Source organism: Lytechinus pictus, chromosome 9 (assembly GCF_037042905.1).
Source record: "Lytechinus pictus isolate F3 Inbred chromosome 9, Lp3.0, whole genome shotgun sequence".
In the NCBI taxonomy this organism is placed as follows: Eukaryota; Metazoa; Echinodermata; class Echinoidea; order Temnopleuroida; family Toxopneustidae; genus Lytechinus; species Lytechinus pictus.
In genome coordinates this window covers 14,106,077-14,178,165 of record NC_087253.1, presented here as the reverse complement: position 1 = coordinate 14,178,165, position 72,089 = coordinate 14,106,077, and the positions used below count along the sequence as shown (strand labels likewise).

The 72,089-nt window shown below is 35.7% G+C and overlaps 1 protein-coding gene and 1 non-coding gene across 2 annotated transcripts; both read right to left on the bottom strand.

Annotated features, from left to right (window-relative positions):
* Positions 1–16,892: 16,892 nt before the first annotated feature.
* On the bottom strand, positions 16,893–16,964 carry TRNAG-UCC (transfer RNA glycine (anticodon UCC)). Its single transcript has one exon. It is a non-coding gene; the product is annotated as a tRNA-Gly (tRNA).
* Positions 16,965–31,945: 14,981 nt separating this feature from the next.
* LOC129267692 (microfibril-associated glycoprotein 4-like) lies at positions 31,946–45,663 on the bottom strand. Its single transcript, XM_064105078.1, has 5 exons — positions 45,657–45,663; positions 44,621–44,782; positions 38,428–38,582; positions 35,861–36,122; positions 31,946–33,115 (listed from the first exon to the last, which is right to left on the bottom strand). Exons 1-5 carry the CDS (start codon positions 45,661–45,663, stop codon positions 32,853–32,855), a joined length of 849 nt encoding a protein of 282 aa, XP_063961148.1. The 3' UTR covers positions 31,946–32,852.
* Between the last annotated feature and the right edge of the window lie 26,426 nt (positions 45,664–72,089).

Here is a 72,089-nt window from a genome sequence, read left to right as displayed (position 1 = left end):
AACTTTTAACAAAAACATTTTTGAAAATATAATGCATTTTTTCACCTACAATTGTTGTGGACATAGCGTCTTTATTTCATATACAATTTTGTCAGATTTACTGTTACTTCTGTAAATCTAATTTTATCATTGTCCAGATAAGGGAGTCATAGTTTTCAAGCCGCTTATACCGCGTTTACACTTAATCGGCATTTGGTTCTGAACCAAATGCCGATGCAGAATCGGCATTTGGATTGCGTTTACACGTCGTTACAGCTCGCGGTTCAGAACCGCGAGCCGATGCAAAAACTTGAAATGATACGCATACCTACAATATACGTCATAATAAAGACAACGCTGGATCAGTGCGCTAACAATTACGTCACAATGGTAAAGTAATTGAAATGCGCACAAATTGCCGGTGCAGAATCGGCTTTCTGTTTACACGTAGTAAAAAAGCCGATTCTGCATCGGCTCGCGGTTCAGAACCTACTACTTTGGTGGTGCAAATTGCCGGTTCTGAACCGCGAGCCGATTCAAGTTACTCGCGTTTACACGCTATGAAAAAGCCGATGCTGCATCGGCTCGCGGTTCAGAACCGCGAGCCGATTCAAATGCCGATTAAGTGTAAACACGGTATTAGTGATTGTTAAGGTCAAGTCCACCCCAGAAAAATGTTGACTTATAAACGAAATACAAGTAGTGAGTCTCCTCATTTGCATACCGTCCAGGATGTGAATATAATTGTTTTGTGAAATTAAGCGAAATTTAAAAATATCATACCTTTCTTATTTTACATCCGATTTTGATGAAATTTTCAGTGTTTTGCTTGTTGGATTTTTCTCTTTTTCTTTAAATCAACATTTTGTTGGGTTGAACTTGAGCTTTAATACAACTAAGACCCATTTAATTTCTGGATACAAAAGAGATGCAACAAATGTGAACCTGCAAAGTGTTTTATGGTTACTCACTTGGTTTACCAACAGAGGCCCAGTGGATTAGTCTCCGGACTTTGAAACAGGGGGTCGTGGGTTCAAATTCTAGTGTTTCCTTTAAAACATTCTTGATACTGCCAATGGCGTTGTTTATGCGCGTTATTAGGAAAACGAATATTGTTCCATTGTTATCCAATAATAATATTTCAAGGGGATAAGGAATTATTTCCTTGTGTAAATCGATTAATTCCCATTTACATACAAATTCATGATGTTCGTTAACATTTAATGTGAAGTAAACGGAAAGCTTTGCAATTATGGAGGTTAGGCCTACTAAAACTCTACCAAAACTAAAAACTCAAAGGCAAAATTGCAAAAAATCCGATATAATTTCGAAAAGCTGAGCAATGTATGTTTATCAAACTAAAGCTTGAAGAGTACCTTGTAGAGCCGTGTTTTGTGCAAACGCCGGGATATGTGCAAACAACGGTATATGTGCAAAATTTCGCCGGGTTTTGTGCAAACAAAGGAATTTGTGCAAACGCCACGCCGGGAAATGTGCAAATCTGTCAAAATTTATCAACGGCATCTGTGCAAACGTGACGACGGGATATGTGCAAATGAACAATTTTCACGGGAAAAGTGCAAACCTCCGGGATATGTGCAAATCACTGTTTTTATCCATATTAAGGCTATTTCTCGTGAAAAGTTTCATAACATTACTGTTAAAAATGAGAAACATGCCTGCATAAGGGAGAAGCTACAGTGCCATCGGCAATGAAACGCTTTTCAGAGAGGCAGTGGGGCACATGGCTTAAAGGGGTTTCCATGACATTTGCTCCGGCGACAATTGCTCCGATGGAAAATCTACACATTAAGCGAAACATAAAAGCTAACCTCCAAAACTAAATCAACCCTAATCGTATCATGACAATATTCTGAACCAAAAACTCTAGATCTATCACAATCCTAACACTAATCCTATGCCTTCTGAGATATTAATTGTCGCAGGAGCATATGTCGTGTCACCTTAAAGATACATTCAGTACTGTTTCGAACACTGCATGGGGCAATTAATTAAGGGGGAGGGAGAGGCAAGCATGATTTCCACTGATACACACATTGAACTTGATCTGTTGATTTCATTTCCAAATTTCATCAGAAGTTGTCGAATTTCTATGAAATTTAATTATAAACCCAAAATGTCTTGATTACAATAGCATTTGATGTTATTTTTTATGAATCTATGAATATAAAAACAAGGCAGTCTTTGCTATCTCTTTTTACACACCCAAAGTGATGTACAGACGCCAGCTATAATAACAGCCACATGTGTAAAAACACTGTGCCCACTAACTGACTAACGTATATGATCTTTCCCACGAATGTCATGGCGCACTTTACCAACAAGAGGCATTAATTTTGAACTATATACCCACATATGCGGTGCACTTTACTCTCTAAATGCAATATTTTTAGGTTGTAATTCATACACTTCCTCGATTTAACAATGAATGTTCCATATGATATGAATGCAGGGGCTGCAATCTAGGGGGGCAGGGGGTGCACAGCGCCCCCACATTTTAAGCACTAAAAAGTTTTCTTCTTTTAACCCAAGATTTTTGCCCCCTTTCAACGCGTTCAGTGCCCCTTTCATTTTAGAAGGACCCGTTTTATGTGTTAAAGAGTACCCCTTTACTCTTTTTTTTAATAAATATAAGTGCCCATTCTCGTATCAGATAAGTTTCCACTCTTTAAACCGCTCTTTTCATGCCCGATCATCGCCCGTTTTCCTTATTTTGCGTTCTAATCCCTTCTAAAAGTGCATATTTTTAATGATAAAAATCCTTTTTAAGTGTTCCTCTCGCATCTTTAAGTTGCCCCTTTTCAGGGTAAAATTCTTCTTCTGCAGTGTGTACATTTTCAGCTTTGATCAAGTGCCCCATATGAATGTGTCCTCATTTACGTCTGATAAATGTCCCCTCTCTTCTGGTTTGTTCAAATGTCCAGTTTGCTAATATAATTTATATGTATTTGCAATTAGCATCCTTTCTTTTCTGCAGGGGCATCTGAACTGGGGAAGGGGGAGGGGGCACTTGCCTCCTTAAAAATGTTTTCAAGACCAAGAAATAGAAAAGAAAAGGAAACAAAAGTGGTGAAATATGATATTGTTCTCTACGTAAAAATCTATCACAAATGCTTTTTTTCCATTAAAAGTTTCAAGATTTTGCTCGCTCGCAGCTTTAAAGAAATGTTGCCCCATACGCCATGTCTGCCCCCTCAATTATTTTGCTCATTGCCCTAGTAGGGTACATATGCTATTTTGTTTTAAAAAAAAGTTTTTTGTTTCAAGTGCCCTTTTCAAAAGAGGAAGTGCCCTTTTTCGCTGTGCCCTCCCCCCCCCCCCCCCATTATCAATTTCGCTCTGCCGACCCTGGATGAATGTTTATCTATTTTCTCAGACCTAGTGGAACGATCTGTATGAGACAAAGGGTGCTATTATACTTTTTAGACCCTTCAAGTGACAAATCCATACGAAACGAATGCCGGTAGTCTCCTTTTCCAGACCCAATGCGACCGAACCATACAAGATGAATATCATCAGTCTACCTTTTAATACTCAGTCTTGGCCATATATTCTTCCAAGCAACAGGATTAACGCTATACCTGTTGTTGTTGTTGTTTTAGCTTATACGGCGCGTGTCATTCAGTAGTGAATATTTGCGCCAATTACCTGAATTAGCTAAGCGTAGACTTTACTCAAGACCCGGTGGTTAAAAAGGGAAATACACTTTAAAACTCAGACCTCACTATCTTCTAAACATTTGCCATGTAATCGAGCATACGGATAAAGAGTTATTCTTTTCTGCAGACCCAGTCATTTGAAAAAAAAAATCAAGAATCTTCGAAACTTCAATCCCGTCATCTTCAGACCCTGTAATGTAGCACATAAGTATACAGTGTAATTATACAGTGGGTGTACAGCGTACAGTGTAGTTTTTTTTTAATAAATGGGTATGGAGTAAAGGCTATGCTAGTGACCCGTGCTTTGTTATAGACTATTAGTTTGGAAGATGATGGGGTCTTAGTATTGAATTTTTTTTAATCACCAGGTTTGGAGTAAAGACTACACTCTATATCCATTTTTTTTCACAGGGATGAGACGGTGGGGTCTTCAAATTGAAGATCTCCTTTTTTTATATAACAGCGTCTGGGGTAAAGACTATGTTTATTACAGGGTCTTATTTTTGAAGATTATAACATGATTTTTAAAAACGGGTCTGGGAGTGAAGACTACGTTATATACCCTGGCTTTATTACGGAGTCTTAGTTTTGGGTCTTAATTCTGAAGGTTTTTTAATCAACGGTCTGGAGAAAAGACTACACTCTATATCCATTCTTTTTTCACAGGAATGAGACTGTGGGGTCTTGAAAATTTGTTTAAATGAACGGGTCTTGGGAATTGAGAATACATTATATAAACGTTCTTTGTAACAGAGTCTTAGTGGAAGATGGCGGGGCTTTAATAGTTTTGAATTTGTTTAATCACCCGGTCTGGAGTAAAGACTACACTTTGAACCCATCTCATTCTACAAGAATGAGACAGTGGGGGTCTTAAATTTGATTTTTTTTTTTAATTATTATTGATGCAACAGGGTCAGGGGTAAAGACTACATTCTATATTTATTTCTACAGGGTCTTAATTTGGTAGACGGTGAGATGTTGCAGTTTTTAATTATTTTTGAAAGGCTATGCTCTTTACGTATGCTTTGGTAAAGGATCTTAGTTTAGAAGGATCTTCAAATTATTAAATGACCGGGTCTGGAGGATTAAAAGACTACACTCTACATCCATGTTATTCCGAACGATAGTGGGTCTTAAATTTTAGTCTGGTGCCCCCCCCCCCCCCACTGCCTCTCTGAAAAGCGTTGCATTGTCGATGGTACTGTAGCTTCTCTCTTATGCAGTAATGTTTTGAAACTTTTCATGAGAAATAGCCTTAACATGGATAAAACAGTGATTTGCACATATCCCGGAGGTTAGCACTTTTCCCGTGAAAATTGTTCATTTGCACATATCCCGTCGTTACGTTTGCACAAATTCCGTTGTTTGCACAAATCCCGGCGAAATTTTGCACATATACCGCTGTTTGCACATATCCCGGCATTTGCACATAACCTGGCTCCACACTCCCTCCCCCCCCCCCCCCTGGATCCGCCAGTGAGTGCGTGGATAACCTATGCCAATAATAGGTATTTTTTCTTCATCATCTTGTTCTTTTCTGTTTTACATAACTAATTTACATCGTTTTGGGGAAGGGATAAGAAACATTGACCACAGTCTATAGTTATGAAAGTGGAACAAACACGACTTTTGTTCCGATGATGGTTTGTCAGATGGTTGATACATTTCAGTAAAATTGTAAACATCCAATTTAGAAGTAAAACCCATTTCCATAATTATTCAAAAGAAGTATAAAAAAAACAACGACGACGAAAATCACTGTCCATATCCTATAGGTGAAATATACTAATGATTTTGAATTCGCAAGGAAGGTACCGGTGCAAATTTGAAAACAATTATTCAGCTATTTTTATTTGATCGTTCTTTATACATGTTTAAATGAGATAACCATGAAATTGCGTGCCAATAAAATAAAATTGAATTAATTATTTGGCTATTTGAATGCTGATCTCATAGGCCATTCAAATTAGTAGCAAATTGAATTATTACACATTAAATCGGTTGAAATTTTGACTTAAATAACAATAATAATAAAAATGATTAACGGTATATTTACCCAGGGTAGCCACTTCAGTTCCGAAAACTGTTCTCCCAGCGGGCACTGCTATTATTATAACCCGGCTAAGCTAAGCTACCTATTCAGGTGCACACAGCTTTTTGAGGAATTACTTCCTGCCGGTACCAATTTACCTCACCTTGGTCAAGTGCAGCACACTGTGGATGAATTCCTTGCTGAAGGAAAATACGAATCGCATGCATTCGTCTACCTCATGCATTTGCATGAATTTGTTTACCTCCACAGTAAAACAAAGCAAAAATCAAATTTCTTTGGTTTTTTTTACATGTATTTATTGTCTTTTTTTCAAACTATGGACATATGTACTTAGTCCATACCCAAATCAAATATACACTAACATAGATAACATAAAGCGAATTCTAAAATCAGTGCAACATGTAGTCAACGCAGAATTATACCATTGTACAACGATAATTAAGAATGAAAAGTACAAAATGATAATAAAGAACATACAAATTGTTCCTAACACAGTTTGAAATTCATATGAATCTGAAATGAAATGCGAGAAAAACGAAGATGATAATTACAAATATTAATTTTAATCGATCCAGGATACCATTTGAATCGATTAAAAACTTAATTTATATTTTTTTTATAAATCTATAATTTTATAAATCTGTTTTGACTTCACATTAATTTGAACTTGACCAAAACGATGAAAGAATTTCGAATATATTTTGACTTAGATTAATTTTAAAATTTTTAAATGAAACTAAGTAGAAAAAAATAGGAATCGAAACACTATCTAAATATCAGCAATCGAATGTATGTTTTAAACCAAAATATTTTAATTATTATTATTCAATATTATTCTTCTGCCTCCCATCAACGGCGATACATATTGATAATACGTTTACATCTCTTTTTGACGGATTTACAGAGTACGTCTTGTAAATCTTGTATCCGCATATATGTACAAGTCCATGTCTCTCTTGGCTTGCTTCGCGAACGAAGATTTATAAAGGCAGTCCACGTCGACTGCAGGCACGCATGTGACTCACAAGGCCAATACGTGATAGACAGGCCCGGCCACAGCGGCCGCAGTCAAAAGTCACGTTTGGTGTGGCTGCTGAGGCTTCGCGATTCTTTCTGCGGCGACGTTTCTCCCTCAGGTGATCTTTTCGGGATTCCTCGAAAGAAGAGGCAGCCTGATGGACTATATGTCGCCAGCTAGCACGGTCAGCAGCCAGAGTAGACCACTGGCAATGATCGATATGGCATGTACCGAGGGATTTCTTCAGGATGTCCTTGAAGCGTTTCTTTGGAGCCCCTCTGTCACGATTGCCAGTAGAAAGTTCGCCGTACAGGGCTATCTTGGGCAGGCGATGGTCTTCCATTCTTGAGATGTGTCCTGCCCAACGGAGCTGAGTCTTCAGCAGCATGGCCTCGATACTGGGGATCTCCGCCTGTTCAAGGACCTCAACATTTGTGACATAGTCGGTCCAGTGAATGTTGAGGATGATCCGGAGACAGCGCTGATGGAAACGCTCCAGGAGTCGCATGTGGTGGCGGTAAGTTACCCACGACTCAGAACCGTACAGTAGGGTGGTGAGGACAACAGCTCTGTATACGCTGATCTTGGTGCCCCTTTTCAGATGCTTATTTCTCCAGACCCGCTTGTACAGTCTGCCGAAGGCACTGTTAGCTTTGGCCAGTCTGTTGTCTACTTCCCTGTCAATCTTGGCGTCTGAAGTAATTGTACATCCCAGGTAGGTAAACTGGTGAACGCTCTTCAACACAGTCTCGCCAATAGTGATGTGAGGAAGGCGGTACTCTTCCCGGGGTGCAGGTTGATGGAGGACTTCCGTCTTCTTCAAGCTGACTTCGAGTCCGAAGAGTTGAGCAGCCTCCGCAAAGCAGGATGTCAAGCACTGCAGGGCTCTTTCGGTATGGGCAACAAGTCCATGTAAAGGCAAGTAAATACCTAAATGAGCATGAGACCGTTCGTGTGTACATGTGTTTAGGAAAAGAGCAATTAAGTGCCTGCCACGTGTTTTAAGGTTAAGTACTTGGTCCATAAATAGTTAATTATCGAATGGTCTAATACCACTTGGTCTACTTATCAGTTTGTCCAACTTCACATAGTCTAAACTCATTTCGTCTACAACCAGTTCGTCTATTATCCAATTCGTCTAATTCCCACTTGGTCTAATATCCAATTCGTCTAATTTCAATTTGGGCTAATAACCAGCTGGGCTAATTCTCACTTGTTCTAATATCCAATTCGTCTAATTCCCACTTAGTCTAATATCCAATTCATTTAATGAGCAGTTGGGCTATTACCATTTAGTCTAATTTCCAGTTGGTCCAACTCCACTGTGTCTAATTTCCTCTTCGGCTAATTTCCACTCGGTCTAATTTTCATTTTGTCTAATTGGCACATAGTCTAATGACCATTTGGTCTAATTTCCACTTGGTCTAATCTCCACTTAGTCTAATTTCCACTTGGCCTAATAGCCAAATGGTCTAATGACCACTTGGTCTAATAGCCAAATGACCTAATGACCACTTGGTCTAATAGCCAAATTATCTAATGACCACTTGGTCTAATCGCCAATTTGTCTAAAGCCCAGTCGGGCTAATTGTCACTTGGTCTATTTTTTATTTGGTCTAATTCACACTTGGTCTAATATCCATTTATTCTAATATAACATCATTCATTATTATTTATTTGATCTAGAATTAACAAATATGGTAATGGATAAATACCAAGCTTCAGTTAATACATGTCGCCAGAATCAGGAGGGGTAGGGCTGGTGGGCGCAAAACCTCACCGTGAAGGACTATCGATGACGAGATAGTTGCTCATCGAATGAATTATTCTAATCAAATATAATTCTTATATTTAGGCCTACACATGGATTGTAATTTTTTAGATGATGATGAAAATTATATCATACTCATAATCATTACATCACCACATGCAGATTTACAGAACAATAAGTCGGGGACCTTGTGGCTTATAATGGTCGAAACGCGGGGTTTCATCAAAATAACATTATTACGAAGAAAGAAACGAAAATATAATGTAATTAATTGTGTGGATACGTATCTGGTAAACAGTGCTTCCAATCTTCCCGAAATCCAGGAAATTGCTATTTTCTAAGATCATTTCGGGAAAGTTATCATTTCCAGGAATGATTTCATTTTCTGAATATTATGTTAAAATCTGTCTAAAAATTTGATCTTTGTAATGAAAATGTAAAATTATTTGCGCGTTCGCTTCGCTCGCTCGAAATTCTTTTACCCGATACATCTTTGGTCCTATTTCGCCTCTCAATTTTTTTCGCTCATTATGGCACTGGGCCCTATATTTTATCTCCTTTTTTGTGTGTATAGAAGAGAATTATAACATCTTACAGAAGACTGGAGAACATTTGTAAAATTCCGAGATATTTTGTAAAATTCCGGGAACTTTCAGAATAAATTCAAGAAGGTTTCGTTTTGAAAAGTGGAAGCACTGGGTATATAAGCCTTCCTTTTAATTTCCAGGTGGTTTAAAAATAAAAGTGACTTTACTATTATATCAGAAACGCCCTTTACCTCATTGGTGACTCCAAAATGACGAATTTTATAATAATTAGACAAAATGGACAAACAGGATGGGGTGACTTAATATTCGGCAGCCCCTGAAGATGGTAGGCGTTGATGTGCCAGTACTTCTTTATATCATAAGCCTAATCTTTCATCCCCAAGCCCAGGGGAGTTAAAATAATAAAGGTGGTTTTACTTCATAGCAGAAATACCTTTTTGCATCAATGGGGCTAAACACTGCGAATTTTCCAATAAAGAGGGAAAATAGGCAAAAAGGTGGGGTGACTTCAGCAGCCCCTGAATTGAGTAGCTTCGATGCGACAGCACGTTTTTTGCATGTAGCTGATTGAAGAAATCCTATTCTTTCATCTTTAAGTTGCTTCAAAAAATAAATTGGCTTCATTATATAACATTCAATGAAGTGGGAAAATAGGCAAAAGGGTGGGGGGATTCGGCATCCTCTGACGGGGGTAGGCTTCAGCGTGCGAGCGCGTCTTCAAATGTAGCTGATAAAGAAAATCCTACCTTTTCGTCTCCCAGGAGTTAAGAAAACAATAAAAGTGACTTTTCTGCAAAGCAGAAACGTCGTTTGTCATGTTTGTCTCAACGGGGCTCCAAATTGGCGAATTTTCCAATAAATGGGCAAAATATGAAATAGGGGTTGGGTGACTTCAGCTGCCCCCTGAGGGGCAGGCTTCAATGTGCCAGCACTTCGTTATAATGTAGCAGATAGAAAAATACTACTTTTTTTGCATCCAAGTGGTTTTAAGACAATGAAAGTGGTTTGCTATTTAGGAGAAACATCATTGTGCCTTAATTTGGGCTCCAAATTCACAGATTTTCTAATAAAAAGGTAAAATACGGAAGTGTTATTTCTTTGTTGCCCTTATGCATACAGCACTTGTTGTTACCTTTCAGTTACTGTTTTGTTATTACGACTTTAACTGCATGGTTTTTGTTCTCTTTGTTTCAATGTATATTATAGGCCTGATTAAGGAGCAATGACGAACGGCCGAAAGCTCACCAAAGAAATACGATCAGAAAGCTACGTCTTGTATCTATGTTTCATTTTGTTAATCTCTCTCTATTTATATATATATATATAATATATATATATATATATATATATATATATATATATATATATATATATATATATATATATATATATAATGAAAAATCGTTGGTTTCTTGAAAACTTGGTATGTTCGCCTTTGTTTACCAAGGACGTTTTGCAAATTTCCTGTAGAAAAAAATTGCGACACTGATTGATTTCCATAGAGTTACGATTGATTTGATCAATCGCAACTCTTTGTAAGACGGGGCCCTGGTCTACCAACTTAAGATAAAAGCCTTTCAGCTCTCCATTGCGATTGGACTTGCATTTTCAAAGGAATTAGTGCGTTGTAGAGAGCGGCTCCTGAGTAAATGCGAAAACTCTCTAATATGATCGATTACTAGCAGTCGGGTCGTTTTGCAGTTGCGCAATTGATTTTATTACATCCGGAAAAATGCTTGAAGGTCGAGAGTATTCGATGTTCCAGGATGTGCGATATCTTTGTAGATTTACCATCATCATAATGAGTAAATCGGTCAAATATTACCTAACGACAATTTGCCGCGTCGTTACAACCATGAACCATTGAATAAAAATTAAAATTATATAAATTTTTATAGTATTTTATTAAGCGTTTATACCGTTAAATAGCTACTGATAACAGTGAAACATATTTTAAATATTTTTTTTTGTATTTCAATTATTCATATTTTTAAATTAATCTTTAAAAAAAACGAGAATATGGTATTTTCATTTTTGATCAAGTACTAATAAAAGCGAAAACTAAGATTTTTAAAGAAATTTGTCAGATGTATTTATATAGTAGCCCAGATCGATTCAAATGGATTTGTCTGTTTCGCAATTGACAGATTGAGGTAAAGAAAAAAGCATTGAGTACCATGGTACTCACTCCAGTTCAAGCCATGTTTGATCCCGCAGGTATGAAATATATGTCAGGTATATGCTTCATAGCATTTTCTTGTAGATTGTAGAAATAAAATATTCATGCAAAACTACAGACTAACTGACCACTTACCAACGGAAATGTGTTTTTATTTGTATAATCGATTTTCAATGCTCTGGTTATGAATGAGAAATTTCCCGAAAGTTTGATTTCGAAAAAAAAATCGCATGATAATAAAACTAGATTGAACTTGGACCGAATTACCAATAATATTATTGGTCACGAACTTCAAAAAATGGGAATTATTACAATAGTAATGCGACGGCGGAGCGCAAGCAGAAGCTATCGAGGCAAACAATTATTTGAATTGAATTTATTTTATTATCGATTCTTACTTTCAGGTACAATTACATGAAATAGTACATCACACATAGGCAAGAAAACATTTGATGAGTGGAACTGACATGATAGCAAGATGATAGCAACATGCTAAACGAGGTTATAGCCCCAAATAGTGTAATTATTATATAGTTTGAATAATAATAAATCGTAATGTTTTGTACATCAGATTTAGTCACTTAATTCTACTTATTACTGATACAGACAATAATTGCTGTCATCTTCAACTGAAAATATTTACACTGTTTACCGAAAAAAACATTATTCACTAAAATATTTAAAGATTAATTATTTGTTTTAGGCAGTATATATAATACTTAATTATTAGTTCTGGCGATTTTGCAAAATATCCTGCAGGATGGGGTGTTTCTAATATTGCCCCAAGCTACAAATAAATATATTTATTCTTTTGTTTGAGAAATGTATTTGGTCAGCATTTTTAAATTACATCGGCATTTTTGGAACTTTACCTTAGAGTTTTTGGTTGAGTCTTTCTTGATTGTAACTCTTTTTTTTACCTTAATGCTCATGGACGATCATATTATAGGCCTTTTATCTGTGTATAGAAACTAATCGATTTGCATAAAATCATTCCTTGTTCCTTAAAAATATATTGAACGATGATAAAACAATACTAATTTACCTAAACAACATTTCCGATATCAACAATTATTGTGGAAGGAAACTACGCGATGGCTGGGATTTGAACCCACGACCCCCTGTTTCAAACCCGGGAGACTAATCCACTAGGCCACTGTTTGTGGACCGAGTGGCTAAGCCATGACAGACACACATTTGCTCTTATCCTTAATCCAGAAAATGGCCTTGATTACATTAAAGAATAGACCAGTTCGTAGTTACTTCATGGACAATTTTGGTCAAATGACCTTTCATTTCTTTCATTATGATAAGCAGATTTCAAAGCAAGATATTACGTAAGCTTGCCTTACATAGCATGATGAAGAAATTGAATAGACCAGGTGACTCGAATAGCACACCAATGAACACTTTATGAAAGTATTTGTTGCATTCCTACTTTGAATGCATATCATAGCATGTTGCACAATGTACTTGGCAAACTGTGGATTAACAGTCAGACCGCAGGTCCCTATGCTAATGAGCAAAAAGGCCAGATTCATCCAAATCATCTCGTGGCTGAATCCTCCTCCTTGCAAAATCTCGTGATTCGTGAGATTTTCTTTCTCTAAGAATTTACCTGTTTTAACCTCAAGTTAAAGGAGAATGAAACCCTTGAAACCAGCTGAATCCATATCAAAGAGAAAAATCAAAGAAACATATTGTTGAAAGTTTGAGGAAGATTGAATGAATAATAAGAAAGTTATGAGCATTCGAATATTGAGATCACTAGTGCCATGTAGATCCTCCCAACGGCAATGCGACCAAGATCTGTGATATCACACACGTACAACTCCCTCATTGCTTTAGTACTTATTTCACTTATATTCTCACTTTTATAGAATCTATCATAAGGTGAGGTGTTCTCTTTATGAGAGGACAAGTACATAGGTTTCACAACATTATATCATTGATGAATCGTTTGTCATATGATTAGAATGAGCAAAAAGAGATGTTTTGGGGTATATTTTCAGTGTCCAAATGGGAGAGTTGTACGTGTGTGACATCACAGATCTTGGTCGCATTGCCAATGGGAGGATCTCCATAGCATTAGTGATCTCGACATTCAAATGCTCATAACTCTTTTATTGCTAGTCCTATTTTTCTCAAACTTTTGTTGATCTTATTCTTTGATTTTTCTGCTTTCACAAAAGCTAACTTGCTCCAAGAGTTTCGTTCTCCTTTAAATGAAATATTATTGCACCATCAGATTGGTCTTTTATTTTGTATACAATAGTTTGTTAAATAAGTAAATTTCTGGCCTGAAAATGTGCCTCAAAACTGAATTTTCTTCCTCTGTTTTTTTTTGCAAATTGTGCAAAACTTTTTATTTTGAGCCTCAATGATATCTATATCACCATAAAGCTGAACTTCTGTAATTTCTCACAATGCCATTCTTGATATGCGGCACCTTTTAATCGGGTCAAGATCACACTTTTTCCACCAAGGTACAAGACGAGATTTCTGAAATTTTGTACCAGCAAGAAATCCAGAGTTCTGATTGGCTGGATAAGGTTCACAGAACAACAGGCGCGGGGTATTTGAGGAGATTACCACATGGGAAGTGTGACCTTCCCACGAACCCAGGCACTGGGACCGTTGGAATTTGCTATTGTGTGGTCTCTTTGACCAATCAGAGTGCAGTATTCTTGTTTTCAAACTGCTTTATGTACTTGGCAAATGAAAAGTGTGATCTTGACCCGATTAAACCAATTCTTATTTTGAAACCTATATCATTTCAAAGCATACATATTCAGCTTTATCATGATATAAAAATCATTTGGGCTCAAACAAAAATAAAGTGTGAAAGTAGCAGCTTTTGTCAGGTGAAAATATTTATTTTGTAGCATATTTTAGATCAAAATTGTAACCTATATTACAAAATCTTTGAATAAATCCAAACACATGACCTGAAAGAATGATTCTTCTTCTTTACAATGGTACCAAATTCATGAAATTCGATGCACAATTAGAGCAGCAATGACCGAATGAAAAGAGGTGTTTTGGTCCGCATCAAGCTCATTAAATATGCAAAACATCTCAAGTCATGAATATCACTTGGATGAAAGAAGCCACTTGCTTGGGACCTGCAGTCTGACTGTAACAGTCGTTCGTGGACGCATTGTTGTTTTTTTGTGGATGTAAATGAAAACCACAATTCAAAATAATATATGAATAATCAAGACATTAAAGTTGGTGCTTATCTCATTAGATTTTAAACCACTATGTCACTTTAGTACAAATGACCTTCCTCTGATCATGCGCAGAAATAGTCCCTTTCTGCGCATGATCAAAATAGGCTCTTACTACATTATCGGAGGCTCGTATGAGAACGGCAGTGTTTATACATTAGATTTACACCATACATAATGAGTAAATCTGCCAAAATATGTTATTTACCAGGAAGCGGTACTGGTATAGATCAGTCCCGCATGTTTGTGTTGGAAGAAATGACAAATAACATTTTTAGAATATTTTGATCAAAGTTTAAAACCATGAATATCGTCTGCTAGAATTTTAAACTGTATTTTTAATTCGTTATTTATGTCAGTCAGTTCAATTTTAGAAATGCTATTAATCAAAGAAATTGAAATAAAATTTAAATCCTTTAAAGGTTTTGGTCAAGTACGAATCAATGGAAATCATCGCAGAGTTTAAAAAAAATATTAGATTGATTCAAATGGTAACCTGGATCGATTAATATATACAGTGCGTCCCAGAAAAAACGAAACCGAGATTTAGCGATGATTTATCATAACTTAATCATAAATAAAATAGACAAATTACCTACCAATGTAAAGCTTAGAATCTCCTCTTTCATCTGGTATTACTTAGATTATTCCTCATTCACGCATGAGTGAGCAAAAACAATTCGAAGAAAGGATGCCAAAAACTCATTTGGCGGGGGTATCTGAATTTCACATGACTAAAAAGTTCAATATCTTCTCTTTTCTTTGATACCTAAATCACAGAAAATGGTCAAGTAGTAAAAAAGTTATGATCCCTCGAAAAAATGCTTGTATTTCCATAATTTCATTAAATAAACGTGTTTTCACCGGTTTCCCACTGAAGCTATCGCACGGTAACAAAAGACTTAATGCATGGCTGAGCGTCAACCAAACGGAGTGTCGAGTGAGTTTGAACGCTAGCCTGTAAAACCTCTTCATTTTATGAAATTATTGAAATTCAAGCCTTATTTCAAATAATCAGAACTTTGTTATTTCTTGACCATTTTCTGTAATTGAGGTATCAAATTAAAGAGCAGATATTGAACTTTTTAAAAATGTGGTTTTCTTTTTAAAACCCAGATACGGCCCGCCAAGTGACTTTTTGGTATCCCCTTTTTAAATTGTTTTTGCTCACTCATGCGTGAATGAGAAATAATCTAAGTAATTTCAGATGAAAGAGGAGATTCTAAGCTTTAAAATGGTAGGTCATTTGTCTATTGTATTTGCGATTAAGTTATGATAAATCATCGATAAATCTCGGTATCGTTTTTTGTGGGACGCACTGTATATATATATATTTTTTTTTTTTTTACGGTAGTAGAATCAAGTAAAATGATTAATGAACTAAATTTATATGAAGTCTAATTCAAATGGAGCTAAATCAATTTTTGTAGTTTTTCTGTAAATCAAGGTTTTTTAATCAACCAATTTCCCTTATCCACTGCTGTTTTATTTTGAAACATATGATAGTGCTATCATCTTAGATTTATTTAATAATGTTTAAATATCTAGCATTCAATATAAATTTAAGCATTTTTTTTTCATGGATTTAGCTCGTTTTGGAGTAAAACCTTAGTTGAGTGCCCATATTTGCCAATTCAAACATGTTGAAAATTGGAAATTGAACACGAAGCATATAAATATTGTTAGAAGAGTACATTTTACATCATTTCTGATGTTTGTCAATTGGAAATTTTAAAAAGAAGAAAAACTATTTTTTCATCTTTTTTACGGAAGCTGACTTTTTTATTCCAGTTTTATTCCAAAAGTAGCTAAATAAAAAAAATCGTGAAAATAATAAAATTCTGTTGTTTTCATCAAACTTAGCACTGATGGTGTAAATTTTATTCCGCAACATGTACTTAAGAAATTTTACATGACCCCGTAGTGGATTTAGCTCCTTTTGGAATAAAACTGTTTTGGATTTCGCCCCCTTTGAAATAAAAATTGAATTTACAATCAATTTTTACCAACCTTCCCAATTTTTTTGAAAGTGTGATATGGTGCCCTATTTTGATTCTTATGTTTAAGATTCATATATTTATATTAAAAAATCAATTTTGGTCAAAAGTGGATTTAGCTCCTTTTAGAATCAAGCTCTTCATATTGGTGTCATTTGAATTAATTATGTCGATTTATATACGAGGAAGTAATAATACATTTTTTTCAAAAAGGAAAATACAAAAAAGAGATATATACATATATGTATATATACACATACATATATATATATATATATATATATAAATGAGAAAATTTATACATGTCAACATCTTTGGCAACTCTTTTATTTAAATATTTGTGAAAGAAATAGATGAAGAGAACAATGGTAGGCGTAGCTTAAATCAAGGTTCCCCAGAGCTATCTGCCCTTTGGAAAAATTGGTGATGCCAAAAATTGTCTCTGCCGGGAATGGAACCCGGGGCCCCAGCTTGGAACGCCGGAGCCTTAACCACTAGACCACAGAGACGGGTTAGTGGCAACGGCGACCCCGATCCGACTGACTGTCAGATTTTCGACACTATACCATTTAAATTTCCTTTGTCCGGTGTAGGTGGGTTTTTCAACATTTCCAGTCCGTGCTTACATTCCAATAAGTGGATTGGTGAGATTTGTCTGCTTTAAGATTTCCCTTTTTCTGGTCTGATTATCAAAACTCTTCAGCTCGCGCTTCGCGCTCGAATCCTTGTTTTTAGTGAAATACGTATGGCCATATTGAATTCCTATACAAGCCTAAGAATGACCCTCTTCAGGTCTGAATTTCAAAAATTTTCATCTCGCGCTTCGCGTTCACAATATTTGATCAGTGATGTACGTACGTATCATGTTCATGATTACAATGACTACAAAAAGTGCTTCATGTTTTTAGGTGTAATTCTAATAAAATCAGCAAGCACTTGGCGCTCGTATTAGATGACTATGGTGAGATGTGTGTGCTCTTCATGAATTCCTAAAAAAACAGTCCTTAAAATGTCCCTGTTTGGGGTCAATATATACAAAAATATCAAGTTACACTTTGCTTGTAATGTCCCTCTTTTGCCCTTTTTGCCCTTTTTTTAAGGTTCTGAATACAAAAAAAAAATTCAGCTCGCGCTCGCATTATTTGATCCATGGTAAACTACATATCCGTTTAATGGCACAGTCCTTGAAATTTCTCTATTAGGTCAGTATACTTGGCATTTGAGCGAGCCTCGCATGCCCCTTAAGTGACTCAAACTTTTTGCTGGTGCCCCCAATGCCGTGATCGACTGTATGCCACTGTTTCTAATACAGATTGAAATTCATAAGAATCTGAAATGATAAGCGAGAAAAACAAAGATGAAAATTAAAAATACCCAATTTAATCGATCCAGGATACCATTTAAATCGATCTAATAAAATGATTTTTTTTTTAATCTGTGACGAATTTAATCGATCCAGGATACCATTTAAATCGATCTAATAAAATGATTTTTTTTTAATCTGTTACGAATTTACGTTGATTACAACTTAACCAAAATGAAAAAAAAGATTCAGAATATTTTCACTTACGTTGGTTGATTTTAAATTTATCAAATGTGACTGAGTGAAATAAACTAAGGAATCGACATGCCATTTAAATTCTAACAATGGATAATTGAGTTTTTAACATTGACTAAAATATTTTAAAATTTAATTTAGAATTCCAACAACTTCTTCTCTGAAATTATCGTTGTTTGAACATTAAATTTTGGCAGATTTACTTATTACAAAGTTAGTAAATCTGATAGCAACATTACCATGCTCTTTTACTATATTCCGATTGGGGGTAAAACCGTTGATCCAGGGCTAGGGGAATGCGGGGTAAGTTGAGCCACCACCCCTAGGCCAATAATGAACGAGTCAGATATTATGGTGGTGTCATGTATTAATGATCCATTACATAACCCTTAACCCCACCACATTGTTTTCAACTTTGCAACATAGAGTACTTTTTGGAGGGAAAAATACAAATTTCAGCAAAAAAAGGGTGTGAAATAGATCAGCGCTTTTTACCCACACACGTCTTTAAATTTAATAAAATACCTTGGTGTTCATATTCATCAGAACATGACGTGGAACCACCATATTAGCATGGTCACCAAGAAGGCCAACTCTACACGTGCCTTCTTGCAACGTAACCTGCACTCATGCCCAAGAAGCGTCAAGGTTCTATGTTACAAATCTCTCCTCAGACCTGTCCTGGAATATGGATGTGAAGTGTGGGACCCCTTCACCAAGGACAAAACCCGGAACCTGGAGATGGTGCAGCGACGATATGCTAGATTCACCATGGGAGACCATCGTCGCACTAGTAGTGTCACCGATATGCTACGACAGCTACAGTGGCCCACCCTTGAAGAGAGAAGAGCCCAGTTCAAGGTGGTGATGGTTTATCGCTTGGTAAACACAATTGTTGATGTACCAACGGTACAGTACTTCAACCAGGCTGCTACTTCCACCTCGCTTCGTGGTCATCAGATGAGGTTACATGTCCCACATGCTCTCACTGTTACTTATCAGAAAACTTTTATTCCTGATGCCATTAGACTGTGGAATATTCTCCCTGCCATTACAGTTAACTGCACTTCAGTAGCCAATTGCGCTAAGACCGGCTGATTTTTTTTTTTTTTTAAAGGAGAATGAAACTCTTGGAGCAAGTTAGCTTTTGTGAAAGCAGAAAAATCAAAGAATAAGATCAACAAAAGTTTGAGTAAAATAGGACTAGCAATAGAAGAGTTATGAGCATTTGAATGTCGAGATCACTAATGCTATGGAGATCCTCCCATTGGCAATGCGACCAAGATCTATGATGTCACAGATGAACAACTCTCCCCTTTTGGACACTGAAAATATACCCCAAAACATCTCTTTTTGCTCATTCTAATCATATGACAAACGATTCATCAATGATATAATGTTGTGAAACCTCTGTACTTGTCCTCTCATAAAGAGAACACCTCACATTGTGATAGACTCTGTAAAAGTGAGAATATAAGTGAAATAAGTACTAAAGTAATGAGGGAGTTGTACGTGTGTGACATCACAGATCTTGGTCGCATTGCCAATTGGAGGATCTATATGGCATTAGTGATCTCAATATTCAAATGCTCATAACTTTCTTATTATTCATTCAATCTTCCTCAAACTTTCAACAATATGTTTCTTTGATTTTTCTCTTTGATATGGATTCAGCTGGTTTCAAGGGTTTCATTCTCCTTTAATAACCGCACGTGTATGTAGAATAGATCTTCCACAGCACTGTACATACTCCTGCACAATTCTACAATTACGATGGTACACCAACCTGGTGGACTGTACTTTAACGGATGAGGATGATGAAGAACAATATATTTAGTCCAGGTATGGATTCTCATTCTTGTCATGGTCTTTTACCTGATGGATGCATAAGAAATGTGTGGATGTGAAAATATCGCATGAAGTTCGAATTGGGGGTAATTTGAGCCAGCCAACATGGGGCAAGTTGAGCCATGGTAATTCTAATGGTAATGTATAATAAAATCGAACAAACCTAAAAAAAGCCATTGATATGCAGGCAGAAAGGAACAAATTCACATGACAGTTATTTTACTTTTAGAGAATTAGAAAGTCAAAAGGGGCCTAAGCTTTCTATCCTAGCAGAATCTTCGTCGGAGGCAAAATGAAAAACATATAAAGTGGAACAACCATAATATAGACCACAGACAAGCTACAGCAACACTAGAAACAAGGAGACAAAAGGGGCATTAGTGAGTAGAGAAGACCAATCAGGTTAGTGAAGGGGATGAAAGAAAAGGAGTAGGCAGACACAAAGGGAAGTTAGTGTAAGGCCAGTAAAAGACCTCAAGCCAAGAGGGATTAAAATAATGAGGCAGGCAACATCAAACAGGATCTGGAACAAAACAGTGATAGAAGGTATGAGGAAGAGATGAATAACAAGAGAATTAGTGAGAGGTGAGTCAAACAGGTTACAAAGAAAGGCATAATAAACTGGTGCATAAGAGTGGGGGGGGGGGAAGGAAAAGAATGGGGAACAACTGATAATGTGCAAAAGACATATAAGTATATATGAAAAAGCATTATACAAAATAAGAGAAGAAGGTAAGTGTAAATATGTATCTATAAGTGATATGTATATAAATATCCAAAAAAGAAATGTATATGAAAAAATATAAATACACATATGGTGTAACTGATATTGTAATTTGCTAGGTGTGACGGGAAAAAAACATAAGACTAGTCTGATAGTAGAAAAAAAAAAACACCTGTATATGTGAAAAAGAGGAAGCAAATTGCCTGTAAAGGTAAAAGCAAATATAGAAGCTGAGGTTGTATGAGAGAGGGGGTGTATTATGAAGAAACCATAGTATACATATAAATAAGCAAAATAAATATGTGGTAAATCTAAAAGAGGTGAGTGGAGAAAAAAAAAAAATATATAATAATTATTATATCGCCTGAATAAGGAAGGAAAAATAGGAGCTGAGCTTGTATGAGATATGGGAGGAAAGTAGAGGAAGAATGTTAGTATTTATAGTGAATTAGCAAGTGAAAAGACTTTAAAAAAAAAATGACATGCTGGTTCTTCCCGCTTACATTCTGTACATAGATTTTGTGGCTCAACTTACCCCACAGATGGGGCAAGTTGAGCCATTTGACATCGTTTTTTCAAAGGTCACATTGACATAAAGTGTGAGGGTAGAAAGTTATATATAAGTGAAAAATATTTCCTAAGAATCAACTTTAAAGGCAAGCTACTTATTTCTATAATATTATTAATCATATCAAGTCTAACATGCAAAATGCAAAAATTGTCACAACTTACCCCGCCTTCCCCTACGGATATATCCCTTGTCAACCCCAATACTGAAGGCCATGAGGCAAAGAGCAATTGTGTGCCTGCCATGTGTTTTATTGTAGTGGTCCACAAACAGTGGTCCAGTGAATTAGCCTCCGGACTTTTAAACAGGAGGCCACGGGTTCAAATCCTAGCCAGGAAACTAGAAAAATCTAAAATGATAATGAAGAAAAGGTAACTATATTTGGTAGAGATTGAAATTCGATAGAATCTGAAATGATAAGAGAGCAAAACAAAGATAAAAAATACAGATGGAATGAGTCCATAATCCTCTCCAAACACTGACTGCTCTCCCATATTGTTAATACTTTGCTTCCTTTTTGTATTATTTCCTCATATTTTAATAGATAAATTAATTCAAATGACACACTATTGATTATAGATAATTTTACTTGATTCTACTACCTCTAAAAATATTTTATATTTTAGGCAATCCAGGTTATAGGGATGATCTGGGCTGGAAATATTTATATTTCAATAAATAGAGTAAAATTCATAAAGCAAAATGCTGAAAATTTCATAATAATAATAATAATAGGCATTTATATAGCGCCAACTATCTAGAAATATTCTATTTCGAGGCGCGTTGTTATTATTATTATTACCCCGGCTTTAGCTCGAGCTGCCTTTCAGCGCTCGTGTATTCAAGGAATTAATCCTGGCGGGTACCCATTCACCTCACCTGGGTTGAGTGCAGCACAATGTGGATAAATTTCTTGCTGAAGGAAATTACGCCATGGCTGGGATTCGAACCCACGACCCTCTGTTTCAAAGTCAGAAGACTGGGCCACAACGCTCCATCACATTACATTTTCTCTATATATTTTTTCCTTGAGTGCTACGATAAAACTTAACAAACTCAACGTACTCAAAACTTTTTCCTCGTGTCAGGTATTCACAACATAACAAAGAGATTTTCCAAATACACAAAAATCAATCATTGATAAAACCTAGTGGAATTGAAGCCATAAAAAACAATTTCCATAAAAAACTCCCACCATCTCGGCCTCATTAGTAAAACATGTTTTGTTGTCTTCTCTCATATCACTGACCTATGTAGTAGTTCCATGCTCAAATCAAATATACAATAACAAGATAAGTCTCATAAAGCAAATTCTACTATCACCGAAACAGGTATTAACAAAGAGGTATACAATTGTACAACAAATTATCCAATTAAACATATTGACCATTGAGAATAAGAACATGCAACTTGTTTCTAATACAGATTGAAATTCATAAGAATCTGAAATGATAAGCGAGATAACAAAGATGATAATTAAAATATCAAATTTAATCGATCCAGGATACCATCTAAAAAAAAAGAAAAAGAAATAAAATCCAGGATACCATAAAAAAAAAATTTAATCGATCTAATAGTTTTTTTTAAATCTGTGACGAATTTACGCTGATTTGAACTTGACCAAAACATAAAAAGGACTTAGAATATTGTTACTTACTCCGGTTAATTTCAAATTTATTAAATGAGACTGAGTGAACTACAAAAAGGAATCAAAATACTACTTAAATTCTAACAATGAATATTTAAGTTTTTAACTTTGACTAAGATATTCTAAAATTTATTTAAGAAAAAATATAACGACCAAAGATTGGATTACCCTACTAAGTAAAATTAGGTTTTGTACAAAGGTGCTAACTTGTTACCGTGGTGGTTTTAAACTTGACTGTTTACTTTTGTTGATGTTCTTTTTCTGTTATGTATAAGCGTTTTGGAGTGTAGTATTTTACTGAATGCATGGTTTGTATATTACATGTACTGAGTGTATGTAAATATTGTATATATGTTGATATTTTGATGAATAAAATTATTGAAAAAAAAAGATTTACTCGTTACTAAGTTAGTAAATCTAATAACAGCAGTACCATCATGCTCCTTTACTATTTTCCGATTGGGGTGAAATAATTGATCCTACAAAGACTACGGTTGTCTTCCTTGTCAACCCAAATAGTGAAAGGGGAATCCAACCCAAATATAAACTTGTTTTTATATGAAAAAGAAAAATCAGACAAGTTGATAGGTGAAATTTTGAACAATATTGGACAAACAACAAGAAAGTTATGAATTTTTAAAAGTTGTAAATATTGGTAATCACTATACCCATGGAGACTTCAGATTGGCCGCATATGGGATGTCATAGTGATGTAAGGCAAGGACTATTCTTCCATGTACTCCAATACATATTATGGCTAAAATGTCATTTTTCTCAAAAGTTTTATTTCAAATTATATTTTTCTTTCATGAGGACATAAAACAATATACTACCTGGATTATATTAAGATTACTGCCTCAGGGGAATGGGTACTTAGGAGAAAACCACAAATCCCTGATAATAAAATAGGCCTACATGTACATGGCCTATGGGAAAGTTGTCCTTGCCCCTTGTCATAATTTACTTACCCAGTTGCCAATTTGAAATCTACATACTATTAGTGATCTCAATTTTAAAGCAGCTATAACTTTCTTATTGCTTGTCCGATTTCTGTCAAACTTTCGCCATTCTGTTTAATTTATTTTTCTCCTTCCCAACACAACCATTTTATGGCCAAGGCTGAATTCCCCTTGAAGGCCATCTTCTGAATGAGGCAAAGAGCACTTGTGTCTTTGGTTTTGTTTTGCTTCTGTGTTTGTTTGTTTGTTGTTGTTTCTTATGTTTGCTTCTTTGCTATTTTCAAACTCCTTAAAAAAAATATTTAAATATATATATATATATATATATATATATATATATATATATAGATATATATACACATAGGTACATAATACGTACATGTATGTGTTTGTGTATTGAAACAACAACAACAAAATAGGGGTCGGGAGGGGGAGGGGGTAGGATATGAATTGTTCTTCCTCGGCAAATCTTCGGATGATCTGCTGTCCCAGTCCAGCACCAACTTTCGACAATCTAATCGCTCAACACCACCATTCTCTAAGGGGTTTCCGATGATATAGAAACGAAGACCCTACAAGAGCTAGGTAGTTTATTTTAAAGATAAATGAAAGTAGTTGCTGTAAACACTGATTTCACGAGAAAGTCTGTAAAACCAGGCTTAATTGTCATTCTAGATCTGGTACAGTTACATTAACTGAACTTTGTGAAATCTTGAAATCTACGCTGAAAATTTTTCACACTGAAGATCACCAACACAGATAAGCGCACGTGGGACAGTGTGTTATTATTGCTTTGAATGTCGGCCCGACGCTTGACCCGAATCCCGTGCTTATTTGCTAATTTCTCAGCAATTACACAATTTCTTCCAGAATCCTATGCCACATATTTTTTATTTATACAAACATACATTTTGGTGGTCATTTCATTGGATTCTGTACGAACTCATTTTGAAATCGTTGCCACAACTGGCATTTATCTTTAATGTAATCAAGGCTATTTTCTGAATTTAGGAACAGAGCAATTGCGCACGTGTTTTATGGTTAAGCACTTGGTCCACAAACAGTTGCCCAGTGGATTAGTCTCCGGACTTTGAAACAGGGGACCCTGGGTTCAGATCCCAGCCATGAAACTTAATGACAAATGTTAAATGACAATGAAGAAAATGTGACTTGTCTTTGTTATAGATATAGAATCTGAAATGGTAAGAGAGAAAAACAAAGATGCAAATTACAGGTGGAGTAAGTCCACCTCCCCTCAAAACCTGGATTCCTCGTCCATAATGTTGATATTTTAATTTCTTCTTATTAGTATTACTTCCTAATAAAAATAGATAAATCAATTCAAATGACATAGTATAGATTATAGATATTTTTTTCAATCTATGTCCGTAATAAAAAAAAAATTTAATCGATCCAGGTTATCATTAGAATCGATCTAATAACATTATTGTTTTAATCTGGGATGACTTTACGTTGATTTGAACTTGACCAAAACATTAAAAGGATTTGGAATACTTTTAATCCTTCTGATTAATTAAAAAAATAAAGATTTGAATTGGCTGAAATAAAAAGAGGAATCAAAATGCCAACAGTGGTTTTTAATATTTTAACTGTTAACAAAAATGTTTTAAACAATTATAATATTTCTTTTCACTAAAATTAAGTGTGGATATTACATAATTGTTTTATGTAAAAATTTTGGCAGATTTACCCATGTCTGTAAATCTAGTTCTACAGTCAGTCCGCAAGCCCCTGTGTTAATGAGCAAATGAGTATGATTTATCCAAGTCCTCTCGTGGCTAAATTCATGTCCTGCTCTCCTTGAGTAATATTGATTATATTTGTACCATGGGCAGGAGTAAATGTTACCCTTTTATATTGGTCATTTCTTTTGAATGAAATATTTTGATAAATAAGTGAATTTTTTACCTGAAAAGATGCATCAAACAGAATTTTCTTCCTCTGTTTTCACTTGCAAATTGTGCAACATTTTGTGTTTTAGGCACCAACATTATTTATATCATCAGAAAGCTCAAACTCTATACTTTCTTACAATGTCACTCTTGATATGTGGCATCTTTTAGATGGGTCAGCAGCCAGTTATTTCCATCAAGATGCAAGACGAGATTTCTGAAATTTCTGAGTAACATAAATTCCAGAGTTCTGATTGGCTGAATACTGTTTTCAAAACAAACAGGCGCGGGTAATTTGAAGAGATTACCACATGGTGAGTGTGACCTTGCAGAGGCCCAGTGTGGGGAACATTGGAATTTGCGTGGGTGTGTGGTCTGTATGACCAATCAGAGCGCAGTATTCTTGTTTTTGAGCTGCAAAATGTACTTGGCCTATGAAAAGCTGGCTGCTGACCCATCTAAAATACATCTTCTTATAGAAATTATATCATATTAAAGCTTAGATCTTCAGCTTTATCATGATTTAAAAATCATTTGTGCCCAAACAGAAATTAAGTGTGAAAACAACAACTTTTGTAGCATGAAAAAAATATTTTGTTTCATGTTTTAGATCAAAAGTTTTTCCTATATTACAACATTCTTTTACAAATCCAAACACATGACCTCAAAGAATGTTTCTTCTTCTTTACAAAGATACCAAAAACATGAAATTTGGTCAATATTTAGAGCAGCAATGGCCGAATAAAAAGAGGTGTTTTGGTTCGCACCAAGCTCATTAACTATGCAAAAACTCTCTTGTCATGAATATCACTTGGATAAAAGAAGCTACTTTTTCAGGGCTTGCGGACTGACTGAGCTAGCACCATTGTCTAAACAGCTTCCAACTGAGTCACAAACAATTCAACGACTCACTTGACGAAGGGCTAGCTAAGGGAGTCTCTGTTTTTAAGCCATTTGGTGTCTACAAGGTCATGTCTACCCCAGAAAATTTGACTTGAATCAATAGACAAAAATCAAAACAAGCATTACACTGAACGATTTCATCAAAATCAGATGTACAATAAGAAAGTTATGACATTTTAAAATTTCGCTTATTTTCCACAAAACAGTTCTATGCGCAATTCAGTGAAATGCAAATGACACAGTCGATGATGTCCTTCACTCACTATTTTTTTTTTATTGTTTGGATCATACAATATTTCCATTTTTACAGACCAACTTGACTTAACCATACAATGTTAACACAATAGTAATTCCACATGTCCAGTGAGGAATAAACTTTGTTAACGACAATTCAGAGGAAATTAGAATGTTTCATATTTCATGTAATATCATTAATACAAACGAAATACTAGTAGTGAGTGGATGACGTCATCAGTCTCCTCATTTGCGTACCGTCCTGGTGGGTGTTTCATAAAGCTAATCGTAAGTTAAGAGCGACTTTAAGAACGACTGGTGATCCTTTCTTGTGGTGAATGGTATATACACCAAAATGTTAATTGGCGATGGTTCAACTCGTAAGAAAGGATCACCAGTCGTTCTTCTTAACTTACGAACAGCTTTATGAAACGGCCCCAAGGATGTGAATATAATTGTTTTGTGACATTAAGCGAAACTTAAAAATATCATACCGTACTTATTTTACATCCGATTTTGAAGAAATTTTCAGTGTTTTGTTTGTTGGATTTTTCTCTTTTGATTTCAATCAACATTTTGTTGGATTGAACTTGACCTTTAATACAACTAAGACCCATTTAATAGCTGGATAACAAAAGAGATCAGTGAATGTGAACCTGCAAAGTGTTTTATGGTTACTCACTTGGTTCACCAACAGTGGCCCAGTGGATTAGTCTCCGGGCTTTGAAACAGGGGCAGTCAGACTGCAGGTCCCAAGAAAGTGGCTTCTTTCATCCAAGTGATATTCATGACTTGAGATGTTTTGCATATTTAATGAGCTTGATGCGGACCAAAACACCTCTTTTGTGATATATCTTCAATGCACGAGGGTAATCCGCACTCAATGCTACCGAAACTTACCTGTTCTTTGTCCATAATAAAAATGATATCATACTTTCATTGATCCTTTTCTTTGATTTTTCTGTTCACACAAGCTAACTTTTTTTTCATGCAACGGCTTTATTCCCATCCAACACATTTGGAAAGTTTTGTAAAATTTTAACAGTAATATTCATTTAACCAACAGACTTTGTGAATTGAACTTTGCTGTTAATCAAAGAAGTAGGGGAGACCGGGGGTCAATGGGTCATTTTTGCATAAACAGGAAAAACTCCTTGTAACTTTTTTTGTCAAGCTAGGCCATGATCATAATGTATATACTATAGATACTGAAGTATATAATGAAGTATGTATTGCCACCCCTAAATTATTATATTGTATGTAATTAATGATTTTTGGAACCCTTAATTTTGGGGGTAACATGGGACACTCCGGGGTGCAATGGGACATCAAGAGGGGTGAAACTGGACACATGGAGTGAAATGGGACGACCACAAAAGAATCAGTATAAATCCTCACTTAGGAGACTGATGATAAAACAAACAATTTTTAATGAAGATAGAAGGCAAAGATGAATTTGTGAACAGAAGTCCCTTTAAAAGCTCTAATCACAGTCACTTGGTTGAGGAAAAAAACATTATCGCAGAACATTTTTAAGTTTCCCCTCTATACAAAAAGTGCATACACCATTCTCGCTTTTTTTTTTCTTCCTGAAAGTTCCTTTTTTACTGGTTGATTGATTGATTGATTTGATTGAATTTATTTTTTCTTCATTTCAAACAAATTGACAAAGTAAGTAGGAACAAAACACAATATAAATAACAGAAATGAAAAAAAGGGAACTCACTGGAAAGCTTCGCTTGTTTATGTGAGTCCCCTGAAATAAATAACTGATTAAAATTTATCAAATACAAATATAAATTAACAATGTTCAATAAAATATTTGAAGACTACTAATGGGGTCAAGCTTCGTATGTTTATGCAATATACAAAAATTAATACAATCAAGACAATATATTCCTACCCATGGTATACAGATATATATATAGACAATTCAAATATTGTATGTAAGATAAATTTAACAAGACAAGAGGGAATATATACAGAGAAAAAAACACAAAACAAAACAAAGACAGTGTACCGAAGAGGACAAGACAGGACAAAACAGGACAGAGAAACAAAAAACAAAACAAACACTACAGATAACAAGCCAAAAGACCAGAACAGACAAAACAAACAAGAAATCTTGTTTGTAAGCCCTAGGGAACTACCCTAGGGAACTAGGGAACTACCCTAGGGCTTAGGATCGACTGACCCATGTGCAACGGCTGTTCACATGGAACCCTTCTCCACACTCGGCCCTGGTACCAGGTAGGCCTACATATAATTCCGGTCTTCAAATTAAAGATATCATCTATTAGATGATTTACATGTAGTCTTAAAGTTTTATTATGACAACTCAATTAACACTTCAACATTAGTAAATTACTAATATGAAGAGTAAACCAATTTGAACAGATCATTATATGAGCGGAGTTAAACATCACTATACATTTATATCGCACTGATTCATTTCCAAATAAAACCACCTTTCTTTTTCCCCTCTTTTTTTTGTTTTGAAAATAGCACTTCTACAATCAATGAGCGCAACATGGGCCATAACGTTGTAATTAAACATCGTCTTTCGAAGAACACAAACAACGCTATTTTGTATGCAAGAACACTCAACAATAAGAACAAGTCAAAATATGATAACAATTTAGCTATTACATACCGATTCTCTCATAAAATCATTGTTTTCCTTGAATATTAAACCTTGAATGTAAATTAGCTATGAGACGTGCCTGGATCGTATTAACATTATTTAAACAATCCTTTAAGAGAATCAAACATTTGTTAGTATAAAATTACAAAATGTTGTAAGCTTTTCAGTCTAATCGACACAAAGCTGCAAATCAGACTGACATTTTCCCTCCTTGAAAAACCATAATTATTTGTAAAACAATGAAAAATAAACTTCGGACATAAAACGCGAGTATCACACAGAATTGAACAAGTCACATTATAAAAACAATTGATATTTTTCCTACACCCAATCCTATCCCATGAAGTACGTGTAAATTTTAAAGTAGGGGGGCACAGGGAAAAAGGGCACTTCCTCTTATGAAAAGGGCACTTATAGCAAAAAACAACCTAGGCCTATCATTTAGTGTGCAATAAAGATGTTAAGATAGGGATGTCTATATATTGGAATTTGAATTGCACAAGTAGAACTTACACGTGCTGGGGAGAATGTATTTGATGCAAGCGTAATACTGAGAAAATAACCCCAAAAAATCTGAAAACAATAACCGAATCTGATTTACAAAGAATTGATAGATAGATAGATAGATAGATAGATAGATAGATAGATAGATAGATAGATAGATAGATAGATAGAGAGATAGAGAGAGAGAGAGAGAGAGAGAGAGAGAGATAGCTAGATAGATAGATAGATAGATAGATAGATAGATAGATAGATAGATAGATAGAGAGAGAGAGAGAGAGAGAGAGATAGATATATAGATAGATAGATAGATAGATAGATAGATAGATAGATAGATAGATAGGTAGGTAGATGGGTAGATAGATAGATAGATAGATAGATAGATAGATAGATGGATAGATAGATAGATAAATAGATAGATAGATATATAGAGATAGATAGATAGATAGATAGATAGATAGATAGATAGATAGATAGATAGATGGATAGATAGATGATAGTTATTAAAATTCTCCACATATTGCTGTTAACAAACTGAATATGCACGGTAAATTACAAAGTTAAAAATACAAGTACAATATATTTCACTGATAACATTTTACAATACAATGCTCAAGTGTGCAAAGTAAATAATTTACTATACACCATTGATCTTATAATTATGATACAATTAAAATTTATAAAAGTACATTCATGCTTAATTGTAAATTGTCGGGATCAAGAAAGATAGGAGGAAAGAGTTAAATATAAGAGAAGTTAAAGGGATCGTTTAACTTTGTGAGCAGCTGAGTTAAAAAATTCTCAAACTGAGTTGAAACGTGCGTATGAGTGCCTGTATTTGTCCTCAAAAACCCTGAAACAGACCACAATATAGGATGAAAAACTCTATTTTAGATACAAGAAGCAATTTATTAGCCTGATTTTGAGAACCGTCTAGTAGACGGGTTCAGCTTATGACCAGTTTTCTCCAATTCAAAAAGTATGTTGGCTATTTTGACTGCCTTCTGTTGTGTGTATCTCCTATACACACACTATTAGCTGCACTGTACATTCAGTGTATACCTTGTACACACTGTATGTAGGTCATGCTGTGTTCATCTAGAATTAATGTGTTGTGGTGCACAGATTCCCTGTATACACATAGTCATTGAAACCAACTCCCAATTATTTCAAACTTTGGTTTACATCTCCAAGGTTTTAAAATTGATCCTGTATTAAAATATAATACTTTGAAACTTTTGGGATGGTATTTTTACACTATAAGCCTAATGCGGGGCCTAATGTTTAGCCCATTTTCAGAAACCAAAAGGAGAATTTTTTAAATCAGAACAAAGTGAAATGATCACTTTAAATAGGAAAAAGAAAAACAGTTAGGGAGGGTTAGATTAATCCTGACAAGAACATGTGGCAAATACATACAAAATGAAGGGCGAGTTACGGGCAATGAACAAGACAAATAAGTGATATATACAGTACAAAAAGCATAATCATCATTCAAGGGTTTTTGTTGTACAAACGGATCAGATCAGGGATTGGGCTGTTCCACATACGCTTAGTTTTACATCTTTGGTTCTTACATCTTTCTTGTCTTTGTAAATTCATTGTTTGCAATCGTTGAGGAATGAATTGTTCAAACTGAAGTGTACAATAATATTTTTTTAAAGAAGGCGACACTCAAATAATTTCGACGTTTATTTTTCTAATTGTTGATATTTTGACATAGTAAGAGCAGTAGTGTAACAATCATTTCTTTGGGCAATTGTGAGACCTCCGCTCCAAACTGGAGCTTTTTGCGTGTTTGCGGGGGTACCACTTTCCTTTCGGGACTGACGTCAATGATCTTTGAAAATAAACTACTACAGTGGACAAGCATGGTTTAAGCACAGCTAGAAATCGGGTAAAGTATTGACCTGCCTATATTCATAGAGAAATCTAGAGATTAAAGGGGAATCCAACCCAAATAAAAACTTGTTTTTAAAATCAGACAAGTTGATAGGTGAAAGTTTGAACAATATTGGACAAACAACAAGAAAGTTATGAATTTTTAAAACTTGTAAATATTGGTAATCACTATACCCATGGAGACTTCAAATTGGCCGCATATGGGATGTCATAGTGATGTAAGGCAAGGACCACTCTTCCATGTACTCCAATACATATTACGGCTAAAATGTCATTTTCCTCTAAAGTTTTATTTCAAATTATATTTTTCTTTCATGAGGACATAAAACAATATACTACATGGGTTATATTTGGATTACTGCCCCAGGGGAATGGGTATTTAGGAGAAAACAACAAATCCCTGATAATAAAGTACATGGCCTATGGGAAAGTTGTCCTTGCCCCTTGTCATAATTTACTTACCCAGTTGCCAATTTGAAATCTACATAGTATTAGTGATCTCAATTTTAAAGCAGCTATAACTTTTGTATTGCTTGTCCGATTTCTTTCAAAGTTTCACCATTCTGTTTCATTTATTTTTCTCCTTCCCCACACAGCATTTTATGGCCAAGGCTGGATTCCCCTTTAACAAGGCCGTATAGACTGGAGTGCACTGTATATGGGTGCACGTGCACCCTCCTACTGAGGCAGAGGAGTTCCGACACTGGCAAGCTAAACGAAATTGTTACCCCTTCTTCTGCTTTCAACGGCTGATTTTCCAAACTTTAGTTTCATCTCCCCAAAATGTGCACCCCATACTACTTTAGTTCCACCTCCCAAGGATGTGCACCTCCCCCATGCTCAAACCAGCCTACGCCCTTGGAGAACATTGAATGAGAAAATAAAGTAAGTCCAACTACATATAGGTGGTTTGAATCAAAATTAATAAAACGGCTGTTTTCGTCTCGCCGTACGGCCGCCATAGAGCAAATGTGACCAAGGTATTAATCGATGTTTTAGAGATCTTGCTCTTCAAATTTGGGTCGAATTTTCATTTCGCTCATCTTACAGAAGAAAAAAGTTTTACTAGAGCGCCACTTTACTTTTGTAATATTTTTTCGGCCCTGATAATGTCGATATTCCCCGTTGAGGTTACAACTGTAGCAGTTCTTGAACCACCATCCTGAATTGAAAATGCGTCCACAATTATTATGATACCCATTATTCTGGTTGTCTGTTGTGCTAAACATCTGCCCGCTATGAAAACCAAGACTGTCGCCTGCAACAAAACAGAATAGATGAAATAAAAGCCTTCATTTCTGTATTGTATTATATTGTATTTATTTTCCGTCAATTAGAATTAATAACAACGATAGATATATTTACAATTACAAAGAAATGATCATTAAAAAGACGGAGGGATTGCCCTACTCAGCGTTAATAACATATCAACGCTGTTTTACAGAGGGGTCCCTTGCATAGATATACATGTAAATATAAAGAAAATAAAAACTTAATTGACTTACGATAAAGACGTTGAAAAAATGTGAAAAAGTAAGAAAAAAAACGTATGGACAAGATAACAAAGTAAGAATGAGGGATCTGAACTAAAAATTACAAGAAATCTGGAAAAATGTTTTTAAGGCCTTTTTTAATAATAATAATAATTATAATAATACAGGTATATTTACCCAGGGAAGCCGCTTCAGTTCCGAAAACTGTTCTCCCAGCGGGCCCTGCTATTATTATTACCCCGGCTTTAGCTGGGCTGCCTAGGCGCTCGATATGCATCGATATTTTCCAATAATTTCATATGAGGGGAGGGGGTCAGTTCAATTCAATTTTAAATCTATACACTGCGTCCCAGAAAAAAATGAACCCATAATTCACTGTAGATTTTTGCGAACGTAATCAGAAATTTGCTTCATATCTTCATGAGATGTACATGCACTGTAAAAACGCTGTTTAAAATTTTAAGCACGTTGTTTAAGCCTGTCACTCTAACAACTACTGTTTTAACTGTTTAAACTTTTTAAACAACTGTTTAAACTTTTTAAACAACTTTTTAAACAACTGTTTAAAACTTTTTAAACAACTGTTTAAACTTTTTAAACAACTGTTTAAACTTTTTAAACAAATTGTTTAAAAAGTTTAAACAATTACAATAAAGTTTAAACAACTTGTTGTATAGAGTGACAGGCTTAAACAACGTGCTATTTTTATTACTGTGTGAATGCCAAGATATGCTTCACTTCGTTCATTTGAGGCCAATATCAACGTTCATAATGCACGCATGACTGGGTTAGAACAATGGAAAGTGGTGTTACCAAATTTTCATTTGCAAATAACAATTTTGAGTGAGCATTTCTTGCTTTTGCTGCAAAATATTCGGAAAACAAAGTTCATATCTTAAATATCCATGTTTTCTTCTTTCATAATTATTATGAGACCTCACGCGTAAAAATGACGCACGGTAGATAAATAGTTAACGAAAACATGCTCAATTTCTACCTATTCGATGGATCGTTGAAAAAAAAGCGTTTTCCCACCAAACAGGCTAACGATGAAAGCCGTTGGCTTGAATGTTATGTGCGGATTCTTCTAACTATTTTATGGCGTTTAAAATGTTGCTTGAATTGATTGGATGAGACAGCGTGTCTGGTTGCCCACAGAAAGAAAAACAACCTTTCAAGCCAAACAGATTCCACACTTCGAAAAAAGAGATGTGCCCCTTTCTGCTTCGTCCAAACCCCTTTAAAATCAATTCGTCATCCCTGTTAAATGTAGCGATGAATGAAACGATTGAGAGAGGTTTGCGATATATATTATTACCATTGACATCTGAACCTATGACAACGCTAAATGACTTTCCTTTCCCGACCCGAACAGCATTCAGCAATAGACCAGTTCGTCGTTACTTCATGGACAATTTAGTAAAATGACCTTTCATTTCTTTCATTATAATAGGCAGATTTCAAAGCAAGATATTACGTAAGCATGCCTTACATAGCCGCGAGATAAAGAAATTGAATAGACCAGGTGATTAGACTAGCACATCAATGAACACTCTATGAAGGTATTGGTTGCATATCTACTTTGAATGCATATTATAGCATCATGTTGTACAATATGTACTTGGCAAACTGTGAAATACCAGTCGTTCGTGGACGCATTGTTGTTTTCTGTGGATATAAATGAAAAACACAATTCAAAAGAATATTATGAATAATCAAGCCATCAAAGTTGGCGCTTATTACCTTGGTCACATTTTTTATACGGCGGCCGTACGGCGAGTCGAAAACAGCCGTTTTATTCATTTTTATACAAACCACCTATATGTAGCTCGTACATAAAATGTTAAAACGGCTGTTTTCGACTCGCCGTACGGCCGCCGTAGAGCAAATGTGACCAAGGTATATCTCATTAAATTTTAAACCACCATGTCACTTGAGTACCAATGACCTTCCTCTGATCATGCGCAGAATCTTCTGATCATGCGCAGCGTGGAACTACGAACTGGCTTATTCACCGTTGGCCTTTTCTCTGCTGTTTTGTTGGGAAGCGAAAAAATGCTCCTTTTTAAAAGATGATTCCAACAGGGAGAAATTGAGCATGTTTTTATGCAGCTTTTTTTCGACAATGCGTAATTCATATTTTACGCATATGTTCTCATATCAAAGAAGATAAGATGAATATTCAAGATATGAAATGTAAGATTAATAAGATAAGAAAAAATCAATCAAAGTCGTTATTTGCCCGTGCAAATGAAATTTTGGTACCATCACTTTCCATTTTTCTAACTCAGTAACGCGTGCATTATGAACGTTGAAATGGGCTTCAAATGAAAGAAGAGAAGCATATTTTTCCAATCATGAACATTTCATAAAGAAACTTTATGATCATGATCCCAAAAATATACAGTGAATTACGGTTTCGTTTTTTTTTCTGGGACGTGGCAATTTCGGAGGAGGCGGGAGCCTCCCCCCCCCCCCCCCCACGTTGCGTACGAATTTTGTAATATTACCTGCATTGCCCGAATAGCCGCCGACATTCAGTTTGTAGCCAAGTGTTTCATTATCAATTCGAAAGAGGCCATAATTTGCATATCCAGTATTTCCGTCGAAGTCTTCCAGATCAACCCGCAGTTCGTAATTCCTCTGATTCGATAGTTGATATATCAGATCGTTACCTAGCCAGTGCTCGGAAGAGATACCTCCAAAGCCAATCTTGTAGTCAGACCATTTTCGACCGAAGTCTACGGAACCATCACTTCTACGTTGAAAAACCTGTTGTGTTTCGGAAAGTCAATCATCGAACTTTATCAGGGTATATCAAAATACAAATTTCGGCCCTACCAGGATAATTTGTTAATTTATCACCATTTAACGTTTCATCTATCATGGTTATTCGTTTTCTGTTTTCTGACTGTTTCTGAGGAAAATTTACGGTATGGCATACATTCGGGAATGGAGAGTGAAGAAGTGTTGTAAATACATAACTGACCTTGAAATTATGAATGATTTATGCAATGTTTGACCAACGTAAGATTGACATTGACTTGACCCTGAAGCAACGTTATCATGATGCAGGAGCAAATTTTACGAGACTTTGAAGAAACGTAGGAGAATTGCTGCAGCTATCCTAGACAACGCTGAAAGATGTAAATAATCCAGATTTTTCGCATTTACCACAGGGAAACTCTCTACACTGCACCCATTCCTTGGAAAATGCAAGTCAATTCACAATCGAGAGCTGAGAGTCTATTGTCGAAAGTTGGTGGACCGGGACAGCATCGGAATCTCTTGACTATTGACAACAACATATTTTGCAATTGTTCGCCCGGTGCAAATCTTCGGATGATCTGATGTCCCTGTCCACCAACTTTAGACAAAAGCCTCTCAGGTCTCCATTGTGATTTTAATTGCATTTTCAATGCTAGGAATCGATGGGTTGTAGAGAGTTTCCCCGTACTAAAAGCGACTACCTATCCCCGACCTTTCGTTTGAGGACGCGCACGCTTATTTACGACGGTAGTTGATTTTGGAAGAGACTTTTTGGGCCCGTCATCATGGTCGTAAAATTCTGTCCTGCAATGCAAATTGTGTGACATGAGATTTTTTTTCGTTTCGCATCTGCGACGGAAACATTCAATATGCGTTTCGTGCTCAAAATTCTGGTTGGTACTATGGTAACAGCGATTTATCCGATTTAGGACGACTTTCCAAATCCACTTTTGGTTCCTCCCAGAGCTCGAGAAGCCGCCCGGGGGGCCCACTCCCATTGAATAGTGGATACCAGGCGCGACCATACGTAAAAAGGGAGTGGGTAAGTACGTTACGTATAGGCATATGTAGTGTTATAAGGGTGTCAAAAACGATGATTAAAATACTGAAAAACGGGATATATTTCCAATACTTGTAGGGTGTCACAACCCAAATACTTAAGAGATGCATTTTCATAATCTGGAAAAGACTTACTTCCATTGTTTAGGGTGCTTTTCAAAACCCCATGGTCGCGCCTGATATCCACTCATCAACGGAAGTGTACCCCCCGGGAAATCCCCCATTTCTGCGGATATTAAAACATACTGCCCATTACATTGTGTGCTAGAGGCATATCGTTTGTGTATAATGAGTAGGCAAATGAAGAAACCCCGCAAATTTAGATGTTTTTCAGACGGTTTATGGCCTATTGCATGCTGTGTATACGTCAACGCATGCGAAAATGGTTCCAGCTGGAGAGGTGATCTGACTCATGGAATCAATTGCCAGTGATCCACCAATAATGTACATTAAATGCAATATCGATTCGATGGACTGTAATGATCTATATCTAAGCCTTAATTCGGTAAGTTTTTCCTTACTCAATATGTACTCGATTTGTCTGAAAAACCACTTTCTTATCCATGTCATAATCTACATTTCGCATGTCTCCAGCCAGCTGGAGTCATAGCCATGATACAGGTACAGTCCCGCCGCGAGCTCAGGCAGGCAAATGGCATGGCATGGCATGCTGGTATCGTAGAGCTATTATAGCTCCATGCTGGTATCGTATAAAAGAGCTTTGCATACGAAAAGCAAGATCTATAGGGCTTGTAACACAAAGCTTAGCAATGATTGTAGAACAGTTTTCTACGTTTGATTGTATTGACCGTAACGTACAATCAATCTGAAAATCGAGTCTATGATTAATCGTTAACTTTTGAGTTACCCGACTCTAATCTCGCGTTGTAGAGGATTGCGAAAGGTGCCTATTGTTGAATTGACGACGGTATGATGCGCGTGCACTTCTTCTGTTGCTGCAACGTAAATGAAGAAAAAAAAATCCCGACGTTGGCCCAACCTTGTACCAACATTTTATTTTTACCTCGGTAATGTGAAAACCTAGTAATATTTTAATAAGAAAACATTGTGCTATCACTAGAACGATCTATGTTTGAAACGGACATGAATATAATCATACCCCAATGATCCACGAACCACTGGAAATTCAGTGAAAGAAAAAAGGAACACTTAAAAAAATTACGTAAAGTATGTTCAAAGGAGAATACTCCGTGAAGGATGACCGAGTATGGCAAAATATTCTACTTACGGTCCAACCGCCCCCATCCGTCTCCATGTCACAATAAACATTGGTATGCTTCCCAGGGTATATGGCATAGACACCACTGACGTTCGCCCCAAGGGTCTGGATGTCAGCACAGTCAGTTGGTTGGCCAGGATGTACGGATGGAAATATTTTCTCATCTTGAAAACAGAAAGTTCAAAGACACAGAGCTACTCAAAATAATGCTTTTGACATCGCAATCATCAATGACGATCGTGGAGATCGCAAGGGCGCCCTCCCTGTTTACTTTGAACAGAAGTAAAATACGGATTATCCACTTTTAATGCTGTGTATTGGTCTCGATTTCATGTGAACTTGATTAATAATAAATAGTGTTGACATCAGACATCATGGACATGAACTAAGACATCTAAGTAGCAATAGAATTTTGCGAATACCATGAATCGAAATTCCTAACTAAAGCCAGGGCTACAGCATACCGAATTCTCCCGAATAAATTTGGACAGATTCTATAGCCGAAATCAGCCTAATTCGAATGGTTTCGGGGGATTCAAATGTTCCCGAATCTTTCCTGAATTTTCTTGCATTAGCTGAGGGAGAACAGAATACTCCCGAAACCACCCGAATACGTGTATTCGGATGGATTCGCAGCTGATTCGGTTCCGGTGTAAACCCTAGCTTTACCTGGGCTATTTTCCGAGCTTAGCTCTAGATCTTCGTCCGCCGATCGCGATATTGGGACTATTAATTATGCTTATTTGAGTCATACTTTTTGCTCTAATTCACTAAGGCTCCTAGAAAGTTATTTTTGGTGAAAATATTCTTTATGACATTGCTGACAACTATAAATGTAAAAAATTGCCAATACCAAAATCAATCTCTTATGTTTTACTTGAAATGCATTTCTTTGGGGTTTTTTTTTTCGTTTTTTTTTTGTTTTGTTTCTTCGACAAAATTAATCGGAGACATTATTTCAGTCATGAAGAGCATCAAATCAAATGACTGCTGTCAATAGAAGTGAAAATAATCGCTCATTAATGAATTTTAGATGAAACAGATTTTTTCATTGATTCTGTACATGTTATATAATACGTTTTTTGAGCAATTTTTGTCTGACATTCACTTACAGTATGTTGCTTAATTTCGTAACCGCGTGCCGGGGTATCCCAAATAAAATAATGGTCTCAAAAGTTGTGCGAGAATTTAAGGTAAAATGTCAGCGTGCGGCGTGGTAACAAAAAAAAATCGCGCAGCGGATATATCGCCAAAAATGTCGATGGGAGCTGAAAGCCCCCCCCCCCCCCGGTAAGTTATGGTTACGGCTTAGCTAATTAACACATTTTGTTTATATTGACGCCAAATGGCGACAATGCCTTGTTCTTGTTCTAAATTCCTATTCCGTAATCTTTTTCTTCTTCCGCCAAAAATCCCATTCATTTAACACATAGAGTTTGTTCACCCTGCCCAGGCCACGTCCCTCAATCCAAATCCCTCCAAACTTGGTAGGCATGTTATCCAGCATCCCTAGTTGTGCACCTCTTATTTCATTTTCCAAAATCACTCATGCATGACCATCCATCCGCCATTTTGTAAATTTCAAGTCCATTTGCATACAATTCCTCATCCCGTCCTAACTCCCTTATCCTGCAAGCTACAGACTTCTAACAAATTGCTGTAAATTGTTAAAGAGTCGTTCTTTCATATAAAATGTACGACTTGCCCTTCAAAATACCGTCTTCTTGCCTCAAATTCAAATCGAATATAGTTTACGTTCAAAAACTTCATATTTATTAAAAATGCAAAGTATTAAAATTGTAAAATGGCCATAACTTCCTTGTTTTTACTCATTTTCGTCTCATATTTTCATGGTTTACTAATGATGTCATCCCTCACAATTCCAGATTCTTTCACGCATCAGTGACCATTAAGTTTAGAAATAGCGCCCTCTATTGAAAAGTCGAAAATAGTAAATTGGCCATAACTTCCTTGTTTTTAATTATTTTGGTCTCATATTTTCAGGGTTTGCCTATGGTATCATCCCTCATAATTCAAACGGTTTTTACGCATTAGTGACCATTATCTTAAAGGGGAATGAAACCTTTGGAACAAATAAGTTTGTTTCGAAACAGGAAAATCAAAGAATAAGAACAAAAAAAAATTGAGAAAGATCGGACAAATAATGAGAAAGTTATGAGCATTTGAATATTGCAATCACTAATGCCATAGAGATCCTCCTATTGGCAATGCGACAAGGATGTGTGATGTCACATGTGAACAACTTTCCCTTAGATGGACTCTAAAATACCCCCAAAATGTCTCTTTTTGCTTTTTCTTATGGTGATACAAACTCTTTATCCTTAATGTATTCTTTAAAAATCTGTATTACATGCCCTCCTATAGAAAGAATACATGATCTACTGATAGATGTGATAAAAGAGGCAGTTTAAGTGAAATATATGCTAAAGTAATGGGGAGAGTTGTTTACAAGTGACATCACACATCTTTGTCGCATTGCCAATGTGATGATCTCCATAGCATTAGTGATCGCAATATTCAAATGCTCATAACTTTCTAATTAGTTGTCCGATTTTTCTCAAACTTTCGTTGATCTGTTGCTTTGATTTTTTTGTTTTCACACAAGCTATCTTGTTTCAAAGGTTTCATTCTCCTATAATAAATAGCGCCCTCTATTGAAAAGTCGCAAAATGTACGTAAACTTGCCATAACTTCCTCGTTTTCATCCATTTCGTCTCATATTTCCAGAGTTTGCTCATTATGATAACATCCTAAATAATTCACTAGTTTGTTACGTATCAGTGAGCATTATCTTTAGAAATAGTGCTCTCTATTGAAAAATGTAAAATAGTAAAATGACCATGACTTCCTTGTTTTTACTCATTTTGGTCTCATATTTTCAGGGTCATCCCTCATAATTCAAAAGTGTTTTCACGCATCAGTTAAAATTACCTTAATAAATAGCGCCCTCTACTATTTTGAAAATGTATATCGTCTAGAGTTTCCTTTATAATTCCTTCTGTTTCTTTCCCTCTATTAAATCACAGGCGTCAATGCATTAACATCGTTCTGATACGATTGCAGTTCTAGTCTTCTTCTTCTTCTTGTCCCTTTTAAGTGCTTTCGAAAAAAATGTTTAATTGAACCGTTTTTGTACTAATAGCCTTTTCCTTCTTTATTTTCTTGTCCAACAGTTTGCAAGGGAAACAACACTGTCCCTTGAGTAGTAATACATTGTTAATAACAGTAATCAACCTTGCGAGCCTTTAAAAGTAAGTCCTATAGATCCGTTCCTAGACGGCTTTTAAAGGGGGGAATCAAAACATTATGAATGTAGTCTTTCATTGACTTTGTATTATAAACAAAAATAGTCTTCAAATTATACACTTTTATTGATAACCAACAATAATACAGAGGATAAAATTGCCTATATAATTTATACACAAAAACTAAAATAATATTTAGAGAAATGAATGCTTGCTTTCCTTCTTCATGTACTTGGTAACAAATTAGTGTGGTATTGCATGTGTATTGAGTTCAAAGGGACATTGGCAGAAATCTCTGCCCGGAGGTAGGGGTAACCAGGGTTGGATCAAGGATTTTTTCCCCCGGAAAAATTGACGCAAAAAAAAGGTCATCACCCAAAATGTAAGAGCATTTCGTCCAAAATGAATTTGGGATTGTGCAAACTCCTGCACTGCAAAAACACCGGTGTGGATTAAACACCAGCCCGGTATCTATATCGGTCCACATCAGAGAAGCGTTGAAACAACACCGGTTAAGAATCAAACCTATATTGTAACCTTAACACCAATTGGTGTTGCCTAAATGCCAAATTGGTGTATGGTTAGCCTAACGCCAAACCAGTGTTGTTTCAACACCTGTCTGGTGTGGACCGATAAAGATACCAGGCTGGTGTTAAATCAACACCGGCGTTTTTGCAGTGTAAGGTTCAAATTTTAACTCCTACTTCTTTAATAGTACGCACATCCTTGGTTTCACATGAGCACGGGTATCACCAGCAGCATGCATAAAACCTTTGCAATAAAAAAAAAACTCTGGCAAAAAAAAATGCCGGCAAAAAAAGACCAGAGTTATTCTTTTATGCAACAGGCCCCAGGGTTGAGTGGTATCATAGAAATCCGCGAGACTTATAGGTATAGTTCCTTTCTTTCCTCTCTTCTTCAAGACGCTTTTACAGGAATTATTGCCACTTAAGCCGGGTGACTTGGGTCGTATTCGTGACTTTCTTGGCAATTGCGCAGGTAAATGGGGCAAATGAAATACTATTTTCCCGAATTAAATATTCCCTTAATTGAACCTGCTCGTAAAAAAAAATGACCCCCCCCACTCTCCTACCCAGGTGGGTGTTTCATAATGCTGTTGGTAAAGTTACGCACGACTTGAACATGTTCTTAGGTCATGAATCAATTACATTGTGATATCACATAGCACAAGAAAGGATCACCAGTCGTGCGTAAAGTCATTCGTATCTTACGAACAGCTTTATGAAACACCCACCTGGAATGTTTTTACAACGTTAGATTGGTTAGTAGGCGCTCAATTTTCCATTAACCAACCGTTCGTTTTATACGTTAACCAAGATTATTTTCCATTAGTGTTTTTATCACTCTCTATATAGCTTGTCCAGGTACTTCAAATCGCAGACAGAAGGGTAATGAAATAAAATGAGAATATTTACATCGATCGTCACAATCCGACGAGATGCCTCGAAATTTTGAGTAAAATACAATGGTATTACCTTTTTAAAAAGACCGTGAACATGGTGAAATACCCCCAGCAAAAAGCAGGCCCTAATGCTCAAACACCTGGGCCCCGTCTTACAAAGGGGTACGATTGATCCGATCAACCACAACTTTGGACAACCAGCAATGTCAACTCTAAAATGCATGTTTGTTCAAAATATTCTCTAGATGCGATGTATAATCATACATTCATTGTTTTCTTACAAATTCAGTGTGCTTCTTTTTGTTTACACAGGTGGGTGTTTTATAAAGCTGTTCGTAAGATACGCATGACTTTACGCACGACTGGTGATCCTTTCTTGTGCTTAATGATGTCCCTGTATAATTGATATATGCCCTAAGCCGAGAACATGTTCTAGTCGTGCGTAAAGTTGTGTGTAACTATAAGGCGACCGCACACCTTACGATCGGTCTGCGACCCGATTTCAGAATAAAATGTAGTAGAATTTGATGCTAATATTGAGACTTGGAATTTCTCACTGTGCAGTGTTCTAAATCATCGTACGAATACCTATGTTCAAATATGTGACTATGCTATCATCCTTCTTAGAATAAAAGCGAATTTAATATCTGGTCGTAATGACGTCATAGCAGTCGTACGATTGGTTACGATTTGAAACTAATTTGGCCTTTACTCCAAAATAAAGGCTTGCAATCTTTCAAAATGGTCATATTAGTATTCTTTTCATAAATTTTAACCTCAAATAAAATGATATGTTCCATTCACATTTTCAGAAAATGAGCAAAATGCGATTTGTTCCAAAATCGGATCTCGAACAGTCGTAAGGTGTGCGGTGGCCTTTACAAACAGCTTTATGAAACACTCACCAGGACATCATGCAAATTTCCTGGAGAAAAATAATTTATGACATTGTTGGATTTCCATATAGTTTAAGATGATCAGATCAGTCGTAACTCTTTGTAAGACGGGGCTCAGAAGTCTGGGACATATAAGCCTGTTCACGGTTGTAAACTGCGCACGAGCAGAAAAAGGTCATTGGAGACAACCATGAAGGTGGCTTTCAAATTCACTGACATAGGCATTTGTGATTTGATGATTATTCATGTATTCCTTTCAAAATATTTATCACGTCCAAGCTGAAGAGTAATATATAGAGCCTTCATAATCACTGGTATTTGACAGTAGCCTAAACAATAGTCAAATGTGCCAAAGGCAGACAATAAAACAGATTTCCAAACTTTATCCCTGATGTACTATTCTAGTCACCTGGTCTATACAATGCCTTTTGTTCTTAGAATTTGAATACTCTACCGGTGAAGCTTACGCTACATCTACATTTGAAAATGATAGTGCTTATCCTAATGAAAAATCACAAAGGTCATTTGAGAAAAGTTGATCATGAGCTAACCGTGAACTGGCTTATTCTGCAAAGTATCCAACGCGTGTAATAATAATGATAACAGAAACATCCTACCGGTTTCACATTGTTTTCGTTGAACAGGGATAGACTTCTTTCCAGGACTTCCATAAGACCGCTTGTCATCGACATGGTATTTGACCGTCTGAGGCATTCCCTTCCCGTCCTGAACGACTGGTTGACAACTGTCTTGACTTCTCTGTCTAGAAGTTGTCCAACCTACAGAGAATCCGAATGTAATGGTAGTGTGAAAGGGTGGTTAAAAAAAAATGCACTCAATACTAGCCAAAATATGGTCAAAATTTGCTCACAAATCATGATAGTAATATAGCGATGAACACCTCTTCATCAGAAGCCAGCTGAGGAGTTCTCAAACTACGGCACGCGGGCCATTTCTGGCCAGAGGAGCTTCTCAATCCGGCCCACGAGACTACGATGGGTACACTCCTATATAGTCACTATGCCTACACTGTAAACAATATTGGGTAAAATTTTTACCACCACGAGCGTAATTATGTGTCCAACCAATTTGGGACTGTATTTTACCCACTGCGGGAAGCATATTGTCCAGTAAGGTTTAAAAAAATAAGCAGCAACTACTTAAGAATGGGCAAAATTTTCATTACACTGGATCAATAAAAATGCCCAAACGAAATGCCCAATGTTGTTTGGACACATAATTACCCTCATGGAGCACTTTTACCCAATATTTTTAGAGTGTATATGTTTCAAAATGAAATATCCATCTATACAAAATTTGTGTGCCCATGCAACCATGATAGAAATGATTAAATTCTAATTCAATTTTTTCGGAAAGGGAAACAAACATCGTACAGAGTGGTAATAATGATCTTGTGTATTGAAGAAAACAGGATTAACAACACATGTAGCATATAAGAGAAGGATGAATCGCACAAAGCGGAATAATAATAATCTCGTCGTATATAGAGGATTAACAATACATGTAGCGTATATACTAAATGAAAGGATTTGGTAAAAGAAACAGGAGCACAAAACATTCAATATTTTTTAATTTAGTCATTTTTTTCACCAAATTTATCATGTTTATTGACAAGTACGGTGACTTAATTACCTTTCATTATGTAACTTTTCAGAATTATGTAGTTTCATCACCTTGAAAGCACACAGTAAAAAAATAGCACATTGTTTAAGTCTGTCACTCTAACACCGAGTTGTTTAAACTTTTTTGTAATTGTTTAAACTTTTTAAACAAGTTGTTTAAAAGTTTTAACTATATTTGTTAGAGTGACAGGCTTGAACAACGTGCTTTAATTTTTTAACAGTGTTTTTACAGTGCCGGATAGATTTATGTATTCAAAATAGATATCATAATTGTTTTTTGGTCCAAATAATTACATAGCATCGCTTCTTTATTCAAATAAAACCAAACAAAACATTACAGGGTTTACTTTTACATTACATATCCTGTCTGACGATTCCAATCAATCTTTTCACGTTGCAATTTTGATTAAAACAAAATGCACAATATTCTCAACTTTTCTTTCACAAGCAGAATGAACATTTTGTATATAGAATTACTTTGAATTTTACCAGATCTTAACTAATATAAGGTATAGAAGCATGGACTAACAGTAACGAGCTGTTAATGTGTTTACTGCATGTGTTCAATGGAAGTTCAGATATTTGGACTTTCGCCGGGCCTTGGACACTTCATATCTTGCCACGTCGACATATAATGTTTTATAAGTCGACTTGGCAAGATAAAATATCTCGCTATGTTGACATATAACGTTTTATAAGTCAACTTGGCAAGAAACCGTATCTCGCTATGTCGACATATAATTTTGTATAAGTCATTGGCGAGATAACGTATCTCGCCATGTCAACATATAACTTTTTATAAGTCGAATTGGCGAGATTACGTATCTCGCAATGTCGACATAATAAGGTTATTATGTCGACATGGCAAGATAAAGTATCTCGCCAAGTCGTCAAGTCGATGGCACTTTAAAGGCTCCGTATATAACATATTTTTGTCAGCATTCTTCTCTACTAAAAATATGTATATGACCGTCTGACTCTAATAAATCGTTTTGACACGAATGCCTTTATTTAAAATATACCCTTTCCATCAATTTTAACATCAGAAATATACCAAATATCCTGTCAAAGGTGAGAAGTTTTTTTAATTCATCGATATATTGATTAATTTTTGAAAGTATACTCATCTCATTATCATTTTCCAATTCACAATATTCATGACCTACCTATAAGTTGGGTGGCAAAAAAAGGTATGAAATGCGAGTTACCAGCATCAAATGTTTGAAATTAGGAAACATACCTGAAATATCGAAACTCATAACTTACCCTTTTTTAAATGAATGATAATCAAGACCATGACGAAAATTCCTCTAACTATCTGACCAGCCATTGTAGAAAACTGATGGATAAGGTAGGTAGGTAGCTGCAAGGATCTTCACTCTGATGATGTTCAACTGCGTTTGACAGAACTTTCTGACGCATGGGCGGAAATCTCCCCTCAAAGGGGGTGTAGCGGCGGGTTTGGTTCCACTGGCGGATACCGTACCCGCCGATGTAGCGGAGTATTTATTTCCACCGACGGATGCCGTATCCGCCGGCAGATATCTTTCTTAACGGCAGATACCATATCCGCCGGGTTTGACGCGGTTTGATGTTTGCAGATTTGGTTCCATGACTGATTTGGTTTGACTGCGTGTGTTCATTATGACGTCACCATCGGCAGCGCATGCGCGGCTCTGGCAATATCGGGGGGGGGGGGCTGATTTAGTTTGAGATATTAGTAATCGCCCGCGGCCACGTACCACGTGACGTATATTATACTGTACGTGCATGAACGATATCTGCCGAAGAGAAACTGGTACCGAATCCGCCGGAGTTGGAACACGATCCGCCGGCGGATTGTGTGCCTAGTACCTTATCTGGCAGGCACCGGATTCGCCGCTACACCGGCTGATATCGTCCTTAACGGCAGATATCGTTCATACTTGGAACCCTCGGCAGCGCATGCGCGGCTCTGGCAATATGGGGGTGGGGGTCTAGCGAGTTAGTTTCAAGTGAAACGTTAACGTACACGACCGTGAATTAAGTGTACGTATATACGTTAAATACGTGCATGAACGATAGCGCAAGAACGATATCTGCCGAAGGGAAATTGTGGAAGAAATTGGTACCGAATCCGTCGGCGTGCGAAATTTTAAACGTGTAACATACTGTAAGGTTTCCGTTCCAGAAAAAAAAAATAAAAAAAAAATGTAAAAGAAAAAACAAACTAAACAAAAAATCAAGCGCAAGTCTTAAATTTGTGTTATGCCATCCCAAAACCAAAGTTTATCGCCAGGGAAAATTCTTTTTAAATAGCCAAATCAGTACTAATTCCATTATTATTCAATATGTGAAAACAAACAATATGGAATAAAAAGTACAGTGGAATCAGGGATTTTAAATTATTGATATATTTGTAAAATGTAATCAGAAAACATTATAAGACTCAACTATTTTTTTCTTGATATCAATATCTCTTTTTAGAATAAGGAAACATTATAATATTCAGCTATATAACAGTTTCTCTTTTTTAGATTTATTTTTATTTTATGAACATTATTATATTAATATTTCGAGTGCCGAGATATCGTGGCCGAGTGGCCTTATAATAATAATAATATAGAGTATTTCTAAAGCGCCAAATCCACATTGATTATGTGCTCAAGGCGCTGAAAATATACTTGGTATATTATTACCCCGGCTGTAGCTGAGCGGCCATATAGGCGCTAAAGCATTCAAGGAATAAATCCTACCGGGTACCCATTCACCTCACCTGGGTCGAGTGCGGCACAATGTGGATAAATTTCTTGCCGAAGGAAATTACGCCATGGCGTATTATTCGACGTTTGAAAGTCCAGGATTTGATCCACCACCACGGCACCTATGAGCCCGCAAGCAAGGCAATATGTTGACTGGGGGGCTCTTTTGTCTGGCATTCAAATAAATGGTAATGCTAAACAGATTATTAGAGCTAGGTGAGCATTTGTGGGGGGGGGGATAATAATAAATAAAAAGTGTAATTTGAGACTAATGAACAATGTCTCAAAGAAAAGATATTTCATTCGATTGGATTTTATATGATTATCATTTCCAGTTCAGTATTGGTATTTTAGATTAGAAATTAGGAAATATAATCATACTGATTGCTAAATGATAATTAAAAAAAAATCATAATATTAAGAAAAAAAACCCATATCATTAGATTAAGATTTAAAGAGTTGGAAGTTTGAAAGAAATACTTTTTTCCCCTGCATGTTACTCTAACAGGGTCCAATAGCATGTCATCATTATATATGAGATTACCGAACACACTAGTCTTATGATGTACATAATTTTTTTTTCTTGTAGACGGTATCTCCTGATTTTAAAACAAGGCATTAATAAATAATTTGAAAATTAATTGCTTGTGGAAAATAAAAAAAATCTTGAGAGCCTAATCGATTATTTAATTACAATCGATGAGAAATTGATCAGCATAATATTTATATCTATATATCAAAAATAAGCCTAGAAGGTTAAAAGATGAATTGAATCATCGACATGACTTGGATATGATAAATGACAATGGTGCTGTCTCTCCTAATACTAGGGGGTTGGGGCGTGGTTACAGATCAATCACCATAACTTTTTTACATTTTATTTCATTTAATGCTGAGTATTATACAAAGTATTATAATCGATTATTTTTTTTTTAAACATAAAAAAAAACAATCGTTTATACATATTTCTAACTTTGATAATGAATAGACGAATGTCATGTTAAAAAAATATGAATTTTATTTGAAATTAAAAATGTTTTTTCCTTGTTACTTATAAAAAGTCCTAAAATGAGTTTATTTCATTTTTTTTAAACTACACGATATATTTGTTGTCCTTAATATGTTAATATATGATAAATATATATCATCCCACTAAGTGTGCAGAAAAAAACGTCTTTTTGACGGATCTCACTCGACTCTGCCGGGGCGGCGAAATGATTTCAAAACCCGTAGGCATCGTTCAAGATGACGATCTAGAATAAATACTCTTAAGTCAGAACTATGGACTAGAAAGGCAGACTTCAATCGGACAGATAATTTATTCATGGACCCATGCGTCGTAGAGTGAAGACGAGATGCCAGACTTTCTGTCTGTGTCAAATCAATAGGTCCATGTCAAATCGAGGCAAAAGTGAAAGTAAAAATCTTTATCATCTAAAAAGAAATCTGAAATAGAAATAATCCGAAAAATTATTTTTACCCAATTGATCGAGGGCCCGGCCCAGCCAAGGTGCAGCGCCAGATAGTCGTAGCTCCATCCCTTGAACCGTTGAACTTCAAACGGCAGCAATTCCATCTTTTAACGTCTTTTGGTCTGACGCGGCCGGGATTTGAACTCCCGACCTCCCGGTTTTGAGTTGGTCGCTCTACCAACTAAGCTAACACACCGGTCCCAGTAACCATATAGTGTAGCTAGTCTCGCTACTTCAGACTTTGTATTATGCACTATGCGAATTGCGAAAACCGAATGTTTGTGCCTGCAGACTTAGCCAATACTATGGCACCTCGAGGTTTTATTATAATAAGCATTATAATAATACTCAGGTCATATAAAGCGTTCCCAAAGGGACTTGGGTGTTATGTTACCACTGTGCTCGAGCACGGCCCCGGCAGCGATATACTGCCCTCTCGCGTCGGGTACACAAGTAGTGACGGAGAAAACAAGTGGAGCGCCTCTGGCAGTCTCGCCTGCATTACGCGATTTAATATAGCAGCAGTGCTAACTTTGAAAACTACTATAAAATAATCATTCACAAAAACACCATTCATATAATGACATAATACCACGTTCATTGACCATAGATGACATTTGAACGGTGACTTAAGACTTGTCAACTACACCCATGTCCACATTTCATTCACTCTATCCATAAACTTTCAAAGTTATGATGGCAATTCAACAATTACCCCAACATGGCCTAAGTTTACTGACCTTAACTGACCTTGGTTTTGTGACCTGAAACTCACAGGGGATGTTCAGTGATACTTGATTACACTTATATCCCAAGTTTTATGAAATAGATCTATAAACTTCAGAGTTAGGATGGTAATTCAACAAATACCCCCGACAAGGCCAAAGTTCGTTGACCATAAATGACCTTTGACCATGGTCATGTGACCTGAAACTCGTACAGGATGTTGAGTGATACTCGATTACTCTTATGTCCAAGTTTTATGAACTAGATCCATAAACCTTCAGAGTTAGGATGGTAATTTAACAAAGACCCCCAACACGGCCAAAGTTCATTGACCTTAAATGACTCAAAGGTGGGGGTGTAGCAGCGGGTTTGGTTCCACTGGCGGATACCGTATCCGCCGATGTAGCGGAGTATTTGGTTCCACCGGCGGATACCGTATCCGCCGGCAGATGTCTTTCTTAACGACAAATACCATATCCGCGGGGTCTGACGCGGTTTGATGTTTGCAGATTTGGTTCCTTGGCGGATTTGGTTCAGATTGACTGCGTGTGTTCATTATGACGTCACCCTCGGCAGCGCTTGCACGGCTCTGCCAATATCGGAGGGGGGGGGCTGATTTAGTTTGAGATACTAGTAATCGCGCGCGGCCACGTACCACGTGACGTATATCCATCATACTGTACGTGCATGAACAATATCTGCCGAAGAGAAACTGGTACTGAATCCGCCGGAGTTGGACCACGATCCGCCGGCGGATTGTGTGCCTAGTACCGTATCTGGCAGGCACCGGATTCGCCGCTACACCGGCTGATATCGTCCTTAACGGCAGATATCGTTCATACTTGGAACCCTCGGCAGCGCAGGCGCGGCTCTGGCAATATAGGGCGGGGGGGGGGGTCTAGCGAGTTAGTTTCAAGTGAAACGTTAACGTACACGACCGTGAATTAAGTGTACGTATATACGTTAAATAGTGCATGAACGATAGCGCAAGAACGATATCTGCCGAAAGGAAATTGCGGAAGAAATTGGTGCCGAATCCGTCGGCGTGCGAAATTTTAAACGTGTAACAGACTGTAAGGTTTCCGTTCCAGAAAAAAAAATGTAAAAAAAAAACTAGCTAAACAAAAAATAAGGGGCAAGTCTTAGATACGTGTTAGGCCATCCCAAAACAAAAGTAAATCGCCAGGGAAAATTCTTTAGAAATAGCCAAATCAGTACTAATTTCCTATTATAATTCTAATAAATATGTGAAAACAAACAATATGGAATAAAAAGATCAATGGAATCAGGGATTTCAAATGCTTGATATATTTGTAAAATGTAATCAGATTTTTTTTTTTTTTTTTTTTTTTTAGAATAAGGAAACATTATAATATTCAGCTATATAACAATTTCTCTTTTTTAGACTTATTATAATTCTTAAAATATTATGATGTTAATATTTCGAGTGCCTATGTACAGTGGCCTAGTGGTCTAAGGTGGCTGATTTGACGTTTGAAAGTCCGGACGGTGTTTGATCCACCGCCACGGCACCTATATGCCCGCAAGCAAGGCAATATGTTGACTGTGCTCTTTAATCCTGCATTCAAATAAACGGTAATGCTATACATACTAGGGTACCTAGGATTTTCCAAAAGGGGGGCACATTTTTTTGAGGATATTTCGTCCGCGAAAAATTGAATCGAATTGAATTGAATTTATTATCATACTTTACAAGATAACAAAATAATAAGATAATACAAGACATACATTAATACATAGAAAATACAAAGAAAATGGCAGTAAATAAAGTGAAATATGAAGGAACCTGCATAAAAAGCAGAGCTTGTAATGTCTGCAGGTTCCTTAAAGTAATTATGAAAAAGGATTTCTTACCATAGAAAAAATTGACAAGCAAAAAAAAAGTCTTCCCCTGGATCAGTTGTAACTCGTCAGGGGGGCAGTCTGCCCCCTGCCCCCCCCCCCCCCGTTAGGTACGCTAGTGGCTATACAGATTTTTTTTAAGCTGGTGTGCATTTGTGGGGGGGGTTAATAATAAATAAAAATTTCATTTGATACTAAATGAACAATTCTAAAAGAAACGATATTTCAATCGATTGGATTTTAAATGATTATCATTTTCAGTTCGTTAATGGTCTTCTAGACTAGAAATGAGGAAATATAATCATACAGATTGCTAAATGATATTTTTAAAAATCATGTTAAGAAAAAAAACCATATCATTAAGAATTGAAAATTTAAAGAGTTGGAAGTTTGAAAAATATACTTTTCCCCCTGCATTTTACTCTAACAGTGTCCAACAGCATGTCATCATTATATATGAGATTACCGAACACCCTAGTTTTATGATGAACACAACTTTTTTTTTTCTTGTAGACGGTATCCCCTGATTTTAAAACAACGCATTAATAAATAATTTGAAAATTATTTGCTTGTGGAAAATAAAAATAAAATTATCGAGAGTCAAATCGATTATTTAATTACAATCGATGACAAAATTATATATATATATATATATATATATATATATATGTATATTGTAACGAAATAAAAGGTTTATTTAATGTTCAACATGGTTTAGGAACGATGAAGAGCGTTGAATAATTTTTAATCCAATTTGTATAGCGAAATTGAGTAACCGTTTGTAATCGATTATGTAGGTATTTCTCTTTAAAATATATTTAAGCACTGTTTGCTGAAAATTAACGATGTTTACAGTACGATTAGGTTAGATATTTGGTTTAAATTGTTCTTTACAGTCCGAGAATCAATTGTCGTGACAATTACCATTGCTGTTGTTGAGAGATTTATTTCATGACTCTAACTGTTTTCAAAGGTGATTAAATTTTAGGGTCTAACAATTTCCCTCCTAATTCGTGGAGCATAATTGAGCTCCATTCTCAATTACGAGCCATGCAATACGTTTGGGCAGTTAGAAGTTATTCCACGAAATTCTGTTCAATTTTCTTTGGAACCTGTTGCGACGGGATGAGCATGAATTTTCATTAAAGATTTAACAACTGAAATGCCTTGCTTTCTGCTTGTCGTTATTTTGTCGTATGGAGCTACAATACAGAATGCATGGTCGGAAAGGCAGAAGTACTGAGGAGTGAGAATACTGACTTTACTGAGATACTGAAAATACTGATATTACGGAGAATACTGAGATGATTGAGGATACTGAAAATACTGAAATTACTGAGATTCCGAAATACTGAAATTACGGAGATACTGAGTACTGGAATGACTGAGATAGTGGAGATATGGAATGACGGAGATGTCGAAATCCATGAGATATAATCTAAGTTACTGAGAAGGAGCAAAGAGTCAGAAGTGAAAAAGACGGACTTTACACCAACTGGTTGTATATTGCAGCCGCAACGAACCAGCTCATCAGGAGAGAAAGTCGGTTTGGCCAATATATGTATGTATGTATATATATATATATATATATATATATATATATATATATATATATATATATATATATATATATATATATGTTTATGTGTGTATATATGTATGTATTCAAGAAATAAGCCCATAAGGTCAAACAATGAATAAAATCATCGACATGACTTGGATATGGGCCAGTATTGACAATGGTGCTGTCTCTCTTAATACTAGGGGGCTTGTGGCGTGGTCACAGATCAATCAAGAGACCCTTTTTTACATTTCATTTTTGTATAATATTGAGTAGTACAAAGTAATATAATCGATTATTTTCCATATGAAAACCACACAAAACAATTATTTATACATATTTCTAATTTTGATAATCAAAAGAGAAATATTGTGCTGAAAAAATATATATATAAAAATATATATATAAATATTTTAACTATATTTTTTCCGTTTAATTTCAAAGTGTCCTTAAATGAGTGTATTTTGATTTTGTTGAACTAAACGATATATTTATTGTCATTAATATATTTATATTTAATTTATGTTAATTTCATGTTGCAACTTCAAAATGATTAAACTTTCTGCCAGATTCTCACTTGATTGTGCCGGGGCGGCGAATTGATTTCAAAACCCATAGGCATCGCTCAAGATGACGATCTAAAAATGATACTCTAAAGTCAGAAATGTAGATTAGATACGCAGACTTCAATCGAACAGATTACTCTACTCATGGAGCTATACGTCTCGTCTACATAGAGTGAAGACGAGATTCCAGCGCCAGTATGTTGTATTAGTATAACAAGTGGAACGCCTCTGGCAGTCTCGCCTGCATTACGCAATCTAATATAGCAGCAGTGCTAACTTTGAAAACTACTATAAAATAATCATTCACAAAAAACATCATTCATATAATGACATAATACCACGTTCATTGACCATAAATGACATTTGAACGGAGACTTAAGACTGTCAACTACACCCATGTCCACATTTCATTCACTCTATCCATAAACTTTCAAAGTTATGATGGCACTTCAACAATTACCCCAACATGGCCTTAGTTTATTGACCTTAACTGACCTTTGACTTGGTTTTGTGACCTGAAACTCACAGGGGATGTTCAGTGATGCTTGATTACTCTTATATCCCAAGTTTTATGAACTAGATCCATAAACTTTCACAGTTAGGATGGTAATTCAACAAATACCCCCAACACGGCCAAAGTTCAATGACCTTTGACCATGGTCATGTGACCTGAAACTCGTACAGGATGTTCAGTGATACTTGATTACTCTTATGTCCAAGTTTTATGAACTAGATCCATAAACTTTCAGAGCTAGGATGGTAATTTAACATATACCCCCAACACGGCCAAAGTTCATTGACCTTAAATGACCATTGACCATGGTCATGTGACCTGAAACTCGCACAGGATATTCAGTGGTACTTGATTAACCTAATGTCCAAGTTTCATGAACTAAATCCATAAATTTTCAAAGTTATGATGGTAATTCAACAAATACCCCCAACTTGGCCAAAGTTCATTGACCCTAAATGACCTTTGACCTTGGTCATGTGACCTGAAACTCAGGCAGGATGTACACTAATACTTGATTAACCTTATGTCCAAGTTTCATGGACTAGATCCATAAATTTTCAAAGTTATGATAGTAATTCAACAAATACCCCCAACTTGACCAAAGTTCATTGACCCTAAATGACCTTTGACCTTGGTCACGTGACCTGAAACTCGAGCAGGATGTTCACTAATACTTGATTAACCTTATGCCCAAGTTTCATGAACTAGGTCCATATACTTTCTAGGTTATGATGTCATTTCAAAAACTTAACCTTCGGTTAAGATTTTGAAAATAATTTTCCCAACATGGTCTAAGTTCATTGACCCTAAATGACCTTTGACCTTGGTCATGTGACCTGAAACTCTGGCAGGATGTTCAGTAATACTTGATTAACCTTATGTCCAAGTTTCATGAACTAGGTCCATATACTTTCTAAGTTATGATGTCATTTCAAAAACTTAACCTTAGGTTAAGATTTGATGTTGACGCCGCCGCCGCCGCCGCCGTCGCCGCCGCCGCCGCCGCCGCCGCCGCCGCCGTCGGAAAAGCGGCGCCTATAGTCTCGCTCTGCTATGCAGGCGAGACAATAATGATGATTCGATGTTGCAACCGCAAATTGTAAGCACGCCATCTAGTGTTGGTCTCTTGGCCATGGTCATTAAAGACATTCACACGTAACCTCAAAGTTGTCTAGTTTATTTACTTAAGTCTTATCTTATTAACCCTTGGCGTGATGGCAGCTGGATTCTATCCACCCATCGAATATAAATAAGCCTTCCTAAGTTAATTTCACCCTGTAAATTGGGGCTAGGCACGCCGTGTTTTATAGTATCGGTGGTAGACGAGAGGTTGGGTTACTTCTATATTTCTTGTATGTTGCCTCGAAAAAGAAATATTGTAGTCTTTTTGCAAGATCCTCATTTGACTATGCCGGGGCGGCGAAATGATTTCAAAACCCGTAGGCATCGTTCAAGATGACGATCTAGAAATAACACTCGAAAGTCAGAACTATAGTCTTGGAACGCAGACTTCAATCGGACAGATACTATATTCATGGACCATACGTCTCGTCTACATTGAGTGAAGACGAGATTCCAGACTTTCTGTCTGTGTCAAATCAATAGGTCCATGTCAAATCGAGGCAAAAGTGAAAGTAAAAATCTCTATTATTTGAAATAAAATCTGAAATCCGAAATTTATTTTTACCCAATTGATCGAGGGCCCGGCCCAGCCAAGGTGCAGCGCCAGATCGTCGTGGCTCCACTTATCTTTGCGTTTCAAGGACAAGTCCACCCAAACAAAAAGATGATTTGAATTAAACGAAAAATCCAACGAGCATATTACTGAAAATTTCATCAAAATCGGATGTAAATTAAGAAAGTTATGACATTTTCAAGCTTCGCTTAATTTCACAAACAGTTATATGCACATCCTAGTTGGTATGCAAATGAGGGGACCGATGACATCACTCACTCACTCACTATTTCTTTTGTATTTTATTAAATGAAATTTGAAATATTCTTATTTTCTCCCCATTTTCCTGTGAAACAAAGTTTTATTTCTCCCGAATTACCATTGTTCAACATTTTATTATTCGGTCAAGTTGGTCCTTCTGGTCAAATCTGTCAAATCTGTCAAAATTGAAATATTGTATGATTCATATAATAAAAAAACAAAGGAAATAGTGAGTGAGGGACATCAACGATTCTCTCTTTTGCATGCGACTTATTGTGCATATAACTATTTTGTGAAAAATAAGCGAAACTTTAAGATGTCATAACTTTCTTCATTTACATCCGATTTTGATGAAATCTTCAGCATTATGCTTGTCTGATTTTTCTCTATTGATTCAAATCAACATTTTCTGGGATGGACTTGACCTTTAATTTATATGAAAAATATAAATACATTATTACTTTAAGAACATTTGAAGACCGTATTTTGTAGTGCCGATGTACCGTGGCCTAGTGGTCTGAGGCGGCTGATTTGACGTTTGAAAGTCCGGTGTTTGATCCACCGCCACACAACCTATATACCCGTGAACAAGGCATTAAATTGACAGAGCTCTTTTTTATCCTGCATTCAAATTAATGGAAATGATATATGTATTCTTGGAGCTAGGTTTGCATTTGTGTGTGGGGGGTTATAATAATAATTTTTAAAAGGTGTAATTTGATTCTAAATGAGTAATGTCTCAAAGGCAAAGTGTGTCATTCCATTGTATTTTAATTAATAATCATTCAGAATTTCCGTATATTGTTCTCTTTTAAGATAGAAATGAGGAAATATGATCAAACATATTGCTAATTGATCATTTAAAATCAAACAGCACGATAATATAGAAAAAACAAATTGGGATTTGAAGGGTTGTAAAAGTTTGAATAGATACTTTTTTTCTCCTGTATGATTCTCTAACAGGGTCCAATAGCATGCCATCATTATATATGAGATTACCGAACACACTAGTCTTATGATGTACATAATTTTTTTTCTTGTAGACGGTATCTCCTGATTTTAAAACAACGCATTAATAAATAATTTGAAAATTAATTGCTTGTGGAAAATTAAAAAAATCTCGAGAACCTAATCGATTATTTAATTACAATCGATGAGAAATTGATCAGCATCATATTTATATCTATATATCAAAAATAAGCCTAGAAGGTTAAAAGATGAATTGCATCATCGACATGACTTGGATATGATAAATGACAATGGTGCTGTCTCTCCTAATACTAGGGGGTTGGGGCGTGGTTACAGATCAATCACCAGAACTTTTTTACATTTCATTTTATTTAATGCTGAGTATTATACAAAGTATTATAATCGATTATTTTTTTCAAAACATAAAAAAAACAATCGTTTATACATATTTCTAACTTTGATAATGAATAGACGAATGTCATGTTAAAAAAATATGAATTATATTTGAAATTAAATATGTTTTTTCCTTGTTACTTATAAAAAGTCCTAAAATGAGTTTATTTCAATTTTTTTAAACTACACGATATATTTGTTGTCCTTAATATGTTCATATATGATAAATATCACCTCTCAGTAAGTGTGCAGAAAAAAACGTCTTTTTGACGGATCTCACTCGACTCTGCCGGGGCGGCGAAATGATTTCAAAACCCGTAGGCATCGTTCAAGATGACGATCTAGAATAAATACTCCAAAGTCAGAACTACGGACTAGTAAGGCAGACTTCAATCGGACAGATAATTTACTCATGGACCCATGCGTCGTAGAGTGAAGACGAGATGCCAGACTTTCTGTCTGTGTCAAATCAATAGGTTTATGTCAAATCGAGGCAAAAGTGAAAGTAAAAACCTCTATTTTTTTAATGAAATCTGAAATAAAAATAATCCGAAAATTATTTTTACCCAATTGATCGAGGGCTGGCCCAGCCAAGGTGCAGCGCCAGATCGTCGTAGCTCCATCCCTTGAACCGTTAAACTTCAAACGGCAGCAACTCCATCTTTTAACGTCTTTTGGTCCGACGCGGCCGGGGTTTGAACTCCCGACCTCCCGGTTTTGAGGTGGACGCTCTAACACCGGTCCCTGTAACTATACAGTGAAGCTACAGTCAGTCCGCAAGCCCCTGTGTTAATGAGCAAGATTTATCCAAGTCCTCTCGTGGCTGAATTCATGTCCCTGCAAAATCTCGTGAATTGTGAGACTTTCTTTCTCAAAGAATTTGACCACTTTTTCCTTGAGTAATATTGATTATTTTTGTACCATGGGCAAGAATAAATGTTACTCTTTTATATTGGTCATTCCTTTTGAATGAAATATTTTGATAAATAAGTGAATTTTTAACCTGAAAAGATGCATCAAACAGAAATTTCTTCCTCTGTTTTCACTTGCAAATTGTGCAACATTTTGTGTTTTAGGCACCAACATTATTTATATCATCAGAAAGCTCAAACTCTATACTTTCTCACAATGTCACTCTTGATATGTGGCATCTTTTAGATGGGTCAGCAGCCAGCTTTTTCCATCAAGATGCAAGACAAGATTTCTGAAATTTCTGAGTAACATAAAATCCAGAGTTCTGATTGGCTGAATACTGTTTTCAAAACAAACAGGCGCGGGTAATTTGAAGAGATTACCACATGGTGAGTGTGACCTAGCAGAGGCCCAGTGTGGGGAACATTGGAATTTGCGTGGGTGTGTGGTCTCTAAGACCAATAAGAGCGCAGTATTCTTGTTTTTGAGCTGCAAAATGTACTTGGCCTATGAAAAGCTGGTTGCTGACCCATCTAAAATACATCTTCTTATAAAAATGATATCATTGTATATTAAAGCTTAGATCTTCAGCTTTATCGTGATCTAAAACTCATTTGTGCCCAAACAGAAATTAAGTGTGAAAACAACAACTTTTGTTGCATGAAAAAAAAATATTTTGTTTCATGTTTTAGATCAAAAGTTTTTCCTATATTACAACATTCTTTTAAAAATTCAAACACATGACCTGAAAGAATGATTCTTCTTCTTTACAAAGATACCAAAAACATGAAATTTGGTCAATATTTAGAGCAGCAATGGCCGAATAAAAAGAGGTGTTTTGGTTCGCACCAAGCTCATTAACTATGCAAAAACCCTCTAGTCATGAATATCACTTGGATAAAAGAAGCTACTTTTTCAGGGCTTGCGGACTGACTGAGCTAGTTTCGCTACTTCAGACTTTGCATTATGCACTATGCGAATTGCGAAAACCAAATGTCTGTGCCTGCATACTTAGGGACTTAGCCAATATTATATCCCTTACTTAAGATTGTTGTATTGAGAGTGTACACAAGGAGAAAAAAAATAGTTTTACTACGAAAAACGTTTGCCATGAAATAGTTCATTTTCCTTGCTGACGTCACGCATAGTCCATTTTTTTCCCTAGGGAAAAAGTGAACTATACGTTTTTTGACCCCGCCCCCTACTCGATTCGCGAGCTGTGCGGTGCGATGCGAGCAGAGCGCTGCTCAGCCCAACGGTACTCTCTACTGCATGCCACGGCAAACTTTCGGCGAGCTGCACTAACCAGGTGCGCTCGCTGAACAGACGATCAATACGGCAAGGCTTATTGTTTTCTCAACTTCTCAACGATTGTTCCATCATCGACTTATTAAAAATCGTTTTGCTGTAAAAGTTGGGTATCAACGAAGAATATCGTATGAAGAATATATATGAGTGGAAGGGATATAAAACAAATATACAATGACCCATTCTCGGAACAGGCTAAAACTATTCGCACTCAGGAACATCACATAGTACTATTCTCGGGAGAATAGTACTATGTGATGTTCCTTCGATGCGAATAGTTTTAGCCAGATCCTCGAGTGTCATTGTATATTTGTATACTATGGCACCTCGAGATTTTATCATAATAAGCATTATGATAATACTCAGGTCATATAAAGCGTTCCCAAAGGGACTTGGGTGTTATGTTACCACTGTGCTCGAGCACGGCCCCGGCAGCGATATACTGCCCTCTCGCGTCGGGTACACAAGTAGTGACGGAGAAAAAAATCGCGCCCCGGCAAGCGTTCAGGTACAAGCAGTGCAAGGAATAAGTTTATGTTAGCTATATATTAACCACACCTGGGTTGACAACAGCATATTGTTGCAGAAGGAAATTCGAACCACCGACCCTCCGTTCAAAGTCCGGAGATTAAATTTCCCCCACCCTTGGAGGTGAGGGTATAGCTGTTAATGTCAGAATGATTTAAAATGTCGGGGTGTTTTGTTGTTGATGTTGTTTGTTTCGATAAAGACGGTAAACTTTTCATATGCTGGGCCTGAACTTTCTTAGATATTCCGAATTCATATCATATATATATATATAACAATCGTTCAAAATAATGTTAATAAGATATAGAAACGTGAAAAATTAATATAAACTCCATAATGTTCATGTAATCATATGTTCTTTTTTTTTCATTTAAATTGAAACAACGATAGTTTTAAATGGTTGAATGTTATACAAAAAATTATTCTGAAAAAGAATATTAACATGACTTTTTTGTCGAGAGGTGCGTTTTTTAAGTTTTAAACGATTATTATCGATAATGTTTGGTCTTTGTCTGTTTACGGGTGGTTGGTATTCTCGTTTTTTTTTTCGATCATCAAACACAATGGAATCAGGAATTTTAAATGCCTGATATATTTGCAAAATGTGATCAGAAAACATTATGAAATTCAATTTTGTTAAACTACACAATATATTTATTGTCCTCAATATGTTTATATCTGATTTATTTTACTTATATGTAACTCAATGGAAAATTACATTCGTTTAGGTGGATCTTGAATAAACTAGACGAAATGATTTCAAAACCAGTAGGCATCGTTCAAAGTGACGATCTAGAATTAATACCCTAAAGTCAGAACTACAGTCTAGAAACGCCCACTCAAATTGGACAGATTACTTTATTCATGGACCTACCTGTACATCTCGTCTACATTTAAAGGGTATTGGAAGTTTGAAAAAAAAAAAAAGGTTTTTTTTCTGCATGTTACTCTATCATGGCCCAATAGCATGCCATCATATATATATATATGAGATTACCGAATACACCAGTTTTACGATGAACATAACTTTTTTTGTAGACGGTTTCCCCTGATTTAAAAACAACGCATTCATGAATAATTTGAAAATTGAAAGTTAGTGGGGAAAAAAGAGAGCCTAATCGATTATCTAATTACAATTGATGACAAAATCATATATATATATATATATATATTTAAGAAATAAACCCAGAAGGTCAAAAAATGAATAAAAACATCGACATGACTTGGATATGATAAATAACCATGGTACTATCTTTTCTTATACTAGAGGATTGGAGGCGTGGTCACGGATCAATCACCGGAACTATTTTGCATTTCATTCGATTTAATAATGGGTATTATACAACATATTTTAATCGATTCAATTTATATTTAAAAAAAAAAAATTATGCAAGTTTCGAAATATGATGATCAATAGAAAAATATTATATTAAAACTATTAAAAAAATATTTAAATATAAAATATTCTTCTCCCATTACTCGTAAAAAGTCCCGCAATTAGTTCATTTCAATTTTGTTAAACTACACGATATATTTATTGTCCTCAATATGCCTATATGTGATTTCTCTTACCCTAAAGATGTCTCACAAAACTCAATACTAAATTCTCTTTTTGAAGGATTCTCATTTGACTATGCCGGGGCGGCGAAATAATTTCAAAACCCGTAGGCATCGTTCAAAGTGACAATCCAAAATTAGTACTCAAAGGTCAGACCTATAGTCTAGTCCAGAAACGCAGGCTTCACTTCGACAAAATCACTTTAATCATGGACCTAATATACGTCTCGTCTACACAGAGTGAAGACGAGATTCCAGACTTTATGTCTGTGCCAAATCATGGACCTATGAAAAGATGGACGATTAACGCGAGCATTTCTTTGATCCAATGATAGTCACCGTCACCTGGTTATGCGCATCTTAATGAGAACATACAGGTGTTGTTACAATAGCAATTACCATGACTACCAAGGGTTTCTGGGGCCCATTTCATAAAGTCCCAAAACAGCGTCAAATTTTCACTTACAGCGTCAAATTTAATATTTGACGCTGCAGCGCATTTCATAAAAAGTTGACGCTCCTACTGGAGCGTCAACTTTTGACTGGAGCGTCAGGTATGGTTACTGGAGCGTCAAATAGAGTTAAATATTTGACGCTGGTCATGGGGGGGGGCGTCAAGTTGACACTGTAAAAGGTTTTTCATTGTTAAGAATGGCGTATGCTGTGCTCATACATGCCCAAAGTGCTCTTACAAAAGAACGGATATTAGAGCAATGTCTGTGATAATAATGCTAATAAAGAATATGTTAAGGTTATGCTTTGTAGTAGAAATGCCGTTTCTTTTTTTTGTCCTACCTACCAAAAAAAAAAGGGGGAAAATTCCTCTGAAACAGCGAAATTTTCAGTTTATCCCAGGGCAGGCCAAGGAAAAAAAAGAAGAGATATAGACAGACTTTATAAAAAAAGACAAATGACAAAAGACAAGGATTTTTTTTCTTGTGGGAAAAAATAAAGGAAGGTAGATCTATCATGTGGAAATGTTTAATTTAAGGCCTGAATTAAAAAAGCCCTAGGCCATTAAAAAAATGAAAAATTGCTTCTTTTTTTCTGTATATGATTTTGTCAAAAAAAAGTCGTGGCCATTGTTGAATCCATTTACTGGATGGTTATTCGCCGTTGAAACCGATAACTTAAAAATCATTTCAAATATGAACAAAAATAATTTTTTAAGGTCATTTTCGATGTTGTACGGTAGAAAATTTGTTGGTGAAATTTCGACCGGCAACAATGATACATTTTCACTTTTTTCAAAATAATTTTTTCCCTGGCATAGGGCTAAAATACATAAATTCTCTGAAAACATACACAATGGAGAAAGAATGCTATGAAAAACTAATATTTTCTTCTCACTCTCTTCCAGAATCCGGATTATTGCAAGCCATCACTCTGCTTCAACGGCTAGTCTTATGCTGCAGACCCTGTTTGCAGCTGCAAAATAATAATTTCGCCCCCGAAAAAATTAACAAGCAAAAAAAAATATTCACTTTCAATTTTTTTTCTTCTAATTTTGCTTCTCAAAGGTGGGGGGCACGGGCCGGCTGTGCCCCCCCCCCCCGGATCCGCCAGTGCTTTCTACCTAAACTAGTGACTTAAATTGAAAAAAAAACTGGAGAGAAAGGGGATTTCCCCCTAATCAGCCTCGTACATGACTATTCAAATAATTCGGTTAAAATAATTTAAATTTTGATAAAATCATTTAAATATATGAAAACAAAAAATGAAATCATAAAACACAATGGAATCAGGGATTTTAAATGATTGATATATTTGCACAATGTGATCAGAAAACATTATAAGATTCGACTATTTAGCAATTTCTCTTTGTTTTTAAATTAAATGATAATTATAATTAATATTTTATGAACATTATGATGATATTTTAAAGTGCCGAGGTACCATGGCTTAGTGGTCTGATTTGACTTTTGAAAGTCCGGTGTGTGATCCACCGCCACAACAAGGCATTAAATTGACAGAGCTCTTTTTTTATCCTGCATTCTAATTAATGGAAATGATATATGCATTCTTGGAGCTAGGTGTGCATTTGTGGGGTTTTTTATAATAAAATTTTAAAAGGTGTAATTTGATTCTAAATGAGTCATGTCTCAATGATAAGGTGTGTCATTCCATTGGATTTTAATTAATAATCATTCAGAATTTCCGTATATTGTTCTCTTTTAGGATAGAAATGAGAAAATATGATTAAACATATTGCTAATTGATCATTTAAAATCGAACAGAACGATAATATTAAGAAAAAAAAAACATATTGGGATTTGAAGGGTTTTAAAAGTTTCAAAAAGATACTTTTTTTTCTCCTGCATGTTACTCTAACAGCATGCCATGCCAATAGCATGCCATCATATTATCGAACACATATTAGTTTTATGATGAACAGAACTTTATTTGTAGACGGTATCCCCTGATTTTAAAACAACGCATTAATGAATAATTTGAAAATGAAACGTTTGTGGAAAAAACGAATTGATCAGCATATATATTTTTAAAATAAACCCAGAAGATCAAAAGATGAATAAAAACATCGACATGACTTGGATATGATAAATGACCATGGTACTATCTCTCCTTATACTAGAGGATTGGAGGCGTGGTCACGGATCAATCACCGGAACTTTTTTGCATTTAATTTGATTTAATGCTTGGTATTATACAGTGCGTCCCAGAAAAGACGAAACCGAGATTAAGCTATGATTTATCATACCTTAATCACAAATACAATAGACAAATGACCTACCAATGTAAAGCTTAGAATCTCCTCTTTCATCTGATATTACTTAGATTATTCCCCATTCACGCATGAGTGAGCAAAAACAATTTGAAGGTAGGATACCAAAAACTCATTTGGCGACGGTATCTGGATTTCAAAAAGAAAATCACATGCCTAATAAGTTCAATATATGCTCTTTTATTTTATACCTTAATCACAAAAAATGGTCAAGAAGTAAAAATGTTATGTTCCCTCGAAACAATGCTGGAATTTCCATAAGTTCATTAAATAAACGTGTTTTCACCGGTTTCCCACTGGTATCGTATGGTTAACAAAAGACTTAATGCATGACTGATCGTCAACAAAACGGAGTGTCCAGTGAGTTTGAACGTTAGCCTGTAGAACCTCTTAATTTCATGATATTATTGAAATTCAAGCCTTATTTCAAATAACTCATTATCTGTAATTGAGGTATCAAATTAAAAAGCAGATATTGAACTTTTTGAAAATGTGGTTTTCTTTTTGAAACCCAGATACAGCCCGCCAAATGACTTTTTGGTATCCCCTATTCAAATTGTTTTTGCTCACTCATGCATGAATGATAAATAATCTAAGTAATTTCAGATGAAAGAGGAGATTCTATGCTTTACAATGGTAGGTCATTTGTCTATTGTATTTGTGATTAAGATATGATAAATCTCGGTTTCATTTTTTGTGGGACGCGCTGTACAACGTATTATAATCGATTAAATACTACAATATAAAAAAACCCACAATTATTTATACAGATTTCTAAATTTGATAATCAATAGACAAATATTATGTTAAAAACTATATTAAAATTATTAAAATATAAAATATAATTTCCCCCATTACTTTAAAAGAGTCCTAAAATGAGTTTATTTCCATTTTGTTAAAATACACGATGTATTTATTGTCCTTAATACATTTAAATTACATGAATATACATGTTAGATTTGTCGAATCAATGAAACTTCATTCTCTTTTTTGGTGGATCCTCAGTTGACTTTGCCGGGGCGGCGAAATGATTTCAAAACCCGTAGGCATTGTTGTAAGTGGCGATCCAGACATAATACCCTAAAGTCAGAAGTAGAAACGCATACTCCTATTGGACAGACTTATTAATTGTACTATGTAACGTTGCCAGAACTGGCATAATTATGCTTTCTGGCATAATTTCGACCCTTTCAGCATAATTCATTATGCTGGCATAATTTTGGCATAATTAGACTTTTTAAAGGAAAAAATCTGGCATAATAATAGCATATTTAGCATAATTTTGATCGATTTTTTTTCCCCACATGTTGTTTTTCATTTTTCACATCTTTACTAACTAATGAACGGCGCCAGCACCGACAGAAGTGGGGGAAATCGTTCACATGCATGCATCAACCACAGAAATATAATACAGTTAACAATTCGTTGGCATCAACTCCTAAAATTAAGGTTGATATATATATTTTTTTTTTTTTTTTTCTTTTGCTTGTCAAAAAAATTTTGGTTAGCCACTCCTTAAATTTATGTTGATAATTTTTTTTTTTTTTGCTTGTCAAAAAAAATCGGTTTGGCATAATTTTTCGCGATTTAGCATAATTTCGCTGCTCCTCTCGCATAATTTGATTTTTTTCGCTGGCCACGCTGGTACTATGTCTCTTTTACATAAAGCAAAACAAACAAAATTCTTTATTATCTTTATGAAATCTGAAATAGAAATACTCCGAAAATTATTTTTACCCAATTGATCGTGGACCCAGCAGCCAAGGTGAAGCGCCAGATCGACGTAGCTCCATCCATTGAACCGTTGAACTTCAAAAGGCCGCAACTACATCTTTTAACATCTTTTGGTCTGACGCGGCCGGTGTTTGAACTCCCGACCTCCCGGTTTTGAGCCGTATTTTTATTTTAATCAATAATCATTCATAATTTCCAGTTATTGTTCCCTTTTAGGATAAAACTGAAGAAATATATAACCATACAGATAGGTGAATGATAATTTTTTAAAAACAGCACGATAATATTAAGGGGAAATAAGCATTAGAATTTAGAGAGCTTTGGGAGTTTGAAAATCATACCTATTTTCCTTTTGCATGTTACTCTAACAGGGCACAATGGTTGGTTTGTGTTGGAGTTAAGTTGGCGCTATTCAATCTAGTAGATTACCTGCGCCAGGTGGTTTCCGAGTTAGTTACTTAATTCCCGCTTCAATGTCCTCGGCGTTAGACTAGTCTGGCCTGTCATATAGCGAGGTGCAATATAATTATGATTAGCTACCTCCACCATTGAATTGTGCGATTTTGTACTTCATAGTGTGCAAACTTATATAAGAAGCTAGGTCAAAGCTCAATTTTAGTAGTCTTAGAATTAACAATAGCATGCCGACATAGATATGAGATTTAATAACACATTTGTTTTTATGGTGCAAACAACCTTTTTTTTGTCGACGGTATCCTTGTTTGAAAAACAACCCACATATGGATTATTTGAAAATTAAAAGCTTGTGGGGGTGGGAAATCTCGAGGGACTAATCGTTTAATTTATTACAATCGATGACAAATTGATCTTAATGCTCTGTACGTATTAAAAAAAAATAGCACGGAAGGTCACAAGATGAATGAAAATTTCTACATGACTTATATTTGATAAATAACCATAGCTCTATCTTTCCTAATACTAGGGGCTTAGGGGCAGTGGTCAGGGATCAAACATCAGAACTTTTTTTTGCATTTTATTTTACTAGTATTTTAATTCTTGATAAAATTGAATATTTTTTATCATAATCGATTAAATCAAAAAACATTTCAAAAATACGAATTATTTATATAGAGTTATAATTAGACAGAAACTGTGTATAAACTATATAATAATTTTTTTTTAAATATACAATTTATGTTTATTCATACTTCATAAAATATTTGTTAAGTCCTAAAATAAAATCATTTCAGTATTAGTAAACTACACGATATATTCATTATCTTCAACATCAATAAATATTAGAAATGGCTCAATAAATCCACGCTTTACGTCAATATTACTAACACTTTTTGACAAATCTGCATCGGTTTAGGTGAAGATCTGCAAGTAACATTAAAGTCAGGACTTTATAACTAAAGGCAGACTTTCATTGCATAGACAGATTAATTAATTGTACTACGTATACGGTCATGACGAGATTCCAGACTCTCTAGCTCTGTGTCAAATAGAAGCAAAAATGAAGATAAAAATCTTTATTTGAAATGAAATCTGAGCTAGAAATACTCCAAAAATTCTCTTTGCCCAATTGATCGAGGGCCCGGCAGCCAAGGTGCTGAGCCAGACCCATGTAGCTCTATCCCTTGAACCGTTTACCTTCAAACGGCAGCAACTCCGTCTTTTAACGTCTTTTGGCGGAGTAAACAAAAAGAAAAAAGGGGGAAAGAAAGAAAAAAAAAGAGAAAAGAAAGGAGAAAAAGGAGAAGAAAAAAGAAAGGGAAACAAAAGAGGAAGACGAGTGAATAAAATGAGATGAGGGGAAGACTTGGAAAATAATTTTTTTCAATCTTTCATGTCACTTTATAAAATTTTCGCTCGCGCTTCGCGCTCGCATTGCCTTTTAGGTGATTTACATATCTTACTCAATATGGAGCTTAAAATATCAAATTTTGAAGTCAATATACAAAACATTTTCAATTCAGAAATCGAACTTTCATTATTTTGTTTGATTTACAAATTTATTTTTTTAAATAGCGCTCTTTAAAAAATTTTGATTTATGATCTGAATATTAACATATTCTGCTTGCTGCGCGCTCGCAAAATTTGATTTGTCAGGTGCCTATTATTTTCCTGTATTCGTCAGATTGTCAAAACGCTTCAGTTGGATCTGCACGCTCGCATTTTGATTGGTGAGTAATATATATCTCAATATTACTTCAACAACAAACTTCTTAAAACCCCCATTTCATGACAGATTATCAAAAATTTCGGCATGCGATTTGCGCTTGCATTGATTGATGAAAATACATTAACTCATGTATCTCATTTATAATTACGAAAGTGCTTTAAATGTCAAGTTTCAGGCCATAATATTAACAGATTTTTCGCTCTCATTAGGCTTATCAGATTAATAAATAAGATATTGATTTAATAATCAAATTGTCATCTTCAGAATGAATATCGACAAGTTTCCTCTCGTGCTTAGAGAGAAATAGCAAGATAGTCAACATTTTCATATGATGACATAATGTTCTTGGCCCTATGTCAAAACTCAAAGCCAATAATGAAACATAGTTATCAGCTTCTTTCTTAACTGTGATTCATATCCACCTCACAATTTTCCTACAAAGTGCTTGAAATACAGAGCTTAAATTGACCCTTTTTTTCATATCGGAATATCAAATATTTTAAGCTCGCTCTTCGCGCTTGCTTTATTGATTTTCATGATTAAAAAAAAGGTATTTAAAATGCCCAGATTCTAGGTCGAAATCTGAAACCCGCGCGCGCATCTTTAATCAGATACGCAGCTTGTTCTCTATTTGAATAACTATCCAGTTTCCGATCACAATTATCAAAAATTTTCTGCTCGCGCTTTGCGCTCGCATTATTAATGAAGGAAGATTTCCAATTACTTATCCTTTTCATGATGTACAAAACATAAATAGAGTGTCAAATTTTTAGGTGAAAATCTCGAATTTTTTTGCTCGCGCTTCGCACTCGCATCCATTGATTAGTAATAATCACGATAACAAAAAGTGCTTGGAATTTCCATTTTCCAGGTAAAATTGCCAAAATTTTCAGCTCGCGCTTCGCGCTCGCATTATTTGATTGTTGAAATATGTAACGTCTTCATGGCTAACTGCATGCAGCCGTTAACAGATCCTTTGTTGATCAGATAAAAACGTATACTTTTTTTTAGTATCAAAAATTTAGTTTTTAAGTCATTTATTGCTTTTGAAAGGTTTTTAGTTCATTTCAATTTTATCAAACTACACGTTACATTTATTATCTTCTAAATGTATGAATATGATAAGTAACACTGCTAGTCATTCATTAATTTACAGCTTTTTTGACAGATTTTCATTTGTTAATTGCCGGGTCGCGAAATTATTTTTCCCACCGCAGTTCTGGACACCAATATGAAAATTTATGACTTGCGTCTTCGGAATAAGAGTATTCGCATGTGCGTGGACTTCACATAAATCTTTACAAATTAGTTGTGGCCGCCGTTAACGTTAACTTGCATGCCACGAATGAATCAGCACCCTCAAATTACCGGTACCATCGATGTACATAAGCCTCAGGCTTAGATCTATATATAGATCCAATTCGTAAACACTTTGCCATTAATGACAAGACAAAGTGCTAGGCTAGACTATAGGGCTAGCCTAGGCTACATCTCAAATCCGGACCTGTCTAATGCCATGGACCATGGTTAACTTAGAACTGGTTAAATTCCGAACTTTACGTTTACTTGATACGTTAGACCAATGAGCTTGGTAGCCTGGCTTGATGGTTTAATAGGTCTAGTCCGACGTCCGCATATAGAACTAAGTTGCCGATTTTGAGCACGGGAAATTAAAAGCTTGATAGGTAAAGAAAATGCATATCGATCTAAATGTTGTTAACCAAGACTGAGTTACTCGGCGATTGTAAATGCGGGTCAGAAGCAGTTTAAGGACTGTATGTGCAATTTCTGTGCACTGACATGTTAATTTGTGCCTGACGTTAATAAGTCTAATCCGTCCAAACAGTCTAAAATACGAATGGTTCTTTAGTTCTGCTCCCAAACATTCAAAATCCATGTCATTTTCATCATACTCTCTAGATTTGTAGCAGAATATATTCTGAAAACGTTAAAACATTAAAAATATGGGGTCCATGTGCTCGTTTTCAAATTATCATTGTTCAAAGTATTGTGAATTGGCTTGAAATGCGCAGAAAAAACAAGCAAAAATCCTAGAAAATATCGTCTAAAATGCGAATGGTTCCGTAGTCTTGCTCCCAAACATTTAAAATCATGTCATTTTCATCATTCACATAGATGCTTTAGCACCTGAACATTCCAAATATGTAAAAATTAACATGGGTCCATGTGCTTGATTTTTTGCTATAGAGCTTCAAATTTCACCAAAATGGATCTTCTTAAGAATCGCGCATTCAAACGAATTTGGCATTTTTAGACCTAATGAGATCACAACAATGTGTTTAACGCTTTATACTACTAAGTCAAAATCCATGAAAATTTCATGAAATTTCGGAATGATAATCGAATCCTTAGGATGGATAATCTATTTCTATTGATATTAATTGTTTGCTCTTTCAAGTCTAACATCGCTCTCAGTTCTTAGAAATTGCGCGAAAGATGATAAAGACTCAACCTCAAAAATGTGAAATTTCAATAACATACCTGAGAAGTACAAGAAAATGAGAAATGTTGCACTTTATTCGAAACCCATGTCATTTCCCCCAAACCTTGCAAAATTGTAGAGAAAGGTATACCTAAGAGGTGCAAAAATTATAAAATATGGATTCATGTGCTTGTTTCCAAACTATCAGCACTTTCATTAGAGCAAATGTGATTTTCAAGGGCCCAAAATGCATAAAAAGCTTTGTATCTATGTGAGGAAAAATTCCAAACCACTCTACCATATTATTCAAACTCAGGGTCATATTCGTCAT

Coding starts and splice junctions, on each gene's coding strand:
- LOC129267692 (XM_064105078.1), bottom strand. Junction 36,123..38,427: donor CGGATGGGGGCGGTTGGACC/GTAAGTAGAATA, acceptor GAAACACAACAG/GTTTTTCAACGTAGAAGTGA. Junction 33,116..35,860: donor CGGCTATTCGGGCAATGCAG/GTAATATTACAA, acceptor GTTTTGTTGCAG/GCGACAGTCTTGGTTTTCAT.